Source organism: Sceloporus occidentalis, unplaced genomic scaffold (genome assembly GCF_023333645.1).
Source record: "Sceloporus occidentalis isolate IW3139 unplaced genomic scaffold, rSceOcc1.0.p SCAF_249, whole genome shotgun sequence".
Lineage (NCBI taxonomy): Eukaryota > Metazoa > Chordata > Lepidosauria > Squamata > Phrynosomatidae > Sceloporus > Sceloporus occidentalis.
This window is the reverse complement of record NW_028317229.1, coordinates 542,435-603,382: the sequence shown is the minus strand read 5'-3', so window position 1 is coordinate 603,382 and position 60,948 is coordinate 542,435. Positions and strand designations below refer to the sequence as shown.

Below are 60,948 nucleotides of genomic sequence, written 5' to 3'. Positions count from 1 at the left end.
TTCTCGTTTTTTATTTATTGATATTTTTGCGCTGCAGCTTTAAGAGCGGCAGAAACCGCACATCCGCTTAAAGAGAAACTATCACGTAATCTGAATGAAATCCCGCTTGTCGGGAAGCATGTGTTGGCCTTGGATGAAATTTAAAACGGCCTTGGATACGGCGATTCCGATGCAAAGTTTAAAAAGTGGCCTGATCGCCATAGCAACCATTGAGATTTTTCTGCAGGATTCTGGTGGTAAAACCTGACCGGCAAAGCATGAGTGTTACGTTTATGTGATAGCGTCCCTTTAAGAGTTAACCGGTGCACGGCTACTCGTAGTACACGCCGTAGACGTTGGCGAGCGCGTACAGGGAGCTATTCTTGAACGAGTACGACGAGAACGTGTCGTTTGCCGGGTCCCAGATGCATCGGCTCCCGATCCGCATGCATTCGTCGTTTAGCTGGCCGATGTAAATAAGAACGATGATCTTGTAACGAGGGATCATCAGGTCCTTCACTCTGGCCTTAATTACCTGCAAGGAGCGAAGGCGAGACAGTTTGCTTGCGGCTGAGATGTTCCAAGGGAATGAAGAATATAAGAATGAACCGGTTTGCCCAGTCAGTAAAATGAACCGGGGTCCAGGTCTGCGGCTGATCCAGGGGATGTCCCCAACTTGCCCTCCCCACTGATCTCTGTGTTTGGGGCAAACTCACCCCCTAGAGCCACCCGTGAGCTTCCTATGCAGGTGCCATCCCATTACGGAATTGCTTTGGGATGGGAGAGTTATAACGCGGGGCGGTCACTTCCACGTCGGTATTCATTGTCAATTAACCCCATGTTACCTCTGAAATGGTCTTCGTCATCTGCCTGCACAGCTCGGCTTCATATTTCTCCTCCTGAAGGTAACTCGTAAGAACGTCCTTCAAGATGTTATTTATTGTGGAGACGGGAAAACGCTTTACAGGACCTGAGAAAACAAAGTTGCCATTAGGCAGCGTAACATAAAGTCACAAACGGGTCAGAGCAATAATATTACATCCGGTGTGTGTTCTGGCCGTGCGTGTTGGACTACTGGGGGCAGATCTTCTTACTGGGCCATTAGTGCCCCTGGGGTGCTGCTGGCCAGAGGGCATCAGGATACAACGTAAAGACCTGACCCTGAGCATGAAGGATGAGGCGAGCGATAAAAAGGGGTTCAAGGTGGGTTTTTAGACCAAGGATTACGTCAATAAAAGCCCCAAAGATATCTTGGGTTTATAAAGGTATAACACAACAAATCAATCTCCTTAGCCGTAAGATTGTAGCAGGCGTCGGTATGTAAGAAGCCTCTCGTCTGTCCATTCTTCTGACTGCTATAAAAGCTCAGATCTTACTTAGTCCTCGGTCTATTCTTACATTCAGGATATAAACCATAAACATGCGCAGGATCGGCATATGGCCCCTGAATCTAAGACAAGACCAACGACTGATTAAGGTTTGAGTCTTTACAGCAGGAGAAACGGGAGACTAGACGGGGGCCGAATGGGGCCGATCTGCCGGCAGATTCAGTGTTCCTTATTAGAACGCAGCGTGAGCCACAAGTGTATCCCGGCACCAGCCGAGGCGGCATTTCAGAGATTTATTTTCTGAAAATCTTTTTACGTCGGCAATCGGATCATTCCCAAGGAAGGCGCAGATCCTCACCCATCTGATAAGTGTTTTCCATCTGGATGACCGGACGGGGGATGTCGTCATGGTGGCCGGGCTCATCTATGTAGGAAACTGTACTCATAGAGCTAAAACACATAAAAAAAAAAGAAGTTTTACATTTCTCAGCAGGACTAATGCTTTATGGCGATGCTAATGAAGTCCGTTCCTCCATAGACTTTCATTAGTCAGAGTCTCCTGTTGGGTGATTAAGACTGAGCCATTCTATTGTTCCCCACAGGCAGTATGATAAGGAGTCGGGGGGTTTAGTAGATCGGGGATCAGATAACAGAGCGAGAATCATACAAACGGCTGATATGCAGCTGCCTGAAAACTTTATATTATGGGGCAAAAACAGCTTCTCAATCTTTTTATGGATCTGCCCGCGCTCATGAAACAAGCTCCGCTGGGGGTATTTGTAGAGGAGGAATAACCCCGTGTGGATCACTCCGCGTTCTGCTTACTCCTTGGTTTTGCTGAAGCTCTCTCTCGGCTTCACCTCATGGCTGCTTAGAGACGAGACGCTGCCTCTTTTCTTCAGCAGTCGCGCCGCTTTGTCTTTTGCTGCGTCCGACATGTCTGTAAAAATAAATAATAATCCAATGTTACCCGGAATAGTCCGGAAAGGGAACCGCCTGCGCGCTTCAGGGGCCGTGCAACAGTTATCCCCATAATATGGCGCTACCGTCCGTCTGGGGGCCCTTGGGATTCTGTCTGCGTCCCCAGCCCTCCCCGTCTGTTAAACACGCAGTAAATGGTGTTTGTTTCGGGAGCCGGCTGGTGCCGACCCAGTAATAAAAGCCGTGCTGGTTCTGGAGGCTTCACTGCTGCGTTGGTTTCCAGGAAGGGTCTCCAGTTCCCCTCCTGCTGCCCCTATATCAGGCTGCATGCGCGGCCCAGGGCCCGAGGCATGTGTTGCTATGATTGCTGTATCTGGTGGGGTCTGAGGCCCGGGATCCGGGCTCCGCTCCCTGGGTATTCGGTGACCGGCCGCTCAGTACAGACCGTGGCCTAGCAGACAGGGATCCAGCCCCAGGCATGGAGCTCACTGGCAACTGCCCCGGTCTGCACAACATATACACAGATCCGTACACATACAGCACTGGCAAGCAATCACCCCATGTGTACACAGTGCTCTGTAAACACATTACTGCGATACATACACCGTAATACCCCACACAGCGCTGTATACTCTATAGTACCCACACAGGGCTGTATCCGCAGTTACCCATATGTTACACGGCGCTGTGTGCACCATAATACCCCACACAGTGCTGTATCCGCGGTTACCTGTAGTTTACACGGCGCTGTACACACACCGATATCCCCCGTAACGGATCAGCTCCTGCTTTACAATCCGGGACAGCGTTCTGTTGCTAGTAGCAACGAGTCGCACACAGAAGGCTGGACTTCCTCCTGGCGGTGACCACTCACATACAGAGCTGCGGGAGAGTGACAGCGGCTGGTGACGTAATCCGGAGCTCCGCGGTAGTGCGGGAAATACCCCCGGGCAATGTGCCCTAAGGCCCCCGAATAGAACCTACCCCTCCAGGCCACCGGGGATGGGGGCAGTTTCAGGTTCGGACACATGACTCGTGTGGGAAAAATATAAATCCGGATTAAGCTGCGCCGCAAACCGGCCAGAATCCGGGTCGAGTTTCATTTCTGGAGCAAACTGCCCAGAGTGCCAGACATGGCTCCTGACACGAAGAAGAGCCGCCGCTCAGCAAAGCCTGATGTTTACGTGAAGCCGCGTTCCAAGAGTCTGTGGACATTACCGGAGCCCACCGAGTAATCATTGGCCAGAAAAGGAAAAAAAAATTACCGACGCATCTTCAAAAGCCACAAAATCCTAGAACTTGCCGGCAGGTCGGCCCCATCCGGCCCCCGTCTAGTCGCCCGTTTCTCCTGCTGTAAAGACTCAAACCTTAATCAGTCGTTGGTCTCCTCTTAGATTCAGGAGCCGTATGTCTATCCCATGCATGTTTAATCCCCTCACTGTATTACTCTCTACCACTTCTGCTGGGAGTCTGCTCCATTTATCTACCATCTGCTCAGTGAAGTAAAAGGAGCCAATCCCTTTCAATGTAATGTTCTCTGCTCGTTGCGCGCACACCCAGACGCATAGGTCTGTGAATCAGCTAATGCATAAAGACATAATTGACCTGAAACTGCAACTCGCCTGCAAACCCACCCGCGGACCGCTCTAGTAGGAATACTTCAAATTTCTACGAATATTGAATTTCAGCACTTAATAAATAAATACAAAACGATCGACTCTGAGCCCATTTATCAAGAATTGTTAATTAATATTAAATTCAGATCTATTAATAAAGTTAATTTAAAAAAAAAAAGGAACACACCATCAATATCCCTGTTTGTATTGGAAAACTTTATTGATTTCACTAAGCTCCTGGTTTCCCAGAACACCTTTAAATCATGCAAATGTCATTTTGTTTTAACCCATCTGCGTGTCTGGAGACCTCCCTCCATAGCCTACGATCCAAGACCCTCAAACCCAAGGCGCACCCCCCCCCCTCCCCCGTGACAGCTATTTATATTGTAGGTTCAATTCTATATATACACAAAGAAAAAAATATCTATCTCGGTAAGCAGTATGCCATTCAACAGTACTACTATTTTCTTAAATAACAGTTTAAATTACATCCATTTATTAATGGTAAAATATTGAGACGAGAGATTCTAACTGCCAAAATACAGCCTTACTGGAATAAAGTACAATTTACAAATACAATAATTACATTTTAAAACCATGAACAATGTTACATCTAGAATTAAATACTGCAGGAATGGTGAACGTGGAGGTTTTCTGAGGAAAATGCTTGTACGCCGGTCGCTGCAGCTTCCCCCCCGCAGAAAATGTCCCAAGTACCAAATCAATGTTCATTTAGCTTATAGTTAAAACCCGCATCTTCGCTCTCTCGTTGCCGATGCTCCTCGTGCGTTAAGACGGCTGCTAAATGTCAGCCAAGTATTTTCCTGAAAGAAAGAAATAATTAAGATGAAGCTGGGTGAAGGAGCAGTCGAATCCTACGCGCCCCCCCACGTGTCCCTCTAGGACATCAACGACGTGGTTCCCGCCGATTATTGCCACAATCAGAAATATAGGGCGCTATGTACAAGGAGCAGACAAGTTGCCCCTTCCCAATGTGTTATGTTCGGGAGATAACGTCGGACGCACTGGTGGATTAATCCCCACGACTTCTGATCCCACTCGGAACCACCTACCCTATAGATGTTTCAATTCGCTATAAATCTTACCTGCTGCAAACCTCTTTTTAACAAGTGAGAAACGGTAACCCCCTCCGACCAGCTCGATGTCACATCCGGACAGAGTGGTCCCTTCGCTGGTGAACTGGACCGCCAGAGGAGCTGGTTTACTGGGACCTTCCGATAACTGGAACCGGGCAAGCAAAGATCCGACACCTTCGAGAAAACACAGTGAAAAGATGCTTCGATGACTGCCACAGACCAAGGAAACGTTCCCGATATTATCTAGGAGTCCCTCTTTTTTCTATATGCAGTTGAAGAATCCACTTTAGCGAAGGAGAAAACCACATAAATGGAAAACTGGCATTTTAAATATTTTTAGATAAAATTTATTTTGGATAAAAGTGCTAAAACTCACAGAAATAGCCTTCCCTATAAATACATATTTTTATGAAATTCCAAGGTAATGGCAGGGATTACCCGTCCGCACCATGTACCACACATACAAAAAGGTTTTAAACTTTAAAAAAAGCTGAAAAGTAAAATATCCCCCCAAATTCTTGGGTGTGTGAAGTTTGAACACTCTCTGCATGATACCTGCTAAGTAACAAGCCTTTGGGGGATTTACCTGCATTTTCAGATTTCTGGGAAATATCTGGGATTTTCCATAATATCCTCTGCTGTTCTGCATTCCTATTAAAATAAAAATGAACATTGTAAAATAAATAAAAAAAACTTAATGCCAATCAGAAAAAATCCATATAGCATAATATAAATATTTTATAAATAGTATATATTTATTAAAAGAATCGTTTAATAGTTTAATTATTTTTAAGATTTGAAAAAAAAATTTTTTGCTGTCTCGTATTTGTTTTCAAATTACCCAGCATGCATCAGATCTCCCCTCTAATTGGCTTTATAATGTGCATATTTGAGAGGAAAAAAAATACTTGTGTCTTAACTGATACAGGGGTATTTTGGGCGGACCGACTTATTGTTGGCGTGATATGCGGCACAAACTCAGCTTCATGGCAAAGAGCATGGAATATATTAAGGAAAAAAACATAAGGAATTGATATTCCATTTGGATATTACTTTGTGGGAGTTTTAACAGGGTGTATGTACTTTATTACCGCTTTCACAGAAAATAACCTTAAGGACCCCTTGAGCCACTAGTCTACTCCACGCGGGGGCATACATGGCAGCAGTCCTAGGACTTTATCATACCAGACGACAGGCGGGAGGACGGCTTGAGGCTTCGTTACTCCTCCGTCGATGGGTATAACGAACTGGACATTGTTTAGAGCGACTGGCGAAGTCATTGCGTCCGGATTGTATTTATAATCCACTCTGAGGTCTGTGGTTGTAGGCTCACTCCGCCAACTCACTGCTAGGTTCAGCGGAGTAGACTGAAGTCCCTGGGTACACACCTAACAGGATAAGAAGTGTTAAAAATGTGATTTCCCCAAATGACAACAGCGAACTTTAACAATCAGAATGCTCCTCTGACCCGCTCTCTGAACAGGAACCCAACATGGGTGAAGAATTAGCACAACAACTTGGCGCATTCTTAGAGTGCCCATTTATAAAAAAATTGACATTATCCCTTATTTTTGACCTGGCAGTAGGGTTTACAAAAAGCAGATCCAAAAAAAATGGTCAGGAATTTTACTAAGTACAAAAACAAAGTTGCAAAGCTTGATGAAAAGAATAAATAAATATAAAATATAGGCAGGTCATCAGATTCTCATTAATTAATGCAGAAACTATAGCGTTTAAATAATGACCCCCATGATTTGTAAGCCAGCCAATTATATCGTAACGATTTAACATTTCTAGGAACGAGGCCATCTTTTGTTGATACATTGTATATGGTGCAGTCGTTTAAAACTTATTTACGCTTTATTTAACAATTACTCTGTAACACTGCAATTTGTAGATTAAATAGCAAAAAGGAGGTCTGTGGAGTACTGTGCGAATATGCAATTAACATGATCCAGTAAATTAAATATACACATTCGGGGGTAGAATGTCTTAATAGGAAATGAGCCTTTTATACTTTAGTATAAAGATGGCTACCGCCGGCGATTACCTGGTATTTCAGCATGTCGACGTTGTAATACGTTGCTTGGGGTTTTTGTTCAGATACTTTTTTCAGGTGCGTTATCAGATTTGGCATATTGACCCAGAATTCCTTAGCGTTGGGAGAACACTGTGTGTTATCGCTATTTGGAGAGGAAAAAAAACCCCAAAAGGTTACTTTACAAACTGCATTAAAAACACATTTTTAATAAAAACAATAAAATAAAAAAAAATTACATGGAATTCATTACTCTGAGGGGGACTACAGTCAAAATAATTACATTCAACTCCACAATAAAGAAAATTAACCCCCCTATGTATGTCTGCACAGAAAGGTCGAGATCAGAATGGTGACATTAGGTACTATTTCGAAAAACAACAGGGTTGACATCTGTCGAGTTGGTTGAAGTTAAGAATTCGGATTTTTGCAAATTTTGGGAAATAAAATAAAAAAAAAAAAGCTTCTAAATTATTGCAAATGGATTGACAGAAGGGGTGAGCCAATTGGCTCATCCATCACCAAATCCTAAACTTCCATCCAAGAGTGCTTTAGTATGTCTGCCAATTATCTAGAATAATCCACGTTACACCTCTTTTTGCTCTAAAAAGCCCCTAGAATTGGGGGTTAAAGGGGTACGGAGATGAAAAGGGGAGTGGCTTTGGTTAACCCCCCGTGGAGCGCGGCTCACCAGCAGAGGAGCTGTGGGTTTGGCAGGACGTGTTCTAACTGACTGTAGTTGGTGATACGGAATGTGAGAGCCGCCGGCGCCGGGTTGTTGGAGAAATGCCGGGTGATTCCCGCCGGGAAGGACAACACCATCTCCCCGGTGATCTTTACTATACACCTGCAAAGCAGAAGAGCGAAAATATCTAGGTTTTAAAATTGTTATTATGTCAAAATGTTCACTATGTTATTACATTTGTAGCGATGTGTGATTCAGGCGGGATGGATCGGAGGAAGGACAAAAACAAAAAAATACTAAATATATATTTTATATATTCCTGGGGATCTGTGTTGATTTTCCCCCCAGCATTGTTCTGTACATTTCTTTAGTTTTTTGTTTAAACAATAAGGCATGAAAATGTACTGTGTTTCTCAGACTATAGAATGCCCCATCTCATAGTCTGAAAGATTTGGCAATTTTAATCCATTTTAACATTACTTTCCCAAAACTATGTAGTAGAAAAGGTTCCGGGGGGGGGGGTACTTACTTATTGGGATCGGCCCCCTTGAAGTAAGCGTTGACGGTTTCGGTGAAGGCGGCTGCCACGGGGAGGGTATCCTGGGCGCCCATGGTCAGCGGACTGGGTCCTCGGGACGATCCTGCAAGACAGGGCGCAGCTGCTATCCCTTGTTATGGGTGTAAGATTCAGCAGATGTAAACAAAAAACATAAACACACCGTCCTTAATGTCAACCGTATTATTTAACCCTTTGAGAGCTCAACACCTTTCTTTCCCCTCTGGCACACAAAGGGTTATGAGGAGGTCAGACAATGACTTGGTCCATACCTTCTGGTATCTCTAGGGTAACGACCTTAATGGCATATTCAGACTAAAAACGCACGGGCCATCAGTATTTCAAGCAGGAACAAAATAAAAAAATAAATAATAATTAAAAAAACCCACATTAATAGAAGAGCCTGGATTATTTTAAGCCCAAATTTAGAACGAACTTCAGTCGGTGCAGACACGTTTCTATTTCATAACAAATAGTTACTGATGAAGAAACGGGGAGGAATAAGTGGAGAATGCAATGACCGACAGCAATTAATGGCCCGGTCCATTGCTTGCCAAAAAATGTGGGTGCCTGTGCCGATAGCACCTGATAGGTATAGGGGGTCTACATAACAGAGACCACCCTGGACCTTGTGTGTGTCACAGCTTCCGCCACGTCCCATTGGCTGAGTTGGCAGCCCATGTAGAACATCATTGGCTGACAGCTCTGGCCAAGTATCCACAATTTCAGCAAAAGTCACCTATTGTGTTACTGGATCAGGGCCTGGACTGGCCCTCGGCTACCCATAGGGCGCTGCTTTATCAGGTAGGAGTCCACATTAAGTGGCTGCAGTACCATCACGCTGACAAAAGTAGCCAAAAACAGCAGGAAGCAAGAAACCGGACATATGCACAGCGTAAAAAAGGGACATAGAGAAAAAATAAATAAAAATACACATTCAATCAAAATATGCATTTATGTCCGAGGCAAACATTTAACAAACTTATAAGGCTTCATTAACACATTTATAAACCATGCGCATGGTCCTGAGAAAGAAGCAAAGCAGTCCCCTCTGGAGTCAGTGATTGGCCAGGTCTCCTAAGGCAAGGGGTATTTACCCGAGTCCTGCACCAGTTATCAGAAACTCTTCCAAAGATGCCGAGTGCCTGCTTGGTAAAACGTACTGCGTGCATTCAATCGTTATTACAGAACATGTAAAAAAGCTCACTAACGTTGGATTTCACATCATGCAAAAAGTGTTTCTGTTGCAAAATTTGCTCTCATCGCCATAGCAACCAATGGAAGAGTCAGTTGGTTGCTACGGTGATCAGACTACTTTACAATCTTTGCAACAGAATCTCATTTTTATATAGAACGCTCAGAGTGTCCGTGGAACGGGAATATTCTCGGCTCAAAGTTACCCATAAATCGGGGGATTTTATGTCGGCCAAGTCAGCCAGAGTGATTAATATTTAAAAGGACACTCCAGACATCATATGCGCTTTATATATATACACATATATACACACACATACACACATACATACATATACACACACACACACACCTATCTATGTAAAAGTCTAATATCGTTGATATAGGGTAAATCTTAGTGTTTGCAGAGTATCGCACTTTGTGTTCTTCTTGAATTAGTCCCGCGTGGCTAGAAACTGCCAACAAATGATTAAAAACACCAACATGCACTTAATTAGGATCCCAAACAAACAGCTGCATCGAGCCTCGGGAGAGAATCCAGTTGGTCACCCGAGGATCCCATATTCCTCTACGTATTACGTGTGCGTTTTCATAATTCTCCTGAAAGGGAAAACTCAGAAACCGTCGGCAGGCGCCGGATCTCACTATCCGCATTCAAAGTATTTTTGGAAACAGAAGACCGGGATCCCTGCAGCGTACGCTTCGAAAAGATAACCGGTGAACGCTTAGCAGGAGAAGATTATTGTATCTATTTATAATTTATAAAAAAAATAAAATGTAAAAGGTCCTTTTCCCCCTAGCCCTGTATACAGTAATATAACCCCCCGCGCTGTATACAGTAATATAACCCCCCCAGCGCTGTATACAGTAATATAACCCCCCAGTGCTGTATACAGTAATATAACCCCCCAGCGCTGTATACCGCAATATAACCCCCAGCGCTGTATACAGTAATATAACCCCCCAGCGCTGTATACAGTAATATAACCCCCAGCGCTGTATACAGTAATATAACCCCCCAGCGCTGTATACAGTAATATAACCCCCCAGCGCTGTATACAGTAATATAACCCCCCAGCGCTGTATACCGTAATATAACCCCCCAGCGCTGTATACAGTAATATAACCCCCCAGCGCTGTATACCGTAATATAACCCCCAGCGCTGTATACAGTAATATAACCCCCCAGCGCTGTATACAGTAATATAACCCCCAGCGCTGTATACAGTAATATAACCCCCAGCGCTGTATACAGTAATATAACCCCCCAGCGCTGTATACCGTAATATAACCCCCAGCGCTGTATACAGTAATATAACCCCCCAGCGCTGTATACAGTAATATAACCCCCCAGCGCTGTATACAGTAATATAACCCCCAGCGCTGTATACAGTAATATAACCCCCAGCGCTGTATACAGTAATATAACCCCCAGCGCTGTATACAGTAATATAACCCCCAGCGCTGTATACAGTAATATAACCCCCAGCGCTGTATACAGTAATATAACCCCCAGCTCTGTATACAGTAATATAACCCCCAACACTTACACACAAACTCTAATAATTACCTCCTTATTCACATCTGGAACATGACAAAATCACAATTAGAAACCTAAAACACGGATAAGAGCAACTCCGACTGTCTGCAGGACCTGAGCGCTCATTATTATTATTTTATATAGCGCCATTATAATCCGTAGTGCTGTACTTTACACTCTTTAAACCCTCCTCTCTGGTTCTTTGATATGTAACTCTTAAATCCATATCTTGGTGCCAAAGACTACGGTAAAAGGTTCTCTGCGTATCCCCAACCCGGCCAGAACATCCATACAAACAGGTCTAGTGCTGGACAGGAAACTGCTCATATATAATATATTATATATCTATAGATATTTGGGGGCTTGGAGGCAAGGATACTCAGGACGCCAACATTATGTATGTCATCAACGCCAGAGAAAAAGCAGAAATAACACAAGTATGTATTATTCTTCAAAGCGAAGAGGAAAAAAAAAAAAGATAATTATGATGCATATGGAATTAGGAATGGTGACCCTTTAAGACACAAAAGGCGCAGCTCCCTGCATCAGATAAACAAGGCAAAGATATGTAAAAGATCACAAAAAGTTATACATAATGATACAAAATAAATCGATCACGTGCATTAAGAGAAATTATGATGTCTTATGTTTTATGAACTGCAGTTTGATTAGAGTGTCAGCAGAGACATTTCCTCTACAAATCCCCGTATCGTTAATTGGGATACTGTGAACTTTTAAAAGAGCCAGTAAACGTTTAGAGAGACCACATTTTCTGATGACGTCCGACTAACAGCGGGTTGACTTTGGTTGAGACACGTGATGACATCATCAGCCACAACAGCACAATCCGTGCGATTTTCTCTCGATTCTCCTGCAGTAAGATTTGTTCTTCAACGCTCTCAATGACCTGAGATTGTCACCGATTTTGGGTCTATTGACCGCTATCTGCAGGTTTTGGTCACCCTAAGGAAGCAGCTTGTAACTTTTACAATACGGGCTGCTTTCTTCAATCTATTAAGGGCTCTTAAAGTTTACTGGCGCTTTCAGCTTCACATCAGCATTTGGATCTCAGATCGCCTACATTCTGGAGATTATTAGGTGTGACTGTCCCAGATTTCCATCTTTTAAAAGGGACAGTCACTCCCAGCATTCCCAGCTCCATCTGCTTTATTGTGAGCACCCTCTCTAATCTCTGGTGGGTTCCCCCTCTCTCGATCAGTACTTCATTGAGGTTTCTATTATGCTTCAGAACAAGCACCTTCTCTCTAGGTCTTTTTCTTGAAGGAAGACACAGTACACGTTGATACAAACCGACTGTACTGTCTCTCTCCCCCAAGTCCTGTGTCTCTCTCTCTCTGTCCAAGATAAACAAAAGTGGGAACTGTTCAGCCCATCTACCTGCTGAAAAACCAAACAGTAAAGCTGCCAAGCAGAGTGATGGAAAGAGATGGGGGGGATCCTGCCCCGGGTGTAGGGATCTACTTAAATCTAGTGCTCTGTCTGCTAACTCAGTGCCGTTCTGCCCCAAGATATGGCGTGGCATGCCAACAGTATGCACGGTTCAGCCTAATCCGGGGAGATATGGACTCCCGGGGCCGATGTTGGCTTGTGATTGGGTAGCCGTAGCTTAGGATGGTTGTTAACACTTTGCGTGTCGGGGGGGGGTAATTAATGCACTACTCACCCCAACTTTGTCTCAAAGAGTTTAAAGGAGGAGGATGGATCGGGCTCCAATCTGCTGCATGGAGGGAAAGCAGTGATGTCACAATGGACCCAATAACCCTTTGTGTTAGAGAGGGGGAGAGCTGCCCTGCAATGCTGGATTGCACACACCACAGCACACTCGATTGGCTCCCTGACACGCAAAGGGTTAAGCGGTCATGGAAAAGTCCAGCAAAGCAAGCTTTTAACCCCCACAGCAGTGGAAAAGGGTGAAACTGGATGGCGGGGGCAGGGCAGGCACATGGCAGCAGGTGAGTCGGTCCGGGATGCTCTGCGCACAACTTACCTTCAAAAGTCAAATAAAACTTTCCTCTGTCAAACCAAATGAGTGAAGGCTGTTCGTTCTCTGTGTGGACAGGGGGGAGCGGGCGGGAAGATTTAAGGAGAGGGAGAGAGAAGGACACAGAGTCAGAGCAGGACACAACCACGGCAATGGCTTGGGAAACGGGATGCTTAACCCTTGCGCTGCCACAAGAGTCTGCAGCCAGAAGGCAGCAAAAGGGTTAATAAAGTAACAAAAAAAACCAATGGGTTTACACAACACACACTAATACGGCTGACACAAAACACACGCGGAGCTTCTTCCTTAGCTGGCCAATCAGAAGCAGCCTCTGGTTCATGTGACTTTACATTTGGACCCTTTATGGCGGAGTATGATCCGGTCAGTTCGGGTTTGACAGTTTTCTTACCCCATTGAGTGGATTTGCGTATCCAGTAACTTAGGGTAACAATCCGTCCAGCGCCAGCCCCCCCCCCCCCACCTGCGGTTTAATAAAACCCCCAAATCTCAAACTGCATTACCAGCATGCGGAGGAGGAAGGGATTTAAACGCCATGTAAAGAAAGTTCCACGGGGGGCCGTGAACATTCCCTGCACCGAGAGATGAACGATTCAATCCCAGTGGGCAGGATTTTACTATACATGATGCAGGGCCGGCTCACAGGCTAAATCTGCACATTATACAGGGCCGGCTCACAAGGCAAAGTGAACTCGGGGGAGGAAAAATGTTCTGCTCTCCTGTAAATCCGCAGCTAAAATCTAACAAGGCAGGCGTGGAATTCTGCATTTCTCTGCAAGCGAATGAATTGCAAACTTTTCGACTGAGCGGCCTTGGCTCGAGGTGGAATATTAAAATACCCCGGCCTGGTTTGATGCCCCTGCACTGAGCTTCCCTGAGACACCCGGGACACGATTTACTAATCAGTTCTGTTGAAGTCCGACTACAGAGATACTTCTGCAGGGGGTGACCGTATTTAGTCAAAAAACGGCTTAGAGGGATCCCTAAACTGCTTAACATACTTAGAATTTAGTAAACAAAGAATGAAGAATGAATGGATAAACATTATAAATATATACACACATACACCCCCCCCCCCCAACACTACCGTTTAAAAGTTTGGGGTCACTGAACAGTTTTTATGGAAAACAAGGACATTTCTGGCTGTAACATCATTTGCAAAAGGGTTTCTAACCATCAATTAGCCTTTTAAACAAACTTGGATCAGCGAACGCAACGTGCCATTGCAACCCAGGAGTGATGGGAGTGATAAAGGGCCTTTGGAACCCAGGAGTGATGGGAGTGATAAAGGGCCATTGGAACACAGGAGTGATGGGAGTGATAAAGGGCCTCTGTACGCCTATGAAGAAATTCCATTTAAAAACAATAGTCATTTACAACATTAACCCTGTCTGCGCTGGATTTCTGATCCATTTCATGATATTTTAATAAGCAAAATGTGCTTTTATTTCAAAAACAAGGAAATGGCTTAGTGACCCCAAACTTGTGTGTGTTATCTATAAATTATGTGCACAAATGAAAACAAAGCAAAATAGCAACACAAATTTAGGAAAATATAGTAAAATATAAAGCAAACAGAAAATGATGTTTTTATGTTAACAGGGAAGATCATGGCATGGGGTAAATTTGGACCGTGCCAGCCAATCATATGTATGCTCGGTGACCACTGACATTTTACTAGCATACATACGATTAGCTGCTTCCCCTATTTTCCTTAATTTTAACTCAGCTCCCTAGAATGGAAGTGCTACTGAGCATGTGCAGGAAGTGTACATAGGAATGCTTCCTGGTTTTCGGAGAGGCAGCCGGGGGAGGAGTTACGCGAGATAGAAACCTAATTTAAAAAAAAAAATTTTTTTAACTCTAACTGAAGAACAGATGCGCTGATTTGCATTGGAGTCCATGCAAAATGGACAAAACTAAACTGGGTGCCCAAACTATCAGAGACGGTTATTCACTAACGAGGGAGTTGGCAGGATAATTTTATTCCCACTCTCTGAATTCATTATGCATGATGAAGGGCCTACAAACAAAATGCTGAGCTGGTCTGGCAAAACATACAAACTTAATCAGTGAAATAATCACGAAACTTCCTGATTTACCAATACATTATGCAGGGCCAGTCCAGCCACTCACCAGTGCTGGCCTTTCATAATGTATACTGAATACCAGAACAAGAATATATCAATAGAATTAAAGAGTCGCTTTTTGTCCCAAACACTCAGACTTCTACACTGGGATCGATCTACTCTTCTTATGGATGCACAGAGAGCCTCGGAGTACATTATATTTCAATATATGACATTTTTAACCCTTTTGTAGTGTAAAACGTTGTCCCTTTATCATAAAACCATTTAATTCAGTTTATTAAACCATAACGAAATTACCCAAAATGTATCCAGCGGGGGTACTATAATATAATATATATATTATAAAGAGTGATTGACACGGTATCCTGTAAAAATAAAACTAAAGGAAGCAAACGGTAGATATGGCAGGCCTGGATTCTCTAACCCTGAACCCCACGCATAACAAAGAAACCCAATGGCTACAGAAGGCTGTTTGGGGAGGAATTATTTCTAGCTAACAAAATGAGGGTAAAATAAAAAAGAAATATGAAGTTGAAATTTTACTGCTGCCCCCACACGTTAAAATTATACATACATATAACAAAAACCCTTTATAGGAGGTATAAAATGGGTTTTGCAAGAGCCGGACAAAGGTGTGAGAGGCGATTGGTCAAAATTAGAGAGTCTTGGGCGGGGCTACTGTGAAGTCCAGCATTTTTTGCTTCTGGCGGACCCTGTAAAAAACACGGCGCTCTATCTGTGCCGAGCGGGGAGCCCAGTCCGGTGTGTCCGGAACACGCATATACCAGCGTCACAATCCACATCGTTTAGAAAAAAAAATGTCCTTTTAAATTTCCCCGACCCGGAGAGGCAGTTGCCGTTGGCAACGTAAATACATTTTTGCACCAACAGCCAAGGATGTTGCTCGTTTTAACCCTTTACTTTCCAGTCTGCTCCCAACTGCCCAGGAAAAGCCCCACGAGCGTATCTAAACTGTACTACACCCACGAATACCAAGCTACAGACACAGCGGATGGAGAAAACAGCGCGCATTTACCAACGGTTGGCGTGGTGGCCGCGCTCAGGGAAGTGGCCGATGATATGGAGGACGTGCTTTCCGCGCGGGCTAGCGGAGCGACGGGAGGAGGGCTTGACGAGTGCACCGGGGGGCTGAATGGCCGAGACTGCAAAAAAAAAAAAAAAAAAAAAAGGAGAAAACATCAATGTGTTAAAGAAATTAACAAGTGAATGTGATTTTACTTGATCCGATTAGATAAGTTGATTGTAATTATTTATACGTTTCCCTCTCTAGGCCACAAATCTATTTGTCCCTTTTCCTCCCCTGATGTCGGACGGTTTGCTGGGTATGAGGGTATCGCAGGGTTCTACTGCCCTAAAAGCCCCGATAATGTGTATAGAAACAGCAGGAAACGGCTTCTTTATATTAAACGGGGTAAATAAAACCCCATTATAACTGCTTAATTGTATAATGAGGTTATAACCGAGCCTTGAGGACCGCTGGCAGTCTACTCACCACATCCATAACGCCAGGCTTTCCAGGAGGTAACTTTGGTCTAGATGGTGGACGAGGAGGAGGGGGTGGAGGAGTCGTACTGCAGACCGCAAGAGGGGTGGCAGGCCGGGCGGGGGAGGAGGTACCTTAAATGAGACGTAGGAGAATACAACAAATGAAACCCTGTACCACATCAGACTGCGTAGCACGGAGTGGGAATTCATTTTGGTTGACGATTCAAATATATTATTTTGGCTGGAGGTAGGAAGAAGATCAGAGACGCACCACTCATGCTGCCGCTGCCAGAACTGGGTCCAGGAGAAGATACGACCGCTCTGTAAGTTGGCGGTGGGGGTGGAGGAGGAGTAGCTCTTTGCGCCAACCCAAAATCTTTAGGAGAAACCACAGTTTCCAGTACGTCATCTTTAAGGAAAGTTTGGTCAATGATTTTCTTCTGGATATCTTCTAGATTGAGCGGGGATGGGACATTGCGAGATGTTTCTGCAACGGCAGCGTCACAGGGGATTTCTGCTTTCACGGTCGGAGACTCTGACATTTTTCTTGAAGGGAGTTCTGGAGAGATCTGTTCCGGAGAGATCTGTTCCGGAGAGATCTGTTCCGGAGAGATCTGTTCCGGAGACGCATCAACGAATGTGACCCACTTGTCTTCAGAGTCAACAGTCACGGACTTTGGAGACAATACCGGGCCAAAGATGTTGTCCAAGTCATTGATTGAAGAAAGTTCCTCCTCTTCGACTTCGTTTGTGTCGCTTTCTGTAACTGGAAATGGAATTTTTAAAAACAAATGAATCTTTAAACCCTGTTCTTTAGCCCTAAATACAACCGAGGGAAGGTGCCCAACACCCTTTTAGGCTCCTAAACTGAAATTTTGGGCTTCCCTGGAGAAAAAAGGCTAATCTGGAAACATATCTAGAACAAAGAGTAGAAAGGAACTCTCGCAACCCATTGAAATTGTGCGTCTGCGGACTTACCCGTTGCCGCCGGAGGTGGCGAAGCAGCTCTGGGTGGCGTGGCAGGAATATTTTTTGGTGGGATGGGGGGAGGAGCTGGAAAAATAAAGGGGGAAAGAAGATATTAAGTTGACAGTCCAAGGGAATGGATCAGATCGCTGCCGGTTACACCGCAGTGGTTTAGTTATCGCAGCGTCGCGTTACACACTATATGCAGCCTTTCAGAGTATAGAGAGAGAGAACGAGAAAAAGAGAGGAGAGAACAAGAAAAAGAGAGAGAAGGAGAGAGAATGAAAAAGAAAAAAAAAAAAAAAAAAAAAAAAAAAAAGGAGTAGGAGAGAAGGAAAACAGAGAGAGAAAATTTCTTTTAAAAATCATAGATAACACACATGGACGCATCACACATGCTCTGCTAGTCTGTTTGAGATACTGAATATGTCTAAATGTTCAAAAACATCGTTAGAAATGGTGGAAAAGGCAGGTAATAGAAGTCAAGCACGGTACGTACTCCCAGTCGGGAAGGGACGAGGCAGCTTTGGAGACTCTGCATCGGGGGTGCTTATTGGAGGGGCTCCCCATATTTCCGACTGATCTAGTGAAACTGAAACAATTTTGTTAATCGAAACACATCTAACGTACAAAGGATTAAATAACTCATTCCACTTCAACTGCTTCTCCGCTCTGTATTTAAAGGTGCTGTTCCACCTACTCTGCTGAATTTAACCATTTGATAACTAAAAGAAAAATAACCTCTATTGAATTTCTCAATAAAAGCTACTATGGTGGCATACTAAATTAATCTATAGGTAGATATTAAGGATCAATATATAGAATATTTCAAACGGACAAACAACAGCGTTGCTATCGATCTGGCGCAGACTGGACTCAGATAAACGCTTTACCTTCAGGCTTTGTCTCATCGAACGCAGATTCTAGAGGAGGCCCAAACAAATCCCCCGGGGTCTTCTTGCTACATAAGAGGGGATACATTGTATTCAGCAAACAGACAGACTTTGCTTTCCTGTAGTTTGCTATATCAAAAAATATACAGTACACTGAGATCTACACGGAGGAAGCGAAGAGCTTGTGAACTAGAACTTTACTTGCAGTCATTCGTATTGTAAACGTGCAGCGACGCATTAAGGGAGACCGGAACATTCTGAAAGCCGGAGCTGTCATTTTATATATATATATATATATATATATATATATATATATATATATATATATATATATATATATATATATATCTTGTACTTATCAACAGACTTAATTATCATGGATGCAAAATATGGAAGTCGAACACCTCAGTCCTATGAATGATTTTATTTTTTTGAGGCCAGTATGATGACGATGGATTTAGAAAATAAATAAATAAAAAAATTACAAAACCGATTGTTGCTGAGCACAAATGTCCCATTACGTGGGATATGTTCCTTAAGCACAGATAAGCGCTGACCTCACAAGCTCGGCTGTTGGCGTTGAACGTCTTACAAGCTCGGCTGTTGGCGTGGAACGTCTTACAAGCTCAGCTGTCGGGGTCGAGCGCCTTGGTCGCGCAATCTCTTCACCTATAAAATATAAAAACAAATTAACCTTACGCAGAGTGACTATACGAACTTCCCCAGGAAAATTACATTTTTTTACCAGCATAAAAGATGCATTTCTGTTAACTCTCATATATATCAAGATGTGTCTCTAGCATATACGCCTCTTTTCCTACCCCATATAAAAAATTGGGGTTCTCCCAGTTTGTGACTTTACTGGGGTGGGTTTAAGCAGAACTATAATGAAGTTGAAATATTAAAGCTGAACATCAACTTATTGTAGCATTTCGGGCTGTTCAATGCACCATGACGTTAATCTTCTCCCATATTCATAAAGTTTTCACAGCGCTTGATGAATGAAGCATGCAAATTGTACATAGTAATCCCACAAGATTCCCTGTTTGCAAGAGCTGACAATCCAAGGGAAACAACCTTGGGTTGAAGGAGGTGGTCTAAGTGGTTTATTCAACAACGCAGGAATTTGCCAGTGAGATGAAACATTTCCATTCACTCTGCATTTTGAATTGTGAAATTAATTTAACCTCTAGCACGTGAAAATCATTGGATTTGGCTTTTAGAAGCGAGCAGTTTTTTTTTTTTTTTTTATATTTCAACTTAATGCATAATATATTAATATAATAAAAATGAACCAGACAAGTTCCAATGGAATCTTAAATGAAAAGGCAAATTCTTAACTGGATTTTGAACTACTTACTTGATGTTTTTCTTTTAATTGCGCCCTATTAACGAAAATAAATGACATTTATTAAATTTAAAAAAATATATTCTGTTTAGAGTCCAGCTGTGGAGCGTAAGCATGCATTAACACAATTAGCAGGCAGTTAGAAAGCGCAGTTCCTGTTAGTATGTTATGTATGAACAATGGATACCATTCAGATTGCGAGGTATTCACTATAAATCTTAATTTCAATTATTATTATGTGTTTTGTTTTTTTTGACCGGTAAATTGTACAACTCTAGAAGACGAGCTGAGACATCCCCCCCCGCGTCCAGTGAACCACCCAAAAATAGATGAGAATTGTTAACTATACCCAGCAATGAAGTTAAAACAGAATTTTTAGCAGAATAAATAATAATAATAGTAATAAAAAAAAAACCAGTAGAAAAATCCTTTATTCTTCTTGTAAGTGTAGAATGTAACAGAACAAAAAGCATTATTAAAAGAAATAAAATAACAAAACGTTATCTTATATTGTTTTCATTTTTTTAGCAGAATTTTTGTAAGCTCCTCACACGTTTTTTTTTTTTTAATCGCAGGGAACTGCGCAGCCGGTGAGTCCAGCTCTCAGCAAGCTGTGTTTGCCGTTGTAGCGGTGGGATGAAATAATGGCGTTTCTCTAACAATTTATAAATGGCAGAGCTGAGAGAAAAATCGTGTTCTGATCAAAAAATAAAAACGGCTACAAAAAAAGCCTTGCCGTGTTAAAAATCACCTTTCCAATCCCCAAAACATTAGCCAAAGCTAATTAACTAAGAACGTTCCGTAGAGGATATTAGTTTGAACCATGCCACACGAGAATCCATCGCAAAACAGCTAAGAGAATTCCTTGCAGAATGTTAGACTCATTTTAACTTTTAAAAAAGGGAAATTTTCATTAAAAAATAATTTTCAAAACAGAAGTTTGTAAATCAGTCCTGAGGAAAGTTATTTTAGCATAGAAGGTGCTAATGAACTTGCAGTTCTCCAAACAAATTAAATGAAGTTAGGAAACCGGGGAAGAAGAAATTTTTATTTATTTATTTTTTTTAATTAGTTTTAATTGTTTGGAGCAGAGAAATAAAAACCTTTAAAAAAAAAAAGCCCATTTGGCCCAACTAGTATACCCATTTCGTTTAACGTTTATTTAAAACCAAAATATTTCTATGAAAATTTCCCCTTTAAACAAAGAACGTTTTCCAGAGAAGTGGTTAGAGACTGAATTTTTGGGAAAGATGATTAAATTTAGAAAAATGTCAGACCGCAACGAGTACAGTATAAAGACTTACAAAATCCCTTTTGGAAAAAAACATCTGGGTCATTTTAGGTAGAAGGGAATTAAAAACAATCCTCAAAAATCCAAACAACATTTTTTATTTACTAGGTTTTCAACACTTTTGGGAAAATATTAGATTCCAAAATAATAATAAATAAATACAAAAAATAATAAAAACATTTACATAAATTTTTTTTTTTTTTTTTTTTTTTTTTTTTTTTAATTCTGTCCAGTCATTTCCTGCCAGATTAAGATTTGGAAATTAAGAGCCGTGAACGCCTGCACGATTCCAACTCGGACATTAAATAATCAGAGAAGGTATATAAATGATTGTCCTTACCGGGCTGCGCCTCTGTGACCAGCAAAAGGGAAGAGAGAACACAGACCTAATCAAAGAGTGACAAATGAGTGAACACAACACAGACGATAGATTGCAGGTCCCTGCCGGCTCAGTCACAATACAGGCAACAATCAGCATCGCCGGCACACAGTTCTAAGCTACAGAGCAACTTTACTTCTGACCCTTCTGCGTCCTGCCTTATTGTACGGGAAGGGTTAAAAAGTATTGGAACAAAATAATTAATTGCTTCAGAGTAGATTAGGAACCAACTTTAGACATTGTTTATAAAGGACTGAATTGCACGCAGTGTTTAACCTTTAAACCCTGCGATAGAGAAAATATTTACACAATTTGAAATAAATATGTTATAATAATAAAATTAAAAATAAAGATAAGAATAAATCACTATGTTCTGATGAAACAGTATAATTAATATTTATTTATAAAGGAGCTGTGTTGTAATGTTACAAATGGCATGGATGAGTCTACAAAAAAAATAAATATATTTTTAATAATAATAATAAAAGATAAAATCTCCAACTGTGCAATTTGCACCCAGTCAGTCAACTGGAATTTATACATCAAGCCCCAGGGTCACTTCAAATGCATAACCCACATTGTCATTGCAGGGCCATCGTAGAACCAGTTAGGGCCAACCCATAATGTATCAGCGATGATTGTCATTATCTTATAAAATTACCCAAATCCACCTCTTTAAGTGATGTGGATCGTTAGCACTCACGAGAAACGATCAGAAGATTAAAAACCAAGCAGAAAATGTCTTTACTTATTTCTTACCGGACTTTTCCTCTAAATAATGAAGCATTTTAAAATAAAAAACAGACGCAGGTATTAGATATTTATGCTCGGGATCTGGATTTGACAAAGAAATACATTTATATTGTATATTAACCATTTATTTCTAATCATCGCAGAAGCCATCCTTAAATCCAAACTGACCACGCTTGCAAACGCCTGGAAACATGGTCGGTTCGGAATGATACATGGTTACTTAATGCAGAGGACCCCAAGCATTCCCAAGTGTTCCAGCTCTCATAATCCAATTGGATACTTTGTATGAAAGATCCACTCAGGATTATAAAATAATTAATTGCCCCAGACAGCCAGACTGTGTACTCTGTGAGTCTCCCTAACCACCTGTCAATCACTGGAAAGAAAGGGCTCTCATTGAGTATGCACTTTCCATACATGCGCACAGGTGTCTGGAACCGACTGGCGGTGAGCAGATCAAGTATATGCGGATGTGTTAGGCTGATAATGGACGGGGGTGCATGGGGGGGGTGCACTTGGGGTGGGATTCTGCAGAGAAGGCGAGCTCCTCTGGGCAGGACACCAGGGGTTAAACGCAGTAGTAAAATTGCTCTGCAGCTTAGAATTATGCTTTTTTTTTTTTTTTTTAATAAATTCTGCAGAATCCCCCAGGCATTTGCAAGGGGGGGGGGGGAAATGTAAGGGGTCTACGCAGCGATTATATGTAATTAAGTGCATATGATGGCTGGGGAGTCTCTTTAATGAGAATTTGGGGCACTTTAATGGGAACTCATGACCAAAGTGGGGGCGATGCTTTGGCGGAATCCGCAACGTCCACCGAGACAATTTGATAAACAAAGCTGTTGTAATTTAACACAAGAAATACACAAAATGTAACACTTTTACATCATGTTATAGAAGGAGAGATCCATATTTATCTAAACTTATTTCTGTGCAACTCTAGTGAGTCTAGCTATGGTTTCTATAGCAACACCCATAACAATTACACATTCCCAGCAAACAATAAGAAATACTGCATGCAAACTGGTGCATTCTTAAGTTACTCAGTCCTTTGCCTACCCTATCCACGTTTAAATTCCCTCACTGCCTCTACCACTTCTGCCGGGAGGCTGTTCCACCTACCTACCACCTCTTCAGTAAAGTAAACCAAAGTGGAGGAAACAGTGCTTCAGATAACGGTTTAGTGCAGTTTGTTTTGGGTTAAAAAGGTGCATTTACGTAGATTCTTAATTCCTGCCGCTGCTGACAGCTCGTGACCCGTTCAGAGGTCGGAAGACGGCGTATAACCATGGCAACGACATGCATGAATTTAGCTGCCATGGCAACGCCTGAAATCCTGCACCTGTTGTATCGAAGCGGCGCAGAAGCGATTTATCACAATGAATCCCGGCAATATTTCTACGTCCAAAGATCCGCGAGCTGGAAGGCTGCACCCGCTGACGCAATATTTCTAAAGTCTGGAAACTGCCGGGGAGGAATTAGCAGATAAAGAAGAAGCGGCCAAGGTCTTCAGCTAATTAGAAAGAATTACGAGATCACATCAGGCTTGGAAACCAAATTAAATTCCTGTTAGCGAGGAGAGAAAAAAAGAACCGGTCTGGGTCTTATCAATTAAACGGGAATTAGGGATAAAATAAAAATAAATTAAAAAAAAAATCAAATAAAAAAAATAATCAAATAATAAAGACGGACGGGCAGCTTCTCAGAGATCTCAAAATAGCCGGCGAGCTGCTGCTCAGGAACCTGAAGATTTATCATTTAGTTATTACCGGCGGCCCCGGTCCACGGCTCCTAGTCCTGCCACAGCGCAGGTTCCAGCACCGGCTCGCACAAAGCGGTCCTGCTAGTTTAAACAAGAGCGCTGCTACTGATTGGCAGCTTTGTCACTTTCTATGGCGACAAACTATCATTGCTTCCTTGTGTGTCATGTGACAATTAAACATTCCCAGCACACATTATGAATGAGACCAATAATGATTTCTGGGAAGGGTTTGGTTATTCAGCAGGGCGAAGAATAATGCTGCGTTTAGTCATAAGAGCGCAAAAATCACTACCATTTATCATCTAGAACTAGAGCGCTTAGATGTAATATAAGGAAGCAGATAAGTGGAACAGCCTCCCAGCAGAAGCGGTAGAGGGTAATACAGTGAGGGGATTAAACATGCGCGGGATAGACATATGGCTCCTGAATCGAGACCAACGACCGATTACGGACAGAGTACATGGGGGCCGGATGGGGCAGGTTCTGTGTTTTTCGATCATCCCAGGCTCCAATCTGCATCAGCAATGTGGCATTTTTTTTTGTCTACCCTAATTAAAAACACAAAATAACTCCTGCGCAGGAAACATGCGATGACGGTAAATTCCAGAAAATCACTTAGTGTCATAAAAACATGACTCACATCCTATTTATACCCAGATGGGAGCGACGGCCCCGGACCTGCTCATCCTACCGATACGTTATTACACAAAAACACTATTATTGGTAAATGTCCGTGAGCTTGGAGGGGCACTTCAGCTCATCTTTTTAAAATTGCGTATAAGAGTCCATTATAAACGCACTAAAGGATTCTGAGGACTAGTCCCGCCCCCTGATGAGGCCACGCCCACAGAAGCAGGACAGCACCAGGAAGCCTATTATGCATTAACGGCAAATCTCCTGCAGGAAGGGCTGAGTTGGCCATGTATAATTTATAATTAAACTGGTGAAATCCTGATGTCACCTTACAGATCCTCTTTACCTTACTGAGAGGGTGGAAGATAAGTGGAGCAGTCTCGCAGCAGAAGTGGTAAGGGTTAATACAGTGAAGGGGTTTAAACATGCGCGGGATAGACATACGGCTCCTGAATCTAAGACCAACGACTGATTAAGGTTTGAGTCCTTACAGCCGGAGAAACGGCCGACTAGATGGGGGCCGGATAGGGCAGATCTGCCCCAATTTTAACATGGTTTATACAAGGCCAGCTGGACCCCTTTCTCAGAGGAAGCTCCCTGGGTTTGGTCGTTTCTGCTAAAACATTCAAAGTGAATAGAACTTTCCTTACAGTTTAATAAATAACCCCACAAAGTAAAATATATATATTTTTTTAAAAAAGCAGAATATTCAGACGTCATTGTTACAGTATTTGAAACTAGAAAAACATGAATATATATTGTATAATGATACAGCCACAACATAAACTGTATGTTTTAAATGTAACAAAATATTCATTGCTTTTATGAAATGTATCAGTTGGTCTTTGTCAGACCCTTTGAATGTAGGGCATAGACTGCGTTACGAGGCGCTGGGTGCCTTTAAGTCACAGAGCGCTGGCATATGATGTCATACCCTAGCGCCCTGTAGATGGCTTCTGCAGGGGGGGGTGGGATTATTTGGTGTGGCTTTTGGTGTCAAATGTAAATCCACCGCTGCTGTCCACCCCTCTATTGATGCCCAACCAGCCCCTAATGACATCAAATTAGTCCCATATCGGATACCAGAAATGCTAGGGAAATAAATATTTGATGTCATTAATATCCATATGCTCAAGGGAATTATATTTGCTATCATGTAAACAAAAAAAAACCCAACATAATAATGTAGTCTAACATCAATACAAAATAATGATAACCCCCCCAAACATTCACTCCGCATGAACCAAATTAAGAAGAAAAATTCCTTATGAAAGCAGAAAAAACATTTGCACCAAAACCCCACAAATCTATTTTGTTCTGTATTCTGTGCCAATAAACGGGTGTCTGTATCAAGCTTTTTAAATGACTTCACGTAAGGTGCGTTTGGCGGCAGCTCAGGCCGGTACCGGCCCCTAGCGTCCGAAATCTAGCTAGGAAAAGACAACACCAACTGCCCCAAACTCCGGATTTACGGCCCGGGAAATCACGCGGGAAACGAGGACTAAGTGAACCCCTGCAAAACTTCATGGGAGTTTCTTGCTCTTCAGCTTCCAGAAACAAAAACCTACGGATCGCACATTGCCAGAAACCTACTGATATAAAATAGAAATATCACACCTAAGCGCTACAGAATTTGATGGCGCTATATAAAACAAACAATAAATAATAATAATAATATTTGGGAAAAGGAGCTTTTATGGCTGCAGGAGAAATCCTTATCCTAAATCCAATGCGCCTTACATGTATACAAAGTGATTCTGCATTACAAGCATTCAACGGGTTGCTACGGCAACAAAACCACTTTTAAAAAACTCAGAATTCCTGCATACACAGTACCCACCATAGCCTTAGTTTTTAAAATCACCCAACACATGAACATAAAAAGTTACCACAAGGCCCCAGACACCTACCACAGGAGACGGCGAGAGGGCGATGTTCCCGATGGACGCTTTCAGCTCGTCCACGGTTGCCGCGCACTTCAGACTGTCTTTGGCCTGCAAAGGCTTTATCTTAATATTAAATTTCTTGCGCGACTCCTGCTCTTCCTCCGATTCACTCGACGAGTAAAAATGCCTGCCTTTGTTGTTGGGTAAAAGGACGGTTAAAGATCATTTACCGGATTCTGAGTATGTTTTATAGAGCGGTTCGTACATTTGATGTGCCCCCCCCATTATCACTATTCACGTTATTTCCCGCAAATACACAGTGCAGACACCGAAAATGCTTCTTAAAAATCTTAAAAGGTCGATATGGGATTAAACCTTTAGAGGAAAGATCTGTTATTTACTATTTCTGCAAGTTTTAGCAGCTCCATAAAGAATATCTGGAGGGAAACCGATGATAACTTCAGCGAGAAAAGCATGAAGATCAGGGGAGAAGCTCGTAGAAGAGATTTATCACGAGAGTTGGGGAAAGAACCTTAAAAGCCCAGTTTAATTCCCCAGTGCAACCAGTAATTAAATAGGAGTCATTTAGCTGCAAACTATTAAACGGTTAATATTCACATAATGCAAATTAGCGTTAACACCATAAAGGGGTACTGCCAAAATATAGCCAAAAAAGGCATTATATGAAAAGGAAAGCCTAACATGTTTCCGCAGCCTCGTTCCTTATTATATGTTATATGGTACCGTTTACTCCAGTTTTGGAGGTTTTTTTGCCTGCGGCTACCTGGTGCTTCTAAAACATTTTTATTGTTAAAAATCATTCTCAAGGTTTTAAAATAGGTTGACCTTATCTTCCTTTAAATAGAAACTCCAACCATCGTATGCTCTTAAATGCTTCAAGAAACCAAGGAGTGGAGTTGTATTATGCGTTTTCAGTGGTGACCCAAGGCTAGTAAAACCGTTTCTTTTTATTTATTCAAACTATTTTGGGCTTTACTCTGGGAGCAGAGGATTTGGGAGGAACACCGAGTGATTGGAGTACTGGTTGAATGAATGCAAGGAACCGGTTTAAAGGGGAACCTACGCTTCAACAGCTTTTAGCAAAAGGATATCGCCTGGTTCCATATCAGGTCTGATGCTGTAGCCCTCCTCATCCAATTCGGGGGAATTCTGCCAAAAGCAAAAAAAAAAAAAAAAGAGATATATATATATATATATATATATATATATATATATATATATACCAGCGATCCCATGATTCTTTACACCTCCCAACTGTCCCGTGTTTCCCCCCACGCTACAGCTCCAATTTTGAGGCATTGTTCCCTTGAGCCAACCCGCTATCTGGCTTTTGCTGACAGTGGGGATCAGGCCCGGTTAGAAAGATTCGATGATCTCCCTCAACCGGCCCACCAAGCTATAAAATCAATTGAAGTATACGTTCCTATAGCTGAAAACGTCAGTCACATCCCCCCTCGTGGGCCATTGATGCTGAGCGCTGACATATGACATCATATAACAGCATTCTTTGTCAATGTGATACAAGGTACCAAGGAAAGCCCATGGTCCTGCCCCATCCTCGCCTCTAATCACACCCCAACAGTTTGCATTAGGGCGATATCAGTAAGGATCCTCGTGCCCCATTTTGGGGTCCCATACTCACATATCGTTCCCAGTCAATCTCTGCATAGAATCCGTTAGGAGCACCATTGGACTTCTTCTGTAATAATAACATATATATATATAAAAACGTGGATAAAAACATGAAACGTTCCAGTGATAATCATTTACATTTAGTTGCACGTTCTGAATAATTGTTTTTTATCTTTTCCTGAAAGTGCCAAACTCCTCCAAGATCAGACAGCTGATGGCACCAAACAGGACAAGTGTGATGGCAGAAACATCTTAATGGACACAAAGTACATACAGAGCCAAAAACAATAAAAAAAAACAATACAAAACGAGAAAAGGTTGGGAGACGGGACGATCGTTCAGCAAAACCACAGCATAGAATGCGGAAACGTCAATTTTGTCTTAATGATGCAATTCGCGGCCCGCGAGGCACATGACTTTGGGTTTCCCGCTAAGCAGCGCAGGAGCAAACATCCATCTATATTTAAAGGGACAGCATCTGTGGTATGATTTATCTGTCTCAGACTGTATTTATTATTATTATTTATTGTTTTATATAGCGCCATCAAATTCCGTAGCGCTGCACAATGGGTGGACAGGAGATAACAAGTAGTATGTAACATAACAATTTGACTTTGTTGGCGCTAAATAAAAGATAATAATAATAATAATTTATTTGGTCGTGTTTCCCTCTGCCGCAGACATGCTGCTATCATGTACTCTTCATTCGTGATATATTATCGTCTTTTATAAGCAATACCGTCTTTTAGCTTTCCTAATGCATTGGAAAACAGGCACGCAGCAATTTCACCGGTAAATATTAACGTTTACTTACACTGCCTTCCCTGTCAGGTGATCCCCTATTACAAGAAAAAAGAATAAAAAATTCAGAACAATTTATAATATATGGAATATTTGTATATCTAAATGCAGCGTTATACATCATTTCTAGTAAAACCCTTCCCGGGAATAATTTGCTAATCAAGAAATGCTTTGCCTATTCATATATTCATTTTTTGCCAGGAACACTGGTTTGTTGTCATGTGACACAAGAATGGGCTCTGATAGGTTGTTGCCATAGACACAGGGGGGTGGGGTTCCTATAAGTGTCTGTGTTGTTTTTATGTGACCAGAAAGCCGCCAAGGTTTCTTTCCTTAACAAACTAGAGGTCCCAATTCGTTATCGGATGACAGCAAGCCCAATCTACTAGCCGATTCAGGAAAAGTAATAAAGTAAAAGAAGCAGAGTGACTTTTCAAGACCTCAGAAGTCCCTTCTTTAGATGGACACACGTCTGACAGCTTGAAAATGTATGCGATTCTACATCTTACTCCATCAAAATTGGTCAATAAATGGTATCACGGAATAGTTTGTACTTTCTACATACGGACCAACGCGGTAATATTTATAAGGCGAGCGTTGAACGTATCTAATAATGACTTATTTCGATAAACTGAGTGACGAGGCCAAGTAAATGAGCTATAAAACCACAGGCTTCACTTGAAAGTAGTAATTACCATATCGATCAAACCAGCATACGGATAAAATAATAAAATAGGTCTCTGGCTTCGCAGATACAGAAGAGTTTAATATAATCTGGAACATTCCCTTAGAAGCAGAACACCGGCGGAGTTATTGAACGGGACCAGGGAGCTGCTGGCGCGTGGATCGAGCGAGGATGCTGCGCATGGGTGAAAGGAGCGGCTTTATACTCACGTAGAATCCGTGTCCTTCTCTTTCTTCCGTATTCCGAACGCTTTCCTTGTACGTTTCTTCAGTCCTGAAGGCGGTAAAGAAAACCCACGTATAAACACAGCAGGCTTATGGCGGGGTATACAGCGATCGTTCAAAGCACAAGACTCAGGGCCCACGTTGTAAGAGCGCAGCAAATACGAGCAGAACTTAGAAGCCAAGCACAAAGAAGAATAAAGGATAAAAGAGCCACGTCAGTCACGTCTTCCGTGTTTACTGTAGACCTATCACATACATACGTTAAAACACACTAGTGCGGGAGCGGAGGGCCCTGCTCTTGTGAGCTTACAATCTTTGGAGGACGGACAAGATTCTTGGTTTAAAATGAGCACAAGGTGGTAGGGAAGGTCATGCTGGTACCTATGGATGTACGTAGTGTGGTGGCTCATAAAGCGTTAAAGTGTAACGTGGAAACGCTGCTTATGCTGCACCCAGACCAAAGTTATATTCCTGTTATACTAAATGTTTCTTTTTTTTCCCCTGAAATACAAAATAACCATGTGACCCACTTCTTTCTTCAGCCAAAAAAAATAAAAAATAAAATAAAAATATATATATATGTATATATATATTTATATCCTCAGCCCCCCCCCCCCCCCAAAAAAAATGCTATATATATATTATATATATCATTTTTGGGGGGAGCTGAGAGGATATAAATAATATAATATTTTTTTGGGGGGTGGGGGGGGGGCTGAGAGGATATAAATAATATAATATATTACAAAGTTTTCCCAAACAGGTCCATGGAGAAGCAGGCCATATAGGATCCCTGCCGAGATGTTCTACATGATACCCGGGTGTTCTGTAGCAGACATTGTTGGAGGGGGGGGGGGGTCACGAGGATCCTTAACGACAATTTTAATAAAAAAATTATATAATAGAGCTATCTGCTGATTAGAAAAACAATGAAACCTCTAGGAACTAATTTAAAAAAAAAAATTGGGTCGGACTAGGAAAGTGGTTAAAAATAAAAATGATCAAAGGTTAGAATTTACAAAACAATACTAAAAACAACAAAACAAACAAACAAAAATACTATTTCAGTAGGAAGCGCCTGCTCCAGATTAACAATAATTTGTTAGAATGACATTCTGGTATAAAGTTTAAAAGGTGTTGTTACCATAGCAACTAGTGGAATTCTGCTGCCATTGAAATCTATCCCGATGAACCCTCTTTTGCATTTTTTCTCCCCAAATGCATCTTTAAACACAGCCAAGCGTAACACGCGGAATAGAGAGCAGATTTGTGTCATTTTAGGTATGCAGCAGACATGACGATTGTTACAAGCCTGACACGCGCTTCTCATACTGCACGCCACCCCAGATCAGTGAACGCGCACCCAACACGCTATGAAAACATGTAACGCAACCCAGCGGAGTTTGTATAGAAGGAACACACAATCCCGTCATTAATATTTCAGATTAATTCATTAGAGACCAGAACAGAGGAGGCTTCACAGCGGGGTTAACCGGCGAACCGGGCAAGATCCAACGCTGCATAATGCACCGATTACAGCGATTTCTCCGTACAGATCCCCCCGCAGCGCAAGCTTTAACCTTATGAACGCTCAAAACGATTTGCTTTAACTCTCGCCTGCGCAGGTGGGTCAATCGCTTTGACAGTTTTGCGGTTAGGCAGTAAGGAGATCCTGACAGCTTGTCCTACTGGATGGACTTCGCCACAATGCATCACAGCAAAAAGTTAGAGAACAACCGAATTCCAGGCTCGTGAGAAGTTCCAAGAAATTCATGTAGTTCGTTATAGCGATTCTTATGAATTTTAGTGAATAAGATCCTCCTGCAAGCATGTAAACAATCCCTAGCGGGCCAAGATAAATGCCTTTGGCCTATAAGCCCCATCGATTAATAGAAAGCCCACCCAAACCCCTACAAATTAATCGGGGAAAATTTTGGGGTATAACTCTGGAGACAGGCTCGTGAGAATATAAAACTTTTAGGGCAAAACATGAACTTTAGCAGTAGATGGTACTTAGTTCCGGTATGGTTGGCACCTATGGGTTTTTTCAGCTCCGCAATCTGTTGGAGGAAACGTAAGGAACTTGGCACTTTGGCCCATATTTGCCCTAAATCAACACATTACAGAGCGATGGGTTTGATTTAATTTCTAGTACCCCAGCTACAGTTTTCCCTCGGTTACTCTCCCTTAAAATGAAACCCGATGAGTTCTTTAGCCCAGAATAGAAACTGATGGCCTATCTACTAAAAGGCGACAAAACAAGCAACTGCAAGAAATTACAAATCAGATAACGTCCTGACAATTAAGACAAATTCTAAGGATCCTTGAAGAAAATAGGCAAATGGAAAAGACGACCAATGGCCAATGACTGTCCCTCTCACAAGGTTTGGACATTATGGCTTCTAAACATTCTTCTTATAAATTGAACTTTCTGTCCAGCACCATTCCGACTGCATCCTTTCATCCTAGCCGACCTATATCCCTGTAGAAGGAACATCCAGGACCTTAAGGGTTAATAAGTAATATCAGGGATATTTTGGGGGCTGAACCCCCCCCACATACTTGAACTCCTTATTATCCTCGGACTGAATTAGACATTACACATTACAATGTAGCAATCGAGGATTCTATTTAATTGAATTAACTATTTATAACCTGCATCTTCAGAATTGTCACAGGACACCTTTTCTTCTTTGTTTTATTGGCTGGAATATTTTTACTAGAAAAATAAATGGAGATTTGTATCTAAAATAAAGAATTGACTTTATAAAAAAATGGGATTTAGTTATTCCCAACAAAAATAAGTTTTTTTGGGTTTTTTTAAAAAAATCCGTAAATGGTTCACACAACTTTATTACAAGATTAGCACCGGAGCGGAACACAAAACAGATCAGCACCAGCTCCTTATCTTATCCAAAGAAGTACATTCAGGGGTAGGATACAAGACCACAGCGGCAGAACTTTTGTCCAAACCCCATTACATCTTCAACCCAACTGAACCAGAAAATCCAATATCAAAAATAAAACCAGGAAAGACTAATCTCAATATGTCCGGCTTGGAGGAGCAATGAGAGAGGAAAAATGTATTTCAAGAAGAGGAGGAATGTTAGAACATGAGGCCAGAATCTAACACCAGGAAGTTTTACTTTACTGAGAGAGTGGTAGATAAGTGGAGCATCCTCCCAGCAGAAGTGGTAGAGGGTAATACAGTGAGGGTTTTAAACACGCATGGGATAGACATACAGCTCCTGAATCTAAGACGAGACCAACGACTGATTAGGGTTTGAGTCTTTACAGCAGGAGAAACGGGCGACTAGACGGGGGCCGGATGGGGCCGATCTGCCGGCAGATTCTGTTTTTCTAAATAAGGAGAGATGAGATTTAATTAGCAAATTGTGGGGTCAACTAATGGAAATGGTGTTATTTGTAAGCCTTTTTCATGAATATTGGCGTCATGTGATTCTTTCTGTGTCTGAACATCATGTTATCAAAGATGCAACAACAATGGTGAATATTCTGCATTCGACAACCACACTTGAAGATACAAATAGACAGAACACGACAGAGCACGTGCCCAAGTACCCCATTCCTCATGTATTAAATATAGCGTTTTAGTCACTTAAGAAGAAAATTAAAAAACAAAAATGTTCCTGCTGAAAAAAATCCATTTGTTGCCATAGCGATAAGAGCTTTTTTTCAAACTTTGCACCATAATTACTTACGATAAAACCCCAATACAATAGAAATGGGAGCTTCTGTTAAGGCACAAATATGATAGATAATGAACATTATTTTTTTAACCAGGATTTACAAATATTAGATTTTTTTTTTATGAAGGAATTCTAAGGAATCTGTACATAATAATACTGAACACGGATTGTGTTTTAGAAACTAAATGTCTTCCAGTTAATCCTACGGGGTACGATATATATACCCGACACAGACATTATGTAGGCCAAGAAGTCCCAGTACAGCTATTGTGTGCGAAGGGCCTGAAGACGCGCATGCACATCCAAAAGATTTTCATTCAACCAGCCATGGAGACCCCGTTCTAAACATGCATGGGATAGACATACGGCTCCTGAATCTGAGATGAGACCAACGACTGATTAAGGTTTGAGTCTTTACAGCACGGGGGGAAAAACGGGCAGACCAGACGGGCCGGATGGGGGCCGATCTGCCGGCAATTTCTATGTGTCTATTACAGTCAACCAGGTGTGTATATAACACAACTACCACTCAAAAAGTGTGTTCTTTCCAGTGCCGCAAAGATGCTTCTGCGTAATAGTGCTTAAGACATCCAGGTTCCCACCCCAGCGATGGTATTAATTACCCTGTTTCATAGATTCACAGGGCACATGCAGTGACTGGTGTATAAGACATAGCGGGTCCCCCTCGCAGGGAAATCTTCAGCCTGTCCTCATACAGCGTGTCACCGGCCGCCCGCTTGCGTTAGAAGACATTTCTAACAAGGGTTTGGTTTGAGCCGACGGCGGAGGAGTCAGCGGGAGATGTCCATGGTCCTGATTTTAGCCAGAGAAATAAATTACGGTGCTCTTCATTGGAACAACTGAGTTTTTCCAAATTATTGCCCTGTTGTTATATTATTTAGTTTTATTTGTATTTATTTATTCCCCCCCATTGGCACTGGTTGTCCCCTTCGCAGCTCTTCGGCAGCGCAGGACGGTTCCAGTTTTTGGATAGTGTAATCCCCCCCGCAGATCTCGCCCTGAGTTTTGCCCCTGCAGAGTGTAACTCAATGCGCTGACTGATTAATAATGAATGCAAAGAAGAATGAAAATCGGGGTCACTAACCAAATATTTGAACCAGATTCAGCCAAAATATGCCCTTTAACGCATACGATTGCCGAGCGGTACCTTTAAACTTTCACGTCGTCCCGCTTCCATGTGCGTTACCGGGTGATTTGAAAATCTAGTTCTTGATACTTTATATTTTAAAGTCTTCACATCCAAATTTATGGAGTCTCCAGCAAACACAGGCTATAGAGCTTCAATGCAAGCAAAAACCCCCCAAAAAAACCCTAAAACACCGGCAAAGGGAGGCAAACAATTCACACTCGCTCAAGTTTACATAACGACCAGATTATCCATCCATAAAAAAAAAGGTTTTTTCCCACAAAGCAGCATGGTTAGCATTTTTCTCTAAACATTTTTTCCATTTTATGAATGATTCCTCAGAATAAAGCAGGAAAAGAAAGGACGATAAGCTGCCCGGCGCGTTTCACATAATCAAAGACCCTCTGACAGATCGCATTTCATGCAGGTAATGCATGCGTGGTAAGGGAACATGCGTCAGGACACGGGGGGGGGGGGGGACACGCATCAGGGCATGATTACAGAAACGGGTAAAAAGGGCCCTGCACACAGGAGCTTACAATCTAGAGGGTGTATTACACAAGAGGTAAACTTTGTTTTTTTATTTAAGTGGAACAAGATCAGTGCACCTTTAGATATGGTTAATAACGATCAATTAGCAATAAAAAAAAAAATCTATACATAACCACGAGAGGTGAACAGGAATGACGTCAAAGTTTGCATTAAATATTTACAACCATCATTAAACTTCTGTATCTCAACTATATGCCACGGAATTTGTTTTGTTCTCACACCGGCACCAACTATAAAGATTCTTGAGATTTGTTAAACCGCCGCTCCCACTGTTTCTTTTCTCATTAGCGTCAGATTAAAATAAATTTTTTAAAAATAGTGGTTAGTTTTGTCTTAAATTGTAGTTTTTGCCCCATAATATAAATGTTTTCAGCCAGCCGCATATCAGTCATTTGTACGAGTTCTCACTCTGTTATCTGATTCCCAATCTACTAGACACCCTGACTAGAATAGCTCAGTCTTAATCACCCAGCCAGACTATGATTAATGAAAGTCTATGGAGGAACGGACTTCATTAGCATGAAGCATCAGCCCAGTGTGAAGTTTGAGCCGGGAAAGTCACCCAAAATATCACATGACTGACAGCAACGGCGGCTCCAGATCTGCAGATAAAAGGATGTTTATTGGGACAAAATGGAAAAAAAACAAAACAGGTTTTTGTCAAGGTACGGCGTCATTACTGTATACAGCGCTGGGGGGGGGGGTTTGCTCAAGGAAGAGGATATTTCCATGGGTTTCCCTTAAAGAGCTGTGTGTGTTAACCATGGGGTAAATGGCTGAGGGTGGTGGGAGTGATAGTCCAACTGAAGGAAAGATTGAACACAGATTGTGGCATTACTGCCCCTTTAAGTTCACGACGTCTCTCTGTCTATGGTTAATGCGAGTGACCGACGTACACTCACCGATGCCCAGAACTGATTTCGCAGATGAAGGAGCGGTGCTGCTTGTTATTGATTACCTGTCGCAAATGTTATCTGCCTTAGAAAAACAATTTTTATGGGAAAAAGTGACACTCGAACAAGTAAAGTGATTTTTGACAACAGGGTGCAGTCACCTTGAAAACAAACGGAAAGAATTGTGAAATACGGCAGATAAGAAAGCAAAGAGCGAGAATTCTGGACTCTGATCGTTGTCAACACACCCAGATCTGCCGCGCCAAATAGGCTGGAGTGACCCCAACAGGGGCTTTTACTACGGAACGGCTACCCTGTCTGGGATACATTATTACAGGAACCGCCGCAGTTGGCAGGCCTTTCCGGGAAAAGGGAATCCACTACTCAGTTATACCCTCTGCAGGGGGCAACGCGGTGATCTGCCGCTCACTGCAACCACTAAATGATAAAACATCTCAGCCAGGACACATTTTGGGATAACGCCATCATAAAAAGACTACCAGAGACACAGAACCCGCCAGCAGATTGGCCCCATCCGGCCCCCGTCTAGTCTGTACCGTTTCTCCTGCTGTAAAGACTCAAACCTTAATCAGTCGTTGGTCTCGTCTAAGATTCAGGAGCCGTATGTCTATCCCATGCATGTTTAATCCCCTCGCTGTATTACCCTCTACCACTTCTGCTGGGAGGCTGTTCCACCTAACGCATTCTCCGTCAAAGAAAACTAGTTTACCCTTAAGGCCAGTCTGCTGTGGAAGAGACCCTATCTTACTTTGTGAAAAAATCTGCGAAATAGCAAAAAAAAGGCCAAAGTTGCTACTTTTAGCATCAAAAGACGCGATATGAGCGCGGACAGAAAGTCTCGTTAGAGTTGAGGTTGAATATAGATTGTCGCGTTAAGCATGTAACCCTGCAGTAACCAAACGCTTGTGGGACGGCGGAACGTACATTCTCCGAACCCTAAGTCTATACAGCCGTAGCAATCAAATGTATCTCGGAGAAGCCTGCAGCACATCGCAGAGCGGGCGTCTGAAGAGCATTCCACTAAGAATCTTCATTCATTCACAGATCATATATCACATATCAAAGATGGCCACCGGTGCAACGTCATTGGATGCTGCCAAGCCAACTTTGATGGCAACGCAGCTTCCTATTGGCCCGCACAGGAGCGAGGCTTATGTGAAAGTCATTGATAAAACAGCTAAGGCAGAGGGTAAGGAAAGCTGATTTCCTCGGAATACTCAGGCTTTGGAACAATCAGAGTCCCTGGACAGATGCGCATGTTTGCTCAGCATGGCTGTGGGGGTCTCAGATGTATAGATGAGGGGGATAGAGGGGGGCTGGTGGACAAACACATCCTTAATCCAAACCGACCCAGGACTTCGTAAGGCCTTACGATAAGTCAGCAGAAAAGGAGTTCTCCAGCAGAGATAGGAGAGATTACATTAAATGTATCAATAGCGCCTGCAGAGTCTGTAGCGCTGTTACAATGTAACAAAATTTTTTAAACAAAGTAACATTAACACATGTTATAACATATCGATACAGGAGAAGAGGGACCGGCTCTTATAACATTTGTCGGAAAAAAAAATAAAAATATTTATGTTATAATAAATCGGTAACGCTGCGTTTAATACACCGCAGAAAGGGCTTCCCATTATTTAGACAAAAAAGGCAAGTCAGTGAATTGATATTTTACTATAAAATCTTGTTTCAAATCAGTAATATGTCTAAAACCATGCCCTCAGCACACGCAACGGCGCAGGATGATGACAGCTGGACCAATCAGTAGTTCCAGAAAGGGATCCACCTGTGTTAAAGCCACATGATCTGTAGGATTGAATCCCAAGGATCGGTCGTTTGAGGACATTGTTTAACCCCCCAAACAGGTGTCTTTTACACGGAAACGCGCAGCTTTCATTGGCTCCAGGAAGCGTTAACGTGATATAAGGACTCGAGCTCAAGTAAAGTATCAAGGACTTAAAATGGGACGTAGTATCGAAAATCACACCTCAGTTTAAGGCAGACCTAAAGGGAGGGGGATGGGGTCTCGCTAAATTAACACACAATTTAATAATTTCAATTAAAAAGAAAACCAGAGATAAATTCCCCAGCATAGAATAAGTGTTAGCATATCTCACGTGTGATGATGGCTGCCAGGCACCGCATGGTGGGCATCGGGGTACTTGAAGGTAGCGAAAGCGAATTGGCTTTTTATACATGATCTGGAGATGGTTGGGTGTCTTGGACAGAGGGGGTGGGGTTCACCTCTTTAACCCTTACACTGCTACAGTACGCACCTTTAGTATGCCGAACGGTTAATAAACCGAAACAGTCATAAATGGTGAACTTAAATAAATTAAAGATGGAATCGGGGGGCTGGAGGGTGCCGCTTGCATGGTGCAGGTAGGACACGCAGGAGGGGCAGTTGATGAGGGGGAGGTGTGTCAGGGGCTGTTGGCAAAGCATTGTGGGATAAGAGGGCTGCCGACTGCACGCGGGGTACGTGGGTTCTATTCACAAACGTAAAACTTCACAGAGTTTAGAGCGGAATCCGAAACGGCTATCTGAAATGTTGCATTCGTTCCCATGGTGATCTTGGAGAATACAGGTTTTAAGGGGGGGATATAGGGATGGGGGGGATATAGGGATGGGGGGGATATAGGGATGGGGGGGATATAGGGATGTGGGTCACGGTAGTAGGACCTTAATTATTATTAGCTTTTATTTCTATAGAGCTAACAATTCCTGCAGCGCTTCTTACAGTCCCTACATTCAAGAGGAATGACTAAACTAGAACTGCCAGACTAGGATGAGCCAATAGATTAGATTAAGAGGGCACAGGTGGCAAAAGTTTACAATCTAGAGATGGAAGAGGGGGTTTATCAGCAAGGGATGCTGGAGGGACATTTGTTCATGCAGACAGGGCACAGTGTGGGCTATTAGAGGGTGCAATCTGGGCATGAGATGGGCTACTACAGGGGTGTCTGGTGCACGGTGTGGGCTATTTGCGGGTGCTGCTGGGGCATGGATTGGGCTCCTTGGGGCACTGCCACTGGGGCACAGTATGCGCTATTGGGACACTGTGTGGGCTATTAGGAGGGTGCAGTCAATACATGGGCTACTGGGGGATGGGTGTTGGCTACTGAGGAGGAACTAACAAGGCAAGAGATGGGCTACTAGGTGGGGAATCCAACGTGGGGATGGCATGGGCTATAGGGGGTACTGTTGGTGCACAGTGTCCACTATCGTGGGGGTGCTGGCAGGGCAGGGTGTGGACTATTGTCGGGATGTGGTTAAGGGGGGCTTTTGGTTAGGAGTGCAGGCAGGGTTTGGGTCTCTGGTGTATGGGGGGGATGCATACATTGTTTGGGTGGTCTGTGGATAAGAGGCATGCAGATAAGGTCTGTAGTATATGGAGGGTGAAGGTGGTCTCTGGTATACGGAAAGCAGGCAGGCTGTGGTGGTCTGCGGGTTATGAGGGGATGCGGGATACTGGATGCTGCTCCCCGCCCCTCTCTCAGGGATGCAGGGAGGATCTGGGTCTCTGGTATATGAGGGATGCAGGCCGGATGAGGGATGCTGCTCCCTGTCCCTCTCTCAGAGAAGCCGCAGGGTCTAGTGGTCTCCGGTATATACGGGGCGTGGGGGGATGCCGCAAGGTCTGGTGGTCTCTGGTATATACTGGGGGATGCCGCAAGGTCTGGTGGTCTCTGGTATATACTGGGGGATGCCGCAAGGTCTGGTGGTCTCTGGTATGTACGGGAGGGATGCCGCAGGCCTCTTACCTTCCATCATGGTGACTCACTGTCATTCCCCGCTGTGTGCGGCGACCGGTGACTGGGGGGAGCCCCGGTGGGTGCTGGGGGGACAGGCCCGGCCGGGCTGTAGATGCTGAGGGGGTGACACACACGGTGACACTCACCGACGCGGTAGCCAATCCCCACCCTCCACCTGGTCACGTGCCTCTCTGGCTCCTAGGGTTCCTCCCCTCACCAATCCCCGCCCCTCCCGGCATCAGTGAGGCGAGGGGCGCGCAGCTTTCCGGCCTGGAAAGGGACCCTTGACTAAACTGCGGAATATGAGGGCGCCATAACAATCGTTACATCATCATAATAAAAATAGGGTTTTTATGTTTAAATGGTAATTGAAATTATTTATGTTTTTTAAAGCTATCAGGAGGGTTTTTTCTGTTTTTTTGAGGGGAGAGTTGTAGACGCCGGTAAAATAAAATTGTTATTTACCATATTTCTAGGTTGGCGGGACTGAGCCACAAAAATTGTTAACACCAAAATTAATGGGATGCGAAATATAGAGACGATAATGGTGCATGGGTTGAATAAATAAATTATGCCTGCGTAGCCTCTGTATCGGCAAGGCCTGCGTAGCTTCTGTATAGGCGTAGCCTCTGTATGGGCAAGGCCTGGGTAGCCTCTGTATAGGCAAGGCCTGGGTAGCCTCTGTATAGGCAGGGACAGTCAATACCTGCATAGCCTCTGTATAGACGAAGAACCAAATCCCAAAATCCTTTTTCTTTTTCAATATGGAGTCGCGCAGGCTTATATTTTAAAGGTTGCGCCAGCCTTTGGGTTGTGGGAACAGCACACAGAGAAAAAGCCAACAAGGAGGTGTAGCAACCAAGCAATGGGGCCTCATCTGGTTTACCGGATGCACGTTAATTTCAGGGGAAACTGATTCCGCAAATTAAAATTATTTATACATTATTTAAACTAATCGCAAAAAATTACATTTTACTGCAAATGTTAGGATCTACAGGTGTCTGTTTAACCCGTTAAGTACCAGAGTGGTGAGCACTGCAGGTGTTTTTGTCTAAGACTTATTAACCCTGTAAAAGCCGCAGATCCTGTCGCCGTAACTCGCTAATGGTGGTAACCAAATGGTTCTAATAATGGTTCTTATGGAAACACCAATCAGGTTGCTCAGATTCCATTACAATGGAGGAGGCTATAAAGGAGGGCTATATACAGTAATATAACCCCCCTCCTGCACTGTATACATTTATAACCCCCCCCGCTGTATACAGTAATATAATCCCCCAGAGCTATATACAGTTATATAACCCCCAGCGCTGTATACAGTAATATAACCCTCAGTGCTGTATACAGTAATATAAACCCCAGCGCTGTATACAGTAATATAACCCCCAGCGCTGTATACAGTAATATAACCCCCAGCGCTGTATACAGTAATATAACCCCCCCAGCGCTGTATACAGTAATATAACCCCCCAGCGCTGTATACAGTAATAACCCCCCAGCTCTGTATACAGTAATATAACCCCCAGCACTGTATACAGTAATATAACCCTCAGCGCTGTATACAGTAATATAACCCCCAGCGCTGTATACAGTAATATAACCCCCCCAGTGCTGTATACAGTAGTTTAACCCCCCCCCCCCGCGCTATATACAGTGCTGTCTTAATGCTCGGGCACACTGGGCAGTTGTCCCCGTGAACGCCTGCTACCCAAACCAGTGCTCGTGTTGGTTCAGTGCAGTCCATATCTGGGCACGATGAGCACTGGTTTGGGTAGACCTACAGAGGGAGCCTGCTGAGCAGGGCAGGTTGGAGAGATCTCAATCTCCCTCTAACCAGCCCAGCATTAAGGGAGGCAGATACAAAGTTGTTGTCTTCATCTTTTGCATGTCGGTAATTTTCTGTAACTCATGTTCTCTCTAGTGACAGAAAAGGTGTCATTCGCTCATCCTTGACTTGGATTTAGAGCGGGGGATCCCAAAGCTCCGCTGCCCTTCTTTAGAATACTTCAAAGAAAACGTCTTGACTTTACAGAAGCCGGTTATTCTAGAAGGCATCGCTGACCATTGGCCTTGGATGAAGAAATGGAGGTAGGAAATAATATTGTTTCGTTTCCTAAAATAAAATTCCATTTCGGTTTGTAGAACTCAAGAAAGAGCTTCTAGATTTCCAACGTAAGCAGGACAAATAAAATGACATATGGAACCCTGCTACAGTCATTACTGAAAGAATCACCAAATTCGGCTGTTTTTCGCTAGCTAGAGGTTCATTTATTTATTTGCAAAATTAGCTCTTGAGTCCCGTCGGGGACATAACTCTGGAAAAGTGTAAAGTCAGCGAATTCACTGGCTATAAACTGATTGGATTTGGGTCCCAAAATGCACAAACACCAAATGTTGAATTTCAAATGTATTACAGAAATTCTGATGGTTTTGTTGAATTAGAGCCTCGTAAAGCTTGAGACGTTTTGTCTACCGGTTGTGTCCTGCAGATTTGTTTTGGTCGGTGCTTGAGCGAGGGACGAACTGGTATAAAAAACATACAGTGAGGAACAGTTAAAAGTAGTGTACTTGTTTCATGATAGCTCGATCTTGAGGATACGTGTACTGCACGGGTTCTTCAGAAGTTAAGTGGACTGTTTCTACTCTCATGAGCTCAGGTTGTGCTAATCGTGATAGCAGAGACACTGAGCAAATGCTAATTAAATCTGCAGGAAACATCAGAGGTGGTTTGAATATATATATATATATATATATATATATATATATATATATTACTATCTGTATATACAGATTTCTTATTAAAAGGCCACTAAACCAAAATGTTTCTTAAGACCTGACCCTTAATATGCCTATTTTACAGACGTCTAGGTAGAGATTAAGGCTAAATGCTAGCGATGACTCCTGTTAACTCTGTTTGGCGATTGCAAGCTATTGGTCTAATGTGCAACAGCAAGAAGTTGTGATGTAATAAGGTGACACATTGTATTACATTGTTACTGGTTTACACGTCAGGGTAATAGAATGACACCTTATGGATTTGTCAATATTAAAATCTAGTTAAATGTATACATATAGGAGGGATGTGGCCCCCAAAATGTGTCACTCGATGATACCAGGCTCAGCCGAGGAAGGACGTGAGGGATTAGTACTTTAACGTTATTAAAAACATGCTAAGGAATCGAAGACTGAACAAACATCGAGTAGCGGAAGACATTACAGAATCCGTAATTTGCTAATTATGGAAAAATAGAAACCTTTAAAAATAAAGAATTATTGGTTCTGATATCACATGAATGAAGTTAGATTGGGGCTACATTAAGTGAATTACTTAAAATTCAGTTTCATTCCTGTCTCCATAAATTACAATATATTCTCTGTTTATGATGTCATTGAAGCAGAAGCTCTCTTGTGAGGTCATACCAATGTAGAGCATCCTGTGGGCAATGGCACCTAAAGTTATACAACACAAAGGAAACAATAACATAAAAATGTAGGTGTTTCTCGAATTTATTCTGATTTTATGATGTTATTTGGAAACACTCTTGATACACTCGGCCAGGGCTTAGTCCATCCTTCAGGCCATCCAGTCTGGAGTCACAAAGGAAAAGCCAGAAAGACTCTGGCTGCTCGATGACGAGGAAGAGGACGATGAAGATGAAGAGGACGAGTCCTCTGTGCTCAACAAGACTGATGGAATCTCCTGAAGTGTCCGCAAGCGGAGATCTGATGCTGATGTCGGCCGGTACGGGGGAGTGGAACGGCGGCTCTCTATATCCTCCCAATTAATGTCCTGAAAGAACGGATGCCGCCTGATACACCCCGTGATCCAGAGGCGATGCTGAGGATCCTTCATCAGAAGATGCTTTAGGATGTCCGCAGCGTCTTCGGAGATGTCTTTGACATTCCGAGGGCTTCCATTTACAATGGAATCCAACGCTGCCTTCTTGCAATTACCGTGATAGAACGGTAACCTTCCGTTAAGCATGTGGAATAGAATCACCCCAAAAGACCACCAGTCCACGGCAACACCGTATGCTTGCTTTAGATGTATTTCGGGGGCCATGTACATGAATGTTCCGCAGCGTCCTTTTGTCTCTGCTGCTCCGAAAATGCCTTCTGCAACAAGTCCAAAATCGCAGATCTTGGCGTGGCCCTCTCCGTCAAGCAAGATGTTGTCCGGCTTCAGGTCTCGGTGTATAAGTCCCTGAGCGTGGAGGAACTGGATGCCGCAGATTAATTCAGCCGAATAAAATGCAGCTGTGGTCTCGGGGAGGCGGCCCACCCTGTTCATATACGACCGGAGGCTCCCACCAGCCATATACTCCATCGTGAATAACACGCAGGTCTGTGTTTGGAAGCCTGCATATCCGTGGCACAGGAACGGGCTGTCCCGAGCCATCTCCAGGATCCTCCTCTCCTTCAGTAGGTACAGGGGCTTTAAGGCTTTCTTGCGGATAATTTTGACCGCTACCATAGAATCTCTTCTAGGTACAGAAGCCAACATGACTTTTCCAAATGACCCTTGTCCCAGCACTGAATGGAAGATGAAGCCGGAGGGCGTCATGGGGAGGAGGCTCCGATATTTTTTCGCAGTAACACCGCTTTCCACCTCACTTCTGCGTCTTTTTAGGGGAACCTTTCCCCTTCTGCGCTCCTCCAGATGTTCCTCCGCTCCTTCTTTCTCCTGCTGCCCCAGAATCTGGATGTTTTTCTCGTTGGATCTACACCGCTTTTTCTCATGTTCTGAGCTGCCTGTGCTGGTTCTTGGGCGTTTTTTTGTCTTCTTGGCCCTCAGACACGGGCTGCTCTCCTCCCTCTCATTAGCAGTACGCTTGGTCCTCTTCCTCGCTCTGCCTCTTTCTTCCTCTGTACTGCTACTCTCTTTCTTCCTTTTCAGGACAGGTACTTTACTGGCCAAGTGCTCCTTGTTCTGGTTCTCAGTCTTTTTAGCGGTTTTGGTGAAAGCTGTTTTCACTCTTTTGAAAAACTTCCTCACTTTTCTGGGGCAGCAACTCCTTCCAACCCACCTCAGTCCATGGAGTAGACAGCAGTCCCCCATAGCTCTTGGTAGGTTCTCCTTTTAAATCTCCACAATCTCAGATGTCGTTGGTAACAACACTTTAAGTCCGCTACGAATAGCTGCTTACACGTGCCGAGCGCCCAACTACACTGAGCAATCAGAGGAGCGCGCTCCGGCTTCATAGTGGTTGTGATGTCACAGACACTTATGATGCCACAATTCACTGACCAGGTGAGGTCCCAATGAAGGCTCTGTGCTTCTGCTTAATGGACATGAATACTCTAGTGGATTTCTTAGAATTTATTGACCAGGATGATAATATTTGTATCGTGATACGTTTGATGGAAAGGAGAAGGTTGCAATTTTCCAAATTTCCATATTAAAAAAACCTATTCAGTAAATGTTCAGTTGCAAATTAGCCATTTGTATGTGTTCTGTCTCTGTTATTCTCAAAAGCGCCCCGACTCCTTATCATACCGCCTGTGGGTAAATGAGGAATTGGACTTTTAGATATTAATACTTTAGTTCCACTGCCACAAAACAATCGGCTGTGAGAACAACATGAGATAAAACCCACTTCTCTTCAATGCTAAACAGCCTTATTGTATATCCGGTCCGTGATGTATTGTGGCCTCATCAGAGGAAGGCAGAAATGTGTCCTCCGGTCCGACAGCCATTTGGAAAACCGGTGAACATATCGCGGTCGGAAAAAAAACAAAAAAACAACATTATGTTTTTTAGATGCTGTGAATTATAGAGAGAGACGTATTGAGAAACAACTTGCTTTTAATTTTCTTTTAATAAAAGTTGCAATAATAATTTTAAATCAGGGCTGGAATAAATCACTAAACAATGAAGACTAACCAATAATCTTTAATGATTATCTTGTAGTTAAACACAGTGCTGCCATTGGTGTTGTATCAAGAAACTCAGGATAGACATACGGCTCCTGAATCTAACACGAGACCAACAACTGAGGTTTGAGTCTTCACAGCAGGAAAAACGGGCTACTAGACCCCCCGAATGGGGCCGATCTGAGTCTGTTTCTGTGTTAAATGGAACTCCTGTTGGTTTATTATTTCTCCACTAGATGGCAGTGTATTCCTGCGTTGTATTTCCTCTACGCCGCCTCCTTTTCACGGGTATTTGTAGAATAACATCACGGTGCAATTCTTCACTTTACCAGGAGATGGCGCCTCAAAGAAGATTTTTTTTTTGTCTCAGCAACAAATGTGTCCAATAGCAGCTGCATTTTCCCAAATTCTGACTCATGCACAGATATCGTCCAATGAGGAGACAAGAGGATGGCCATTCCCAAGTCAACCTCGCCTTGTGAAGCCTATAATGGTCCCTCACCTGCCTAACGCATACATTTAATTCATACAATATAATGAACCTTGCGGTGCGGATCAAGAAGCAGTATGGACAATAAACTTCCCTGTTTTTCCTCCCCTGATGCCCCTCTTTTCTAGGAGCTCAAAATGTTTGCTGGGTATGAGCGTATCGCAGGGTTCTTGCTTCCCGTGGGATATCCATAAATACTGTGAGAGTATCCAACCAGCGGCTGCATGTATGTCATCTAGCGGCCACTAGGCCTTAAAAGCTGGGGCCTCTTATTCCTCCCCAGTCCGTCCACTCCCACTACTTCCTACTTCATATATGAATGACCTCTGGAGGAGAGTATGTTAAAAGTGCATCATCATAAGACGCTTCATCATACTTCACTTGCAATTCACATCTTAGTGAATAAAGCCCTACTTAACACCATCAGGCTCAATGCATGTGATCTGCAACAAGGTTTTTAGGGATTGGGTATATTTAACCAACCATATCTTCTGCTGGGAGACTGTTTCACTTATCTACTACCCTCTGGGTAAGGAAACAAATAATTATTTCAAGGTCACAGTTTTACTCTATTTAACTCCTTATGTTCCAGCGCCATGCATGTCAGGTTCTCCAGCCGGTTCCCTAATATGGTTCTGAATGAATTAAAGATGGGGAGGGTGATACTCGCTACTTGTGGAGGAAGTAGAGGTCGGGGCCTGGAGAATTTCCACTAGAAAAATCCCTCTGCTGCTTGTCAGATCAGATTAACTCCAGCTGCCGTTATGAGAGGTATACAGAGAGTATTTCCCCAGCGCTGGCTTGTTGAGTCGTTCATGGTGTCAAAATGTACAACGCGGCAAATTTGTTTACAGAAGGCAAACTATTTGGTTTACCGGCTAACAGCAGATATTCAGTAAGTTGTTGTTCTCGGCAGTAAGAATGTGCAGCAAGTCAAATAAACACCCGGAAAATAACAAATATCGCAGTCGGAAAGGCATGTTCGTAATCCTAAAAACATTCCAACAAGAGAGGCGTGTGTCTTCCGGCTTCTCTAATGCGGTTCAGAAGCCCATCTTGGGAAATGTGTGCAAAAATAGCTTTACTGTAGTAAGAGTAGATAAGTGGAACAGCCTCCCAGCAGAAGTGGTAGAGGCTGATACAGTGAGGTGGTTTAAACATGCATGGGATAGACATACGGCTCCTGAATCGAAGACGAGACCAACGACTGAGTTGGTTTGAGTCTTTACGGGCAGACTCGTGTGTGCCAATGGCCCTTTATCACTCCCATCACTCCTGTGTTCCAAAGACCCTTTATCACTCCCATCACTCCTGGGTTCCAGTGGCCCTTTATCACTCCCATCACTCCTGCGTTCCAATGGCCCTTTATCACTCCCATCACTCCTGGGTTCCAATGCCGCTTTATCACTCCCATCACTCCTGGGTTCCAATGGAACGTTGTGTTCGCTGATCAAAGTTTAAGTTTAAAAGGCTAATTGATGGTTAGAAACCCTTTCGTAATTATATTAGAGCCAGAAATGTTCTTGTTTTCCATGCAAACAGCTGAGTGACCCCCAAACTTTGGAACAGTAGCCCACATCCTAGTCAACCAGCCACATTACATTCCAAAATTATATAAAAAAAAAATAAAACCCACAAAATCTCTTTATCCTAATTTGTGAAAATTGCAAACTTCTGAAATATTTCTGATACATTGTAGGATTTTCTTGGCCGTACGTGACTTTTCTCACGCGCGGTTGTTAAAGGGCATGTGTACGCACAAACACATCGGGCGGCTACGAGATGAATGGAAAAGGCCGGTATCATTCCTGTATTTAAAATGTAATCACAACTCAATGAGCAGCTGACTTCGGGCGGCTGGGTGACCTTTCTAGGGGACAGAACTGCATTGGGGAGAAAAAAAATATTCTTTGGCATTGTAGGCCACCTCATTTACCCTTTGGCAAGAGCGTCGGGACTAGCAAGGGGTTAATGCAGATAGAATCATTCACGTTTGTAAAAAAAATTGAAGGGCTCCTCTATTTCTGTTATCCGAAGTGAGCGTCCGTCAGGAAGCTTTACTGACCCTTTAAGGATGAATGAACTAAAATAACGTTTACAATCAGTGTTTTCTGATGATATGGCAATCTGCAACTCTAGCCGGATTTGTCCCTGAGTCCCCGGATTTTTAAGATTGTCTCTGGGTTTGGGCGCAGTTCCTCCACTAAGGGTTAAGACTAGCGCCGAGCCCCCTGTCACCAACGTCACACACAGGGTCACGCTAAACGGGTCTACACCAAACAACCCCATCCCCCGCACTCCCGTTATTACACAAGTAAACATAAACAGAAACTCGCACGTCATTAGTAAAAAAAAAATAAAAAAATGGGGGGATTTGCGTAAAATGGGAAAATTCTAAAGTCATCGGGGAAAAAGCTAAACTTTTGTTGTTGCTTGGAAACTTTTAATGATACGTTATTCCAATCCATTACTGACACTGAATACTAAACGGTTAAAGAAGGTCCCTGTCGTGATTTAATCTCCGGATATCTTCTGCTATTCTATTTTTATAGAACGTGTTAGCCTTAGAAAATAAGCAAATTTTTCTTATTTTTGGTGATAAATGTTACTTTATTGAGAGGGTGGTAGATAAGCGGAACAGCCTCCCAGCAGAAGTGGTAGAGGGTAATACAGCGAGGGTATTAAACATGTGTGGGATAGACATACGGCTCCTGAATCTAAGACGAGACAAACAACTGATTAAGGTTTGAGTCTTTACAGCTGGAGAAACGGGCGACTAGACGGGGGCCGGATGGGGCCGATCTGCGGCTAAATTCTAGGTTTCTATGGTTTTTTTTGTACATTTTGGCCATACATCTAACCTCTCCCCCCAAGAAGCCCCTTGCAATGAGACCCCTCTGTAACAGTTAGGCAGCTGCTAGCGGCCCCCTCGGCCCTCAACTTTGCATCTACAGCCCCAACAATTGTTCTGCCACAATCCCAACCCGTATATCATACAGAGGGTTCTATAACACACAATGCTTTGTTTATCCCTACACATGTTTGCGTCTCCTTTATGCCGTGCCTGAGGTGTTATAAATATTTATAGCGAGGTCCCCTATAATTTGGGAAGACTCTCCCACATTTCTTAGAAGCAGATAATACAAATACCTCGGACGCTTCCAAGAAATGGAAATCAAATGAATAATAATTATGGTTTAAAACCAGTTATACGAGACGGGGGAACATTAATCACTCGCAGTATGGATTGATACATTTTGTTACGTGCTCACGAAATGCACGTCGCTTTTATTCCCGCGTCAATCATGTCCGGCGGACGGGGAAACAGACGGGGCGGCGAAGCTTCGGATCTTCGGATGATCAACGTTCTAAAGGATCGAATGGCCGGTCCTGGATATTCCAAAAAACTTTCTATCCCGATGTAGCAGAACCAGGGCAAAAAGTTCAAGGTCGCCGGATTCACATCGGTTGGTGTCATCTCTAGATGGAAGACGAATGGAGCAACTTTGTTAACTCAACTGAACTTGATGGCACTTGATGGCCACTATGAATATGGTTGAAGTTAACTCAACCTGAGCTAAGTCGACTACCAACTTGTAAATGCAGAGCCATTTTTCTTTTGATCAAGATGTTGGCTTGAGTTATCAGTTGAGTGGCGGCTATGAGAAGTTGACCCAGGCTGCACAACATGTCCAACCATGATGACCATCGATTCAAGTGACTGATGGGCACTCGACTCACATCAACTCAATGGAAGGGCTCTACGATCAGCTAGACAGTGTTGGGAAATAGCTTGACACGGCCGTCGAGGGCAGCTCAGCCTAACTCAACAGGAGACTCAAAATGGTCAACCAGTGAACCCTATAGTCCGAGCAACAGCTCGAATCTTAGTGAAGCGACCCGGGTGTTGCATAGGCTTAGGTTTCCCCACTTACTCGCCAACGCCCCATGTGGCTGAGGTCATAAATGTGCCAAGGAGCACAAAGGAATCTCTTACCGGGTAACAAGATGCCAATGTCCTTCAACTTTAACTCAGGCCGGGCTCTCGCTAAAAGGAACGGGTTATCAAGCCGGTGGGACTCGGCTTAAAATAAGCCCCAGTGCGGTGTGGGCATAAACCAGACTTAAGGGCTCCCATTCTCTCTCTTATATGGATGATAAAAACATTTTTTTAACTATATGTAAAACGATTGTGCAAATTATTTGTCTTTATATTCTGGAGGACAAAGAAATACAGAAAAAACCGAGAGAGAGGAGGAGAAATAGTGACGGAAGGAAGGCTTTGTTAGGCTGCCATGGCTGGGATGTTGGTTCTTTACGTTCAAAGCCACAAAAAAATCCTTTATTTTATGAGTGTGAGAGAGTGCCGGACATTTTGTTTTTACTAATTAAGGATACATTTCATGCCTTTATCACCCAACAGCTACTCAACTGTAGACCGAGAGCGACTGGTAGCCCCCCAGCTACTTATTGGAGACCCCTCAGTAGACAAATGTCATCTTGTTTTCCTTAAAATGTATCTTATGACTTCAAAATAACTTTATGAAGAACAGAGCTATCACATGAACCCCTAAGACATGTTTGTTAATTGGCAGAGGCTGTTCTGGGGGGTCCTGCCCTTGGATAGAGGGGCTATTTGTTATTATTTGCCTCTCTCTTTGTTGCTATTTACACCGTCGTAGGATGTAGTAAACTCTCCTGCCCATTGCTGGGAATTAGGCAACCTATTGTCTCATCTTAAAAAAGTATCTTCTAGTCTGAGCAAGATCTACCACTCCGTCATCTGCGATGCCTTATTAAGATTAAAAAGAGGAGGGGGGTTATATTACTGTATACAGCACTCGGGGGTTATAATGTATACAGCGCTGGGGGGTTATATTACTGTATACAGCGCTGGGGGGAATATTACTGTATACAGCGCTGGGGGGTATATTACTGTATACAGCGCTGGGGGGTATATTACTGTATACAGCGCTGGGGGGTTATATTACTGTATACAGCGCTGGGGGGTGATATTACTGTATACAGCACTGGGGGGTTATATTACTGTATACAGCGCTGGGGGGTTATATTACTGTATACAGCGCTGGGGGTTATATTACTGTATACAGCGCTGGGGGTTATATTACTGTATACAGCGCCGGGGTTATATTACTGTATACAGCGCTGGGGGGTTATATTACTGTATACAGCGCTGGGGGTTATATTACTGTATACAGTGCTGGGGGGGTTATTTTACTGTATACAGCACCCGGGGGTTATAATGTATACAACACTGGGGGGTTATATTACTGTATACAGTGCTGGGGGTTATGTTACTGTATACAGCGCTGGGGGGGTTATAATGTATACAGTGCTGGGGCTTTTATATTACTGTATACAGTGCTGGGGGTTATATTACTGTATACAGTGCTGGGGTTATATTACTGTATACAGTGCTGGGGGTTATATTACTGTATACAGCGCTGGGGGGGTTATAATGTATACAGTGCTGGGGCTTTTATATTACTGTATACAGCGCTGGGGGGTTATATTACTGTATACAACGCTGGGGGTTATTACTGTATACTGCGCTGGGGGGTATATTACTGTATACAGCGCTGGGGGGGTTTATATTACTGTATACAGCGCTGGGGGGGGTTATATTACTGTATACAGCGCTGGGGGGGTTATAATGTATACAGTGCTGGGGCTTTTATATTACTGTATACAGCGCTGGGGGTTATATTACTGTATACAACGCTGGGGGGTTATATTACTGTATACAACGCTGGGGGTTATTACTGTATACTGCGCTGGGGGGTATATTACTGTATACAGCGCTGGGGGGGGTTTATATTACTGTATACAGCGCTGGGGGGGGTTATATTACTGTATACAGCGCTGGGGGGGTTATAATGTATACAGTGCTGGGGCTTTTATATTACTGTATACAGCGCTGGGGGTTATATTACTGTATACAACGCTGGGGGTTATTACTGTATACAGCGCTGGGGGGGTTTATATTACTGTATACAGCGCTGGGGGGGTTTATATTACTGTATACAGCGCTGGGGGGGTTTATATTACTGTATACAGCGCTGGGGGGGTTTATATTACTGTATACAGCGCCGGCGGGTTGCCGTGCAGCATTGTGCTTTGCCGTAGTGAGGGATTTTTGCTATATTTGCAGGGATTGTAATGTTTGGTTTCATATCCACAACAAATAAGTATTAAGGAAACCTGTGATGATTTGAGATACAATCCGCGAGAGATCAGAATGTTTCCGGTGGAATAGGACGGCTGATTTTTTTCTCTCCCTGTTTGTTCATGAAAGAAGGACGTTTCATCCGTCGTGAGATCTTTAAATCCTACCGCGCGTGGAAGATTGAAATGACATCATCACGTCTCGGAACATGTTGTTCTGAAAAGCTCGGAGAGCAGCGGTCAGAACGTTTCGATAGGGGGTCCAGAGCTCAATGTGACCATTCAAAACTAGCAAAGCTTTAAAAATGTCCAAGCTAGTGAAATATTCCCCAAAAATAATTTTTTTCTTAAAATGTATTTATTTTTAGAGGGCATGAAAAAATTAAACATGCATTATAATTACCGTATTTGCTCGATTATAAGACGAGTTTTTTTTCAGAGCAAATGCTCTGAAAAATACCCCTCGTCTTGTAATCGGGGTCGTCTTCTAATCAGACCTCAAATGAGGTCTGACTATTAGACTAAGATCCAGATCCCCCGCATCGCTGCGGGGGACCTGGATCCTCCTGTATGGTAACCTCAGCTGCTGCCGGCGTCTATCACCGAGCGCCGGCGAAAGTGCCGGCAGCAGCCGAGGTAGCATACGCGCGTACCTTCCTGCTCCCGGGATAGCCCGCCCACTGCGGGGAAGCAGAGCCGGTTGGGGAGCTTGCTGCAGGACCGGGACCCGGCGGCACTGTGCCGTCCCAAAGCAGATCCCGTAGACCTCTTCAATTTCTGGAGGAGGCGGGGCCTAGCGGGGTCACACAGCGCCATGCCGAAATCCCGTGGGAGCTGGCAGCAAGCGCCTGCTGAGGCATCGTGGTGAGTGAAGTGCCTGACTATATTAGTGTCTGGGTAGGTAGGTGAGTGTAAGTGTCTGGGTGGGTATATTAGTGTCTGGGTATGTAAGTGTCCCCCTATATGCCACTCTGTCCCATGATATGCCTTTTAACCCCCTATATGCCAGAGTGGCATATAGGGGGTTAAAAGGCATAACATGGGGCAGAGTGGCATATAGGAGGGTATAAGGCATGCCTGGGGGCAGATGTGCATAACTGGCGGCAGATGAGCATAACTGGGGGCAGATGAGCATAACTGGGGGCAGGTTGGTAAATAAAAGGAAATTAAAAACAAAAAAAAAAATAGACATGAATTATTATTTACTAGTAAAACTTTTTTCCTATAGGGTCGTCTTATAATCAGACTTTTTCTTTTTTTTCCTAAATTAATATTCAGATTTTGGGGGGTCGTCTTATAATCGAGCAAATATGGTATCTGTATTTTAAAAAGTGAGAACACAGCAAAAAAATTTATTTTGCAATCCAAATAAATGTTTGTTGTTTACTTCAATTTCCCATTTAAATATTTGTAATAATTTTTAAAATCCTCAATTTGAGCCTTTTTTTCTAGGAGCCATATGCCATCCCGTACATGTTTAAATTCCTTTACTGTATAAGCCTCTACCACTTCTGCTGGGAGTCAGTTCCACTTATCTACCACCTTATCAATAAAGTAAACAGGCCAACTAAATAGGGACACTCGGGGGGGGGGGGTGTAATGTGTCTGTTTGCATGCTTCAGTTGATGTTGCCTGTAAAGATAAAGTCCCGGAAATATAAACTTTACAAAAAATAAATAAACTTATATTATAATAATTTTATAGACACACAAAAAAAAGAACCAGCCACTTGATATCCATGCGTGTCTCATTTATTCACGTCATATAAAAATCTTTTTAAGAATGCATGTTATCACAATAAACGATACTAGAATATACCTTGTGACAAACCACACCTGGGAGGTACGCAGTGTCCAATAGACATACAAAACCCATTGTTCATGCGCGAATGTGCTATTTCCAATAAATGTTTAACTCACAAACAGGGCCAGAACTTACAAGCAGAGTCTGCCCTAATTTAGGAAGCGTTAATATAATGTATTATATAGAAAACAAATAAAACAAATAAAACCCTGCACATTGAAACAAAGTAACATCACATCGTTTTTATTAAAATAATAATAATAATAAATACACCAGATTTTAGACTAGTTGGAAGAAGGGCAGATGAGAGACGTTCACAGGGGTGATTTTCTGGTCTTATTGGTGCCGAAATAGACACCAGTGCTAAGCTAAGGGGCTTCCCAAAATCTCCACCCCCCAAAAAAATGTCAATAATAATAAAAAATAAATAAATATATATATATATATATATATATATGGAAGTGGCCCTTTGATCTTAAATCAGCCACTGTGAGAGCGACCTTGTTAAAATCAAGCCCCCTGTGATCAAGCCCCTCAACGGGTTGGATATGTCTTATTTTTGGGCACTGTTCAGGCTTTTTCGGTTCATCCAATGAAAATAAAATAAAAACAAATTGCAACTCTGACCTAGAGTTCTCTACACAATCAACACCACCAAAGACAGGTAATGTCAATTCATATAAATTAATAACTTACAAAACATTACAATATTTACATTTTTTTTTATAATAAATACACTGTTATAAACAGTAAAAGTATACGGTAGGAGTCAAGGCAGTGCAAGGAGACCATGATGCCACTAAAACTAAAACAGGTGAATGTTCGGAGGTGGAAAAAGTCTCGGGAACATGCACATCACTGCCTTTTATACTTGGTTTAGAATGTAGTGATTTGTACATTGTACATTTAATTAAAAAATACAAAAAAAACACCCTCCTCAGCTATCTCATTACTATTGTGCACAATATATAAGCATACCTGGCAACTCTCAGGGTTTTTGCCCCAGTCTCAGGGTGAAGGGGCAGATTCTCGGGGTCACTCAGTCTGACTCCTTCCTATTCCCCCCCACCATGATCCCGGTATGTTATGGTTGATATCCCTGCTTGAAGGCAGGTGACTCAATTAAGTGTATCTTTAAGTAATGACAAGTCAAGGTTTCCACGAGGGCCGGAATTAGGGCCATTTGGGTAACACACTTGGCGAGTCACTACGTAAGAATCTTCACAATGGGCTATTAAAGGGTTAATTTTCTAAGCGTCTCAGGGGCAGCTGGTCTAGAAAGTTTTCCAGGTATGGATATAAAAGCATAAGGATGGAGAACCAAAAGATCGTAATGTAGATCTTTGCTATTTGGTGGAAGATGAAATGACGCGACGTGGATCATCTGGAAAATGATTTTGGTTTTTTTGGAATGCGGTGGGAATTCGGTCGTCTCCTTTAAAATTCCATTTCTGAATTTACTAAATAACTTCAACAGTTCCGTATATTGCCTAAGGAAAGGAAGACTGCTTCGCTTCAGAAACACGGTTTTTTTTCTTGTCTTTCAGCTTTTACACGAAATATTGTGTAATTACAAGACATTTAACCTCCTCGGCGCCAGAGACTGGGAGCCGCCGGCAACTCCGGCGTTCACCTACCATCCTGGCGCTTCGTGGGTTAAAAGACAAGGGAGTGTTACAAAAAAAGGCACACGAGGGTGGACAGGATTTTAAACACAAACCCAACAATAATATTAATTATTAGAATTCCTGGCAGCTAGCTGGACAAAATTCGCTATATCTATATATATATATATAAAAAAAAAATCTCTCAGTTTTGTGTCGTCATTTTTAGAAATTGTTCAAGTTTTTGATTTTTTTTTTGATTCTCAGAACACGTATTTTTTTTCCTTCCTCCTTGGGGATATATATATATATATATATATATATATATATAGATGTTTGTATAGTGTATTTTTTTCCCCTGGAAACAATGTTGAGTTATGTCCATCATCATCATCTGTTGGTTTCCTGAGCATTCGTGGGACCTTTAATGTCTCTGTTCTCCAAACCTCAAGCAGCAGGAAGCTCCATCAGCCGGTTCCTTACGGAGCCCGGTATCCCGACCACAGGCTTGTCTAAAACCGACAGCTTGCATGGGTGAACTGAGGCTTTCAGTCCATTATCAAACGCGTCCTATGTGCCCAGAGGAGACGTATCTCCTGTTAGAAGGTCCATGTCCCCATCGGGAGAGTCGCCCATTTCCGCGTCGACGATATGAAGCGTTTTTGTGCTGCTGTAATAACTGATACAGTCTCCGTTTTTATCCTGTCCTTCGGAATCCTCTTCCTCGAGCGTCAGCTCAAAGTGGAACTTATCCGAGAGACCCTGACAGTCCTTGTCCTGCTCGTCCAGAAGAGGCGAAGGACTCTGGGGTATCATGCTTTGGTACCAGTTTCTATTGTCCTCCAACGTGTCCAGAATGTCTTGGGCGTCGGGTTGGACTAAATCTGCCCAGGTTTCCCACAAAGGATGGACGATGTAATCGATGAAGCCGACCTGCGGAAAACAAGCAAGGAATAGAATGTTTAGAAGCGGTAGTACATTCGGGGAATGGAATCAAGGCAGATATGGCATACGGCCTTAAAACTAGGATGTTAAGCAACTGGTGTCTTATAAAACAAGGACATAAAGAATATAGAATGCGCGTCCATTAAAAGGCATTCCAAAGTATCGTACCTGGGATTTTTCCACGGACGCCGTGTGTTTGTCGCACATCGGGCTAATTTCCATGCCGCGTTCCCTCTCCTTGTCCCCTTGCTGGAAGAATTCTTGCATGATACGATCCGTCCACTGTCTGTACAGCTCCAGCGACTTTGTGGGGTTGCTTCAGTGCACCATATTCCTGAGAACCTGTAAAAATACATTTATATTTATGACCTTATGGTACAGAATGCTCGGTTTTACACATACAGGGTCCTACAGATAGGGGGTCTGAATGTGGGACCCCCTCTTCCTCCCTCCAAAAAAGAGAGGCCCGGTACTGAGGGTTTCTTAACCTTACATTAAATATAGAAATGAGTTTCCTGCAAATTCTGCATTTTATTTCCAAATAAAAAATATTACCTGTATGCGGTCCGTGTAATTGTCCAGGAGGAGAACTCCAGAGCTGGTCACTTTCTTTGTTTCCACCATGGTCTTCAGGTCAGCTAAAAGACTCATGTGTTTAGACATATCGGTTGCAAGTACCTAGAGAGGGGGAAAAAAGAAATGATTGGGTTAATTGGGTCCAGCCATACCAATTTTATTAATAAAAAAAAAATCATGATAATAAAAAAAAAGGGAGCGGGTGAATCCTCACCATGTCGATCACCATTTTCCTGAGAGACTGTCTTTGTTTCTTGGTCAGATTCTGGAAGATGTCACAATGTTCTTTCCTGCAGCAGCTTGAACCCTACAGCCAAGTGATGGTTTTCCAGAACCGACTCATCGTTGTACATGAGAGCAAGTTCAGAATCTGCAAAAGAAAGTGAAATTTTCTCTTTAGCCTCATGCAAAAAGCGAGCAAACGGCAAAGATCTGCGCGACACAAATAGTATAAAACTTTAAAAACTATTCAGCCCATCTAGTCTATTTTGAGTAAACACTCAAACCTTAATCAGTCGTTGGTCTCGTCTTAGATTCAGGAGCCGTATGTCTATCCATGCATGTTTAATCCCCTCGCTGTATTACCCTCTACCACTTCTTCTGGGAGACTGTTCGGCTTATCTACCACCCTCTCTCAGTAAAGTAAAACTTCCTTACATTCCATCTAAGCCTCTCACCCTCTAGTTTTAGATTCTGGTCTCTTGGTCTAAAATTTCTCCTTCTTTGTTAACGCTCTTTAACATATTGAGAACACGCCTGGGCAAATGCGTCCCTGCATCAGATAACCGCAGGTATAGGCAAACAGTAAGCATCGTTCTTAATGCACCTACTTGTGTTGATAAGGAACTGATTGGAGACGCCGGGGTGATCGACGTCATGGATCGCAGCTGCAAATATTGCGGCGAGGATTTCCAAGTCGGTGAAGACAGCCTAGAACAGAACAAGCGAATGAAGCAGCGCGTTAGAATGAATATAACGGCTCTGCCTCTTTAATAAATAGTTAATGAAAGAATAACCTAGAGATATTATTTAAATTATTATTATTTATATTATTATTATTATTGTTATTATCTTTTATTTATATAACGTCAACAATTCAGCCGATACTTTAGATAAAGAGAGCCCGGCTCACAAGCTTACAATAGAAAGCACTTATGCATCTGGCTTTGAACTGCAACTCCCATAATCCTTAGCCATCATGGACACTGTAGTTCAACAACAGATGAGAGCTGCTTGATGTGTCTAAATAATATAGCATCGCGTTCATACTCACATCCAGGGCTGGGGTGGACAGGAGAACATGCGTAGACTGAGTGACGTCGCAGCGTGCAGGCTGTTGTGATAGGCTACGTCCGAGTGGTAGTGGTCTTCTAACGTCATGGTGTATGTAATCAGCGTGTCGGACGGGGATTTTAAAGGTTTTTAATAAATCTCTTTCCTAAAAAGGGGAAAAAACAATACCTTTAATCAAACGCTTCTTTAAATTCCAAAATTACAATGTAACAAAAAAAAGGGAGCATGTAACGGGTAACTTTCAGAATGCGTGGAATCCATAAATTTGCTAAAATGATCTGCTTTTGCTGTTTTTTTGTAATAAGTTAAAGGATTTAAAGCAAAAGAGAAAGAACAGTAGCAAATCAACCAATGGGAAAAGGGGATCTATGCATTTCTGATCTCCTATTGGTTTCTCGGAATTCTGAACACAGCCACACAGATACAAGCCCTTCCCAAATTATCGTTCTCCATCCACGGTATATAGAAATTACACGAGCTCAGTGACTTAATGGGTTAAAGTGATAACAGGAGACTGTAAAATTAAAAATATTTTTTTATCTCATACCTGAAATATCGCATACATGATACAGGTCAGAGGTCTATTACAAGAATACGCCGCGACCTTGAATATATCAGACCCCATTTATTAAGATCTTCTAACTCCTAAAAAGAAGAGAAATAAAGAAAAAATAAATAGCACAGAATAAAAATATTAATAAAAAAATGGATGGAAAAAACATTTAAATCTGAATCTGGGCCATATTTTCATAGCACTTTCTAAAAAAAAAATATATATATATGTTTGCCAAAAATACACACTTTTGAAATCTGTAACTTTTTAATTCTTGGCAGAAACAGCATATGTGAATACTTTCCAGAATGTAGCTACAACTAACTTTGTTAGCGTTTTTTAAGGTTCCTTTAAGAACTAATTAGGCGTGGCTAAATAATTTGAGCAAGCAACGCCCTCTGCTTTCTGATTTGCTAGATTTTGGCCCCGCCTTTCCCCTGTGAGATATAAATTGAAGCATCATCTCAATCCTCTGGACAGGTAATAATGAGACGTCACGCGCACCTTAGAGAGCAGGTCTTCGCTTTCGGTTTTGACCCCAAATCGCGACATGCTCGTGTTGTTGAGACTCGAGCTATGCATTAACTTCTTCACGCCGCTAATTTGAGTCATCAGTTGCTTTTTCTTTTTCTCCCGGTCTTTCTGTGTGGGGGATGGGATCTCCACATCATTTTGCTTGTCTGAAAACAATAAAAATATAATTTGTTAGTTTGCAACAAATTTATAGAAAACCCCCAATAATCTTAAATCTTTATAATTCCGAGGCTCTAGAATGCAAACAGAGTCTTGGTGCAGAAGACAATATCCACCAGTACTACTTTGGAAAGCCACCCAGCAGAGGCCACAGGGATTAGCAATATCATTCTTGGCATAAACGTTGCTCGGGTATGGACGTAAATGGAGGCGTAGGTCAAATTGGGTCAGGAGGTTGTAAGAAAGGCTGTTCCTTGTCATTGTCAAGCACAAAATGTTTTCCGTAAAGGGCAGGCCTATGTAATTTGTCAAACGCAAGGAACAAATTGGGCAAAGTTGGGTTAAAATAAAGTATTTATTTATATACAATGCGGTATGGAAGTTTTTTTGGGGGGGAGGGGTTAAAGAAAATTACAACGAAAAAAATAAATCCAAAGAAGTGAGCTAAGAATGTACCAAGACTAAATATTGAAAGCCCCGCAGGGTGCACACATCTGCCCATCCACATGGTATGATCCATACCTCCAGAGGCATAAGCAGGCCAGTCGATATGGTGATTGTTTAAAACCCTGGGAGGTACAGAACAATTGCCGCTGTGTCTGGAGCATTGCATTTCGATAAAATGAAGTGTTTATACCCTAACGCCATTAGCTTGACACTGATAGGTATTTCCCTGCAGGGTGCAACCATCATAGAGGAAGCTCATCTTCAGGAAATCTCCCTTCGATTGAGCGTTATGTGTTTAATCAGTTAACGCCTCGGAGGGCAGTTGAGTCAAATGTCTGTCTTCCCGAGCTTAATGTGGCTGCCCACCTTGTGTACGTTAGCTACGCTGGCTGAAGGAGCTCAAAGAGGTCACACGCTCCACCTTCCTGAGGTTTCCTCCATACCATGAGGCGTTCTGTCACTTTTAACTCATTTCTCTTTCCCTTTCTGGCTTATTCCACCCACCAAAACCTGGAGACATTATGTAACGTGACGAGAAACAAAGGGCCCAAAAAATATAGAC

General features: G+C 42.8%; 2 protein-coding genes and 1 pseudogene across 2 annotated transcripts; all 3 read right to left on the bottom strand.

The window, feature by feature from the left end:
- Window positions 1–310: 310 nt before the first annotated feature.
- LOC149276048 (dynein light chain Tctex-type 5-B) lies at window positions 311–2,245 on the bottom strand. Its single transcript, XM_089503984.1, has 4 exons — window positions 2,133–2,245; window positions 1,666–1,757; window positions 825–949; window positions 311–514 (listed from the first exon to the last, which is right to left on the bottom strand). Exons 1-4 carry the CDS (start codon window positions 2,243–2,245, stop codon window positions 311–313), a joined length of 534 nt encoding a protein of 177 aa, XP_089360110.1.
- Window positions 2,246–4,645: 2,400 nt separating this feature from the next.
- LOC149276047 (SH3-containing GRB2-like protein 3-interacting protein 1) lies at window positions 4,646–38,321 on the bottom strand. Its single transcript, XM_089503975.1, has 24 exons — window positions 38,285–38,321; window positions 29,830–29,893; window positions 28,949–28,973; window positions 28,145–28,201; window positions 27,592–27,651; window positions 26,506–26,679; window positions 22,207–22,218; window positions 21,409–21,420; window positions 19,790–19,814; window positions 19,022–19,098; window positions 18,430–18,490; window positions 18,036–18,128; window positions 17,545–17,623; window positions 16,842–17,326; window positions 16,578–16,702; window positions 16,101–16,227; window positions 12,963–13,022; window positions 8,194–8,305; window positions 7,671–7,826; window positions 6,992–7,124; window positions 6,127–6,329; window positions 5,528–5,592; window positions 4,951–5,115; window positions 4,646–4,668 (listed from the first exon to the last, which is right to left on the bottom strand). Exons 1-24 carry the CDS (start codon window positions 38,319–38,321, stop codon window positions 4,646–4,648), a joined length of 2,430 nt encoding a protein of 809 aa, XP_089360101.1.
- Window positions 38,322–56,449: 18,128 nt separating this feature from the next.
- The window catches only part of LOC149276046 (3',5'-cyclic-AMP phosphodiesterase 4B-like), a 132,748-nt pseudogene continuing 128,249 nt past the window's right edge, over window positions 56,450–60,948 (bottom strand).

Bases quoted from the DNA above. Each gene is read 5' to 3' on its own strand.
- LOC149276048 (XM_089503984.1), bottom strand. From the start codon at position 2,245: ATGTCGGACGCAGCAAAAGACAAAGCGGCGCGACTGCTGAAGAAAAGA. The intron at 1,758-2,132 runs GTAAGCAGAACG...TATGTGTTTTAG, and splicing joins AGCTTCAGCAAAACCAAGGA to CTCTATGAGTACAGTTTCCT. The intron at 515-824 runs GTAACATGGGGT...CGCTCCTTGCAG, and splicing joins TGACGAAGACCATTTCAGAG to GTAATTAAGGCCAGAGTGAA.
- LOC149276047 (XM_089503975.1), bottom strand. From the start codon at position 38,321: ATGCCCACCATGCGGTGCCTGGCAGCCATCATCACAC. The intron at 18,491-19,021 runs GTAAGACGTTCA...TGTAGCAAGAAG, and splicing joins CCACGCCAACAGCCGAGCTT to ACCCCGGGGGATTTGTTTGG. The intron at 16,703-16,841 runs GTGCGTCTCTGA...GTCTCATTTAAG, and splicing joins TGGCAGCGGCAGCATGAGTG to GTACCTCCTCCCCCGCCCGG.